The sequence below is a fragment of the Pongo pygmaeus genome, chromosome 2, assembly GCF_028885625.2.
Source record: "Pongo pygmaeus isolate AG05252 chromosome 2, NHGRI_mPonPyg2-v2.0_pri, whole genome shotgun sequence".
NCBI lineage: Eukaryota > Metazoa > Chordata > Mammalia > Primates > Hominidae > Pongo > Pongo pygmaeus.
The window spans coordinates 131,001,492-131,073,580 of NC_085930.1; positions in this window are offsets into that span (position 1 = coordinate 131,001,492).

The window sequence follows — 72,089 nt, forward strand, 5'->3', positions numbered from 1 at the left end:
CGTCATGGGAGAGGCTGGAGGATCGTAGGAGAGAGTGATGTGGAGGCTTGGACTAGGGTGGTGGTGGTGAAGGTGGAAAGTAGCACACACATTCAGGATATATTTAAAGATTAAGTCAGGAAAAAGAAGAATCAAGGATAACTTCTAGTTTTGTTTTTGTTTTTGTTTTTGTTTTTGTTTTTGTTTTTGCACAACCAGAAGAAAGCTGAGGTCATTTACAAACATGGGGAACTCCAAGGGAGAAGCAGATTTTTCAGTGGAAAAATCAAGCATCATTCAATATTTGAGATACTTATTTGACATCCAAGTAGAGCTTTAGATAGGAGACCCATATTTCACGGGAGAGGACATAGATGCAGATTTGGGAATTACCGACATAGAGATGGTTTAAAAAGTCATGGTGCTGGGCTAAGTGACTAGAGAAGTGGGTCCAGGGCAACCTCTTGTTTTCTATGGCCAGGTAGCCTTTTTTGATTCTCCACTTTCCTTCCCTTGCCCTGTTGTTACATTAGGACTCATAGCTAAAGAGGGCATTAACTTGCACAGAGGGCAAATTCTGGGTGGTCCAGATGTCACCTATTTTCCTAAAACAATCTCTTCATTTCCTAAAAGAATTTCCATTATGCTTTGGATATATAAAAAATATTTATTGAGATATTCAATTAGTTAATCACTTTCTAGGTGAACACAACAGAATTTTTCACAGTAGAATTATCTTTCACAACAGAATAATAAAAAGGAAATTTATCCTTTCATCAAGAATTATGGTTAGTGCTCAGTTATCAATATTGACCTCACTGTAGAACTACATTTAATTGTCTGCGTACATATTTACCTTTGATTTGCATATGCCACTTCAAGGGATCCCAGCAGCAATGCTATATATGCCAATTTAAGACAAATTCGAGCCATAAAATCTAACCTGCTGTTACAATTTTCGTATTTATGATTTAGGCTCCATTTCACATGTTTTATGTCTAGTTTTATAGCAACACACTCATCACCAGCACCTCTGGGCAGAAGTACAAAGCACCACTTACAAAAACAACAGATTGGCAAAAATCAGGCTCCACAGCTAACCCCTGTCACCCTTTCTCAGGCAAAAGCTTGAGTCAATAAATGAATCTTCTTCTGTGAGCCCTAAAGGCCTACATGCTTGGACTCTTAATGAACCAAGTCAAAAGGGAAATAAATGTTTGATTCAGGGACCCTGTAAGCCTGAACTTCTTTGTGTTCAAAGTTAGGATCCCTTAGAAACTTGTCCAATCTTAATCAATGTAAGTTGTATAAAAGGGAAATAAGACTTAACTTGCTATATAGTAGTAATAAAAATAATACTAAATATAAGAATAACAGAGAATAAAATAGCACTTATCATATATCAATGCTGTTCTATTCTGAACACTTTACATATATTAATTCATTTAATCCCCGTGATATTACTATGAAGTAGGTTATCTTATTATCCCCACTTAATAGATGATGAAACTGAAGCACAGAGAAGTTCAGTGACTTGCAAGATCCTACAAGTTAGTTGTTGCAGGTTGGGTGCTCTGAGAAGTGGACTCTGGTTTGAGATTTGCATGTGGGAAGTATATGAGGGAGTGTTTCTAGGGTCAACACCTTGGGGGAAGAACAGGAAACAGGAATGGGCAGAGGGAGAAGTTGGGATGTGATGCAGTCTCAACAAAGGCTTCTGGCAGCTCCATGGAGAGTTCTGGGATAGGGATGGCCCTGCATTGTTGTTTTAGAATTGGGACACGAAGAATATAAAATGTTATGGAAGTTATCCCTGAAGAGTCAGGCAGTTCTCTTCAGTAGAGGACAGTTCCTGGAGGGGGCTGACAGCTGACAGCAGTCTGCTGGCAACACTCCCAACAGCTGGGAGAATCAATCTTTTTTAGTTCTGAAGGGGGATCTTTGGTGGCATGCCACAGAGTCTACTGAGTAAGTGGAGCTGGGATTCAAAGCTAGGATGTCTGGCTTCAGAGGAGTCGAAAGAAGATCTGAACAGCAAAGTGTTGGGAAGACAGGGATGCAGCTGGGCTTCAGACAGCTGGAACTAGGGACTTGCTGCTAGGTCCCTACCTCTGTGTCTCACTCCATACAGATTCATCTCTCATAGTGGGAAACATGAAATATCAGAACAACCGAAGACTCTTCTCAAGCTTTATATCATCTCAAGCCCAAGGGTCCTGGAGAAGAAATCCATTAGCTCAGCTTGCCAAGGCAGCTACTCCTGGGGCCAGTTGTTGAGGTCACTTTGTATTAAGATTGCAGCTCTGGATTTGATTATGCTGATGGTGGAGAGAGGCAGTTCCTAAGAGGGGGGTGCTGAGTAGTATGCTTAGAAAGTGCTAGAAGTCTTATATACATATGAAATAAACTATCCTACATCTGACCAGTTTGATATAATCAGGATAAACATGATTAAGCATTGATCCCTAAGTTTAGCACCAGCTGAATTCCAGCCATCCCACCTTCTCCATTTCTGTGTGATTTTTGACATCATCTTTGTGGATACTTGTGTATTTGGGAGATATCCCTGATGTGTTTCAAACTGAAGTCTTTTAGGTCCCATTTAGTGTTTTGGTTTTCTTGGCTGCTGAGGTAACTTATCCCAGTGAAATCTGAGCATGTATCTCACTGATGCTTTTAAGTATTTTGAAAACATTTTCTATTTCCCACTCTCTTCTGCTTCTTGTCCCATAAACTCTGTGCCAGGGGCTAAGGCAGGGCTGATGGAAAAGGCTGACCTTTAACATAAACTAGAGAGTTAATTGTCTTGAGCTGCTTTTATAGTTTTTAGTTTGTTTATGTTTTATTTTCATTTCTAGTTCAGCTCCCTGCCCAATGACAGAGTGCATTTCAGCCTTTCTTATGGCGTCCCCACCCATCCACCCTTCTGACCAGCCTCCCTCACAGTAAGGCATAGCTTTTCTGCAGACATCTGAGTAACAATTTGGCTCATCAGAAAGCTTTCCCTTTCACTGTTTAGTGTTATCTTGATTTTTACAATAAAAGAAACAGAGTTTTAAAAGAAGAATGCAGATTACCCCTATCAAGGAACTAGTAAGCCATAGAGCAAGGATTTAATCCTAAATATGTGTGAGTCCAAAGACTTACTTTTTACTATAAAAGTAAAATATTCTCAAAATTTTTGAAAAATACTTAAAAGGTTTCTCAACATCTACATTCTTTAAATATCTGCACACTTAAACAAGATTGAGAAAATCACCTATTTGTTCTGTCAACGGAAACAAAGATAGCTACCATTTTGATTTATCTTTTCTGTCTCTGTGCCTGGCATGGATTTTCATTTGTTTCATGGAGTTACATCCTGTTGTTTCCCGTTTTTCCAGGTGAAGGAGGAATTAGGTGAGAATTGTTATCCTGCACAGAGCTGTCTGGACAGACTGGCATCTTGATGCTTTGTGGAACCCCTGAAAGTCTTCTCATGTCCAAATTTGAATTCTAGAATTCTTGTGAGGGTTTTCTTAAGACAACTGCAGAAACCTGACATCCTGGAAGACATTCTCTAGGAGTTTATAGCAAATGTGTATCTCAGAGATTCTTAAAGGTTTTGTGCATCTGAATTACCTGTCAGGCTTTAAAAACATACAGGCTCCAGTATCACCTAGAACCCACTGAATCAGACACCCCAGGGATCATACCAGGTCATCCATATTTTATAAAACTCTCTTGGTGGCTCAGAAAAGTATCTGTTGCCCTTTAGAATTATTAGTATATTTTAACAAGTTTCTTCACACAAGGGTTACTTGGCAAGCCATTGGCAATTTGAGGTTGGCTAATTGTGGCTGTAGGGCTGCCATTGGCAAGGCATGGGTGAGAAGTTTTCACTGATGCAGATACTGCTTCTCTCATCATCTTGCTGTTTCCTGATCTCTGTGAAGCTTTCATATTTTAAAAAGACTTCAGATGTTTCCTCCGATAAAAAGTCCCCTTCTGTGGAAGGAACTGTTCTGTAGAACTTAGACATCGAGAGAAATATCAAAAGACAAACTGTAAGTAGCTGCTGTATTTTGAGAAACCAGCAATTATTTTTCTGGTCTCTCATAATGTATACAAGCATCAACAGCTTGATCCTGGTGATATGGCAGAATTGATAGCAAGAAAAGGTAGCAAAAGAACATATACGAGGTTATAGTACATAACTGAACTTCAGGTCGTGTCTCTGCATTTACTCTTAAAATATGTTTTTAATCTTCTTAAGAGAACCTGATGCATAAAAAAACTGCATTTGAAAACCACCGAGGCAGACATTTGTGCCTTCCGAGGTGTAGGAGGAGTCAGACATTGCAGAACGTTGCCACACATGTTTGAGTTTGGGCTGAATTACAGAACACTGGGAAGACATTGAAGGGATTTAAGTAATGAAATGACAGGAAAGATTACTTTGGCTACTCTGAAGAAAGTATGTTGGGGAAATAACTGAGTTGAAGGAGGAGGAAAGCTAGGAGATAATGCAGTGGCTTGGGCTGGGATAGAGGCAGTAGAGATGGCAACAAATGGACAGATTAGAGAAATGCTTTGTAAATAAGATCTCCAAGGCTTATGATTTATTGGTTGTTGGGACTGAAGAAGAGAGTTTAGGATGACGTGTGGGTTTGTGGATTGGATAGCTAAAATGTCATTCTCTAGTTTTGGAAACCCAGTAGAAGGAACAGATTTGAGATGGGAGAAGATGACCATACAGTTTGGGACAAATTGAGTTTGAGAAATCTGTGGGCTATGCAGGTGGAGAATGCAAGTAGGCAGTGGATACATGGTCTGACACACTGCAGAGAGGTCTAGGGTAAAGACAGAGATTTAGGAACTATCAGTCTGGGCAAGAGTGGATTTTTGCCTGATGGAGATTATGCAGAAGGAGAAGAGAAAAGGGTCTATGACAGAGACCTAACAATTAACATTTAAGTGAAGGCAGAAGAGAGCTTTCTAGGGCAATGTCATCAGAAATATTCAGAAAATCAAGGAACTGTTTCGTTGAGTGAAGAGAACAGAAATTTTAAGACTGAGAGCATAGGTAATAGTGTCATTTGGGGAAAAGTTTCTGTTCCTGGGGGATGGAGTCAGGGAGGCAGAACTCAGACTGTGTTGTGGGTTGAGGAGTGATTGAGAAGAAGAGGAGGAGGAGGAAGAGGAGGGATTGGAGGAGGAGAAGGAGGAGAAAGTGGAGGAGGAGGAGGAGGAGGAGGAAGGTAATAAAAGGAGACTTGGATGAGCCTCTTTGGATCTGTTTATCTTTTTTTTTTTTTTTTTTTTTTTTGAGACAGAGTTTCGCTCCTGTTGCCCAGGCTGGAGTACAGTGGTGTGATCTCAGCTCACTGCAACCTCTGCCTCCCAGGTTCAAGTGATTCTCCTGCCTCAGCCTCCCAAGTAGGTGGGATTACAGGCAACCACCACCATGCCCAGATAATTTTTTGTATTTGGTAGAGACGGGGTGAAAAGTGTGGAAGAAATGATTTTCTCAGCTTTCTAATAACTCTAACACTCTGTGATTTGATGTTTTGAAGTCACATACTTTCAGGTATAAAATTACAAGCCTCTTTCAGGCTGGTATGCATATTTAATAGAAGATAAATTTTGTTTTCCCAATCCAAGATTCATAATCTTATGTAAATTGGATATTGTGAATTTTTGCGGTAAGGCTAAAGGTTTGGTGATTGACGTACTGAATTTTCCATGTTGTTTCCCTGCACGCATCATATTAAACTTCAGTGTAATTCTCTTATATGACTTCCATGAAATCACAAATTTTCATGAGTGGAAAAATCACGTCAGATATGCCTTGAGTCTTCTTTGACTTTCCTGGATGTGAACCTGGACTGGAGCTATAAAATCATTTGCGAGCACAGCCCTAGTAGGAACCTATGGTTTGGAGCATTAAGCCATTCGAGTTAACGTCTTAGAAGTGTTTTTTCAAGCTTTCAGTCTGTGGTTGCTTAACTAGTGAGCTCAATGCTTTCCCCAAATGACATTTTTCCTCCTAACTTTAAATTATTAATTACTTTTTCTTCTTTCAGGTCTTCAGAAATTATCTCACTTAAAAAGGTATTTTGGTAGTATCCCATTTTATCTCTGTGCTTTTTTGTTTGTTAAACCCAAAGTAGAATACATATGAGAATGGAATGGACATCTCAAGGCCTTTCTGTGTGGTCTATGCCCTCTGGTTTCCTAGTTAATCTGAGAACTGATTGGTATAAATTTGGGATGCATGGGCAGTGATTTTGGGGGAAGAATTAAATGTTAAAGTGTTATTCTCTTTGTGACTGGCCTTGTCCAGTGAGAGTGGAGAGAGCCAGCGTGTACATATGAGGGATTTCCTGGTGATAGAATAAATCTTAATTAAATAGTTAGTAGAATATTATACAGATTGTTGGGTTATAAGACTTAGCCATTGACCTCCAGCAATTATCTTAATTGAAGAAATGTCTAAAGCTTGTTAATATTAAACTCTGATATGCCCACCTTCACAAAACTCCAATAGCTTTCAACATTCTTTCCCTGGAAAGATCTAAGAACAGAGAAATAAAGGATGAGTTCTGTGATCGCCATTTAAAACAAGAGGCTCCCTGAGGTCCTTTATTAATTGAAAGGAAGGAGCAAGGAGTCAATTGGCTGGTGAACCTACATGGTATTTAACCCAGCTCTTCGAATATAGGGCTGACTGCATCAGACACAGGCTTCATTCTGGGAATTTCCATTCATTAGGAGCTGCTACAATGTTTTAATAAAACTGGGCATTTGATCTATCAGATAGAACTATTTTCTCTTTCTACATCTGCAAAAGCAGGGTTGAACACAAGTGGGAAAATGTCAAGCTCACTACATCTACCTGGGAAGACAACTTTCCAGTTTGGGAGACCTTCAATTTGGGCCCATTAGGAATCACAAAATGGGCCAATGGGACAGTGGATTCAGGGATTGGGTATGCATATCAAACTGAATTATAAATTGAATTTGTTGAAATCTGGAAGCAGTTTCTGAATTATGACTTTCCTGGAAAAAGAAATCTGGAATTTATGCTGATTTGTGCTCCCCAAAATGTGTGATAAGCATTTACCTAGAGTTTTACATTATGTAAACTGTTTATCTAAAGGCAACTTCTGTGAGAAAAAAATTTGGGGGACACCTTAGGCCCACCTTGGAGTCATCTAGATCTGAGTTATATTCAGCTCTTCAGGCCAGGTTGGTGTGGGGACTCATCAGCATGATGCAGAGACATATATGGTGGTGAGGGGCTATACCAAGAGGGTGAAGAATGGGTAATAGAGTCATTTGGGGAAAAGAGTTTCTGTATGTTGATTTACGTCAGCTCCGGTCCCTCTCACTTCAGTGGTGGCGTCAAAAACATTGTCTTTGAAGCAATGTGTTTTTGTGATTTCTAATAAACACTTCAGTTTTTAAAGGTCACTGTAACTATCTAATTACTCTGGGAGCCACAGCCACTCAACTTTTACTAATAAGCAATGGTTTGTATGGGATTAGGATGAGGCCAGAGGTGTAGTTTAAGACTGAGAAAAGAACCATAAAGTTTAGGGCGAGATAGATTGGTATGGGTGGGGAGGGTTGGTACAGGAGCTGGAATGAAGTCACCGAGAATTAAAATAAGGGCATTGAAATAGGAAATGCAGCCTTTTTTTTTCTTATGATTTTCTGTGGTGCTGACCTTGACAAATTTATCCAAAGGGTAAAACACAGACTGTCCTAAGAGGGTGATTTAAAGACTCTGCCAGGTAAGAAGTTTGCTAAGTGGGGTTGCCAGTGTGAAGGCTGCTTTCTGTTGTTTGCGCCGAATTAGTAAATCACTTCACGGCTTTGTGAAAATCTGGTTAAGCAGATTTAGTGAATTCAAGTGGAGAAAAAGTGTTTTATTTTGTCCTGGAGGGGAAATTAGGTTCCCTCTGCCTGACCATACCATGCGCTTGCCATTAGTTACTCCGGTAAACATTCTGTGGCTGTGGCCAGGAAGAAACATACATTATAAACTAGTAAAGCTTTAAAAAATGGTATAGCCCATTGATAGTGTATCCATAATAGCAAAGAACAGAACCCATGCATATCATTGCTAAAGATAAAAAATTCCTATTTAATATATCAGTGGCTATTTAATGAAGAATAAACTGTAAATAATGCCAACGAGGATTCCTTGAAAAATCAATTTTGAGGTTAATTGAGCAAAACTGAACCTCCAACTAGAAAGTTTTGTAGTGCTTTACAAGTGTGGCCATGTGGAGGAGCTGTTGAAGACTGGTTCACCTTCCATAAGCAAGTTCCTAGAGATAATTGCACTTGGTCTTGAAACTGACTGCAGATTTAAGTCAGTCACGGCTAAAGCTAACTGACATTATACATAAAAGACAGTGTAGAGCATTTTAGCTACAAAAAGATACTACAACTCATTTGTAAGATTCTAAACCATTACTTAATATTATTTTTTGAGGTCTACCTATTCTAGGCAGATATTTATGATCTATTTTACTCCTAATTTCAGGAGTTTCTTTTTTTCTTCCTTCCCTGACTCACTTCCTTATCTTTTTCTTTTTTTTTATTATTTATATATCTTAGTCCTGTGCTGGGAATTTAGTGTAAATAAATATTTAAGGTTAAGAATCTAATCTAAATACAAGAGACGAGTTATTTGTAAAAGGTCAACATTATTAGCAGAACAAAATGAAGTTTATATTTAGTTGCAGGCCAAAAAATTGGAGGGTAATAGACAGGCATTTGTTTGAGTAGACAGTTTTTTTTAACCTAGAATAAATGGTGAATTTAAAAATAAAATGCAATTTGTTTTATAAATCTATATACATGTTTACTTGCAGATTTTCTATAGTGGAAAAGAGAAACATCTTTGGCATCAGCCAGATCTGGGCTTAGATCCTGGCTCTGCTGCTTACTAGCTGTGTGACCTTGGTTTAAATTAATTAACCTGCTTGAGTGTCCAATTCCCGTCTCCCAACACTGCTTACCCCATATGTGGTTGTGGCGATTAAGTGAGCTATCATATACAAGAAACTTTGAGCATACTAATGATGTATATAAGGAACTTCATGGGTATTTGAGATAAAAATGAGATTTCTTCTTCTTAAACTTATTCTAGGCAGATGGCATCTCATAAAGAAGCATTATGGAAATTTAGGCTTGAAATGAATTTTGGGAGGCAGCATAATGCTGAGGTTAAGAGCAGTAGCTTTGGAGCAAGACCAACCTAGGCTTGAATCCCAGCTTTGTCATTTGCTAGCAGTGTGTCGTTGTGTATCTAACACTCTCCCTGAACCTCAGTCGTGACACCTGGAATTGGGGCTTCAGTGCTGCTTTTGCTGGAGAGTGGTGTATGTGAGGGGAGGTGGGGAGTGTGAGTCTCAAGCTGCTTCCAATCTGTCCCACCTTGTTTGTTTTGGTTGTGCTGAGCAAACTCTCAGCGCATCAATGGACATTGTTGTCACTGGATGATCAACAAGGGACCTGCTAGCCACCGCAGATGGAAAGCGCACACTGAGCTGTTCTTGGCACAAACAACTCTCAGGGCGCACTTCCACGGCAGTGCACTGCTAAGTTAGGCTAGGCTCCCTGTGCTTCATCAGTGCTAAAAAAGGAAGTGTCTATATAGGCAGAGGCTGGCACTCTTTTAAAGAAGATTCTCGTCCTCTTTCCATGACCCCACCTGGCCTCATGACTCTCCTCCATAATAGTTGCACCTCCATGTCTCTTCCCTCTTGGTAGATGACTTGGGCAACCCTTGTCTACTTAAATCTATATCTTTTTCTCTTATTTCAATCACTTGTTCAGGGCATAAACTCCAGGCTTTGCTTACTCAAGTATTAACACTGGATTCTCAAACTGTTCTTTTCTCAGGAAGGCGGCTTTATAAAAATAAAATGCTTTGGTCTTCAGACTGCTATTTTTGCTATGGTTTTTTTTTTTTTTTTTTTTTTGAAAAATTTCTTTTTTTTTTTCTTTTATTATTATTATTATTATTATACTTTAGGTTTTATGGTACATGTGCGCAATGTGCTATGGTTTTAAAAATTGATTTAGCAACTAGAGACAAAAGCACTATTGGTTTCTTTTTGCACTCCTGTTGAGCAATCCTAATTCTCTGAAGGAAAAGTGAGGCCTCTGAGGGCAATGAGAGATGGGATAGAAGATAATAGGGGCAATAAGGAAACCTTCACATTTTATTTTGCTATATCTATTTTAATTTAGAATGCACTTTACTTTGATGTGGTTAGTTTAGCAGAGAATCCTAAGTATAATCTCGACTTAGGTTTTGTGCTTCAAGAGTACTTGAATAGGAACTACTGATTCCTAACTTTCTATCTGCCTTGTGAAGACAGGCATGTTTTATTATCTTGATCTAGTCCAGTTATTTTATTATCTGTTGTTGCAACCAAGGAATGAATGAAGTTGTTATAGAATTAAGATAAGCACTTTTCTGGGACAACATTATTGCAAAAAATCATGCTTTAAGGGTCAGGTTACCACTTGGCATTGCCTTGCCTCTAACATTCTCAGTCCATTAGCAAAATTTCTGGGGAAGAACAATGATCAGATAGCAAATATAAAACGTGTTCATGCTGTGCCTTCTACAGCGATTAGTACTATATGGTATAGTGGAGTCTTTCAGTGAAATGAGATATTCTAAATGAATTAAAATGAAACATACTATGGTCTAGTCCAGGGGTTGGTGAACTGTGGCCCGTGGGCCATATTTGGCCCATGGCGTGAGCTTTTAAGCCCAAGAGCAAAGAATTTTGTCTTTTTAGAAAACATTTTTAAAAGGTTGTGAACAAAGCAAAACAAAACAAAGGAGAATGTGACAGAGACCTCATGGCCTGCAAAGCCTAAAATATCTAGTAACTTGTCTTTCACTGGAAAAGTTTACTGAACCATGGTATAGAAAAAAATAAAACAAAGCAAGAAAACCTAGCATCCTACCTATTTTTATAAATGAGCTGTTTAAACAATGACACATATTTCTGGCCACGAATCAAGTGACTAACACTGTTTTCTCATGTACAAATTGAAGATGATAATAACAATGAAATGATATGCATTACGGTGTTTGTTGCACAGTAGATACTGAATAGAAAAACCCTCTTTATTTTATTTTCAACTTTGTATCTCTGAGATTTTGCAGAGTGCCTGGCCCCTTGTAATTTTAAAGAAAAAATTGTAAAATGATTTTCCTGGGATGTAAACAGAAAAATATTATCAGTAAGAAAGGAAGTCTTAATTTACAACCATTATGTCAAAAAGCCTTGAAATATGAAAGCTTTTAACTATTTTCATTAACAACCAGTGGGAGGATGGGCTTGTGTTTGGCACTTAGACTTCAAATGGCTTCCTTTCAGAGTAGAGGAAAAACGATCTATAGCTCAGCAGGCCTGTGGCTGTTCTTTAATGGAATGGACCTCTTAGGGATGTATTAGGGAGCAATACCTTTATTCACTTACTTTAAAAATTTTAAATTTATATTAAATTTATATTAAACTTTATGTATGGAAAATTTTGAACATATATACAAGTAGAGAGAATAGTGTAATGAACCTAGCTTAAACACTTATCAACAGACACCCAGTCTTGTTTCATCTATATCCCCTCCCATTCCTCATGATCTCATCATATAGGTTTTTTTTTTTTTTTTTTTTTTTTGAGACAGACTCTCTCTGTTGCCCAGGCTGGAGTGCAGTGGTGCAATCTGGGCTCACTGCAGCCTCCGCCTCCTGGGTTCAAGTTATTCTCTTGCCTCAGCCTCCAAAGTAGCTGGGAATACAGATGCCCACCATCACGACAGGCTATTTTTTTGTATTTTTAGTAGAGATGGGGTTTCACCATGTTGGCCAGGCTAGTCTTGAACTCCTGACCTCAGGTGATCTGCCCACCTCGGCCTCCCAAAGTGCTGGGATTACAGGTGTGAGCCACCACACCTGGCCAATAGAGATTATTTTGAAGCAAATTCCAGAGAATATATTACTTTATCTGTGTTTTTTCCAGCATGTATGGCTAAATATTTCAGTGTGTATTTTCAAAGACCTCTTCAAAAACACAGTCATAATACTATTAGCATGCTGAAGAAATTGACAAGTCCTTAATATCAACAAATGTTGAGTGAATTCAAATTTCTTTTTTTTTTCGGTTAAAACCAGGATCTAAATATGATCTACACAAAGCTTCTAGTTGGCATGTATTTAATTTTTTTAAATCTAAGTTTATCTTTATTTTAGTTTTATCCCTTGAAATTTATGTACTGCTGAATTCAATTTGTTAATATTTTGGTGAGACACAGTTGTGTCTATGCTCATGAGGAATATCGGTCTGCAGTTTTCTTTTTTGATAATATTTTTGACTGGTATTTATAGGGTAATAAACTCATAAACTGAGTTGGCAAGTGTTTTCCCTCATTCATTTTTCCGGAAGGGTTTGTGTAGAATTAATAACATTTGTTCCTTACATGTTTGGTCGGATTCTTAGTGAAATCACCTGGGCTTGGTGTGTTTGTTGCAAGGTTCTAAACTACAAATTCAATTTTTCAATATATATTGGATTATTCATGTTATCTTTCATTTTTAGTAAGCTTTCATAGCTGGTTTCTTTCAAGGAATTTGTCTATGCTATGTAAGTCATCAAGTTTATTGGCATAAAATATTCCCTTATTATCTTTTTAATGCCTCTGGGATCTATAATGATGTCTTCTCTTTTTATTCCCAGTTTCAATAATAAGTGTCATCTCTTTATTCTTTGTCAGTCTTGCTTTGGTTTATCAGTTTTATTAGTCTTTTCAAAAGATGAGCTTTTAGAACTAAATAATTATATTTATTATTTTTCTGTTTTGAATTTTATCGATTTATGCTAATTATTTTTCTTTCTTCTGCTTGGTTTGGGTTCAATTTTCTTTTCTTTTTCTAGTAAGGTAAAAATTCATATAATTGATTTGAGATTGTTTTTCTTTTCTAATATAAACATTCAATGCCACAATTTACCATGAAGCATTGTTTTAGCTGTGATATAATTTGGCTGTGTCCCCACCCAAATCTTCTCTTGAATTGTAGTTCCCATAATTCTCACGTTGTGGGTGGGACCCGGTGGGAGATAATTGAATCATGAGAGCGGTTTCCTCCACACTGCTCTTGTGGTAGTGAATAAGTCTCACGAGATCTGATGGTTTTATAAGGGGAAACCCCTTTTGCTTGCTTCTGATTCTCTCTTGTCTGCTGCCATGTAAGATATGCCTTTCAGGTTCTGCCATGATTATGAGGCCTCCCCAGCCATGTGGAACTATGAGTCCATTAAACCTCTTTTTCTTTATGAATTACCCAGTCTCAGGTATGTTTTTATCAGCAGCATGAGAACCAGCTAATACAAGCTGCATCCCACGAATTTTCATATGTAGTTATCATTTTCATTCAAGTCCAGATATGTTTCCATTCTCTTGTGACTTCCTGTCTCATCCATGGGTTATTTAGAAGTGTGTTGTTCAATTTCCAAATACTTGAGGATGTCCTGGTATTTTTGTTATTGATTTCTATGTAAATTTCTTATCAGAAAATATACTTTGCATGATTTCAATTTTTTTTAAGTTTTAATATTTATTTTATGGCCTAGAACGCAGTCTCTCTTGGTAAATGTTCCATGTGCACTTGGAAAACAACACGTATTCTGCTTTTGTTGGTTGAAGTGTTCCAAAAATGTTAATCAGGTCAAGTTGTTTAATGATGTTGGTAATGTCTTCTATATCCATACTGATTTTCTTTATACTATTAATTACTGAAAGACGTATGTATTAATTAGTTCATTCTCACACTACTATAAAGAGCTGCACGAGACTGGGTAATTTATAAAGGAAAAAGGTGTAATTGACTCACAGTTCCACAGGCTTAACAGGAGGGATGACTAGGAACCCTCAAGAAACTTACAATCATGGCAGAAGGCGAAAAGGAAGCAAGCACGTCTTACATGAGAGCAGGCAAGAAGGAGCAAGTAAAGTGGGAAGAGCCCCTTATAAAACCGTCATATCTTCTGAGAACTCACTCACTATCATGAGAACAGCATGGGGGAAACTGCCCCCATGATCCAATCACTTCCTGCCAGGTGCCTTCCTCAACACCTGGGGATTACAATTCGAGATGAGATTTAGGTGGGGACAGAGAGCCAATCCATATTAAGGGGTGTTAAATATTTTATTATAATTGTGGCTTTGTCAATTTCTCCTTTTAGTTCTATTAGTTGTTGCTTCACTTTCTGAAGTTTTATTTTTAGACATATATGTATTTAAGATTGTTATGTCTTCCTGGTGAATTCTATCTGTCACTGATAACATTTCTTGCTCTGACATGTACTTTGTCTGATATTAATGTAGCCATTCTAATTTTCTGATTAGTATTTGCATGGCATATAATTTTTCATCATTTTGCCTTTAACTGATTATCAGTAGGCTTCTTTTAGACAGCTTATAGTTGGATCTTGCCCTTGTATCCAATCTGAAAATCTTTGTCTTTATTTGAAGTATTTAGACTATTACATGTTATGTAATAATTGACATGGTTGAGTTTAAATCTACTGCTTCTCAGTTGTGTTGATTTAGTCCATCTACCTTTCCCTACTTTTTTGGCCTGCTTTTGGGTTAATTTAATTTTCTTTTAGGATTCTATGGGTTAATTAATTATTCCTGCTTTTCTAATCTTTTTAGTGATTTGAACAATATTATCCCACTTCATGTGTAGTTTAAGAACCTTACAAAAGTATATTTTCCATCTCTTCCTCACATCCTTTGTGCTACTTTGTTACTTATTTAAAGAAACTGGATCATTTGTCCTGAAAAAACTCCTGTAGAGTTTTCCACAATCTGGATTTTCTTATTGCATGCCTATGACGATGTTTAACATTTATCTTGTCTTCTGTATTTTTTATTAATAATAGGACTGGAGACTTGGTCAGATTCAGCTATAATTTTTATGACAGATACTTATATCAGGAGGCTTGTAAAGTCCAACTATTCCATTTTATTATGTTAACAGCCAGTAATTATTATTGCCTGTCCATTATTTCATTAAGGGTATTAAAATGGTGAAGTTCTAATTCTATCATTTTTCCCATTTATTAGCCAGAATATTTCTATAAAGACACACTTTCCCTCATTTATTTGATTACTCTGAAGGGCAGTTTATACAGAAAAGCAACTTGAATGTTTGATTCTTTTCCTTTATTTACTAGTTTTCAACATGAGGTTTTTTCTTAGCTTTCTCCAAAGGTGAGCAATAGGTTTTTATTTTTTTGTATCTATGAATTCAGAGATTTGTAAGCATCTTTGATATTTGATCCATTTTTCTATGTATGCTCAAATTGTTTCAGCTGACTTCAAAATTTTTCTGATGTAAACCCAGTGATTTTAAAGATTTCTCACTTTATAAACTCTGACTTCATGTTATACATCATGTCACAGATTTGAAATCAGACATTTCTCCAAGAAACCTTGGTTGCTTTTGGTGACTATGGAACTTAGAGAAACAAGCTGGTTGCCAGGAGTTTGAAGTAGAGTACAAAAATAATCATTGCCAATATGATTATTAAAAACAGTGATATTAGCTGTGGATTTTTCATAGATGTCCTTTATTAGATTGGGGACATTCTCTTCCATCTCTAGTTTCTTGACTGTTTTTGTCATGCAGTGGTGTTAGATTTTTGTCAAACACTTTCCCTTCATCTATTGAGATCATCATATATTTTTTACCCTTTATTCTATTAACATTGTGCATCACTTTGATTAATTTTTGCTTGTTAAACTGACCTTGCACTCCAGGGATAAATCCTACTTGGTCATGGTATATAGTCTTTTCTATATGTTGCTGGATTCAGTTTGCTAGTATTTTGTTGAACTTTCTGTATTTATGTTCATAAGAGATATTATTCTATTATTTTCCTTTTTGGTAATGTCTTTGTCTGTACTTGGTATTGGAGTAATTCTGGCTTCATAGAATGAGCTGAACTGTATTCCCTCTTATTCTGTATTTTGGAAGAGTTTGTGAATGATTGGAGTTAATTCTTCTTCAAATGTTCGATAGAATTTAGTGGTGAACCATCTGGGCCTGGACTTTTCTCTGTGGGAAATGTTTTGATTACTAAGTCAATTTCTTTATGTGTTATAGGTCTATCTATATATTTTGTATTTTCTTGAGTCAAGAAAATACAAATAGTAGTTTGTGTCTTCTAGGAGAGCGTCCAATTCAACTAAATTATCTAATTTGTTGGCACACAGTTGTTCATAGTATTCTTTTATAACCCTTTGATTTGTGCATTATACATAGTGACACCCTGTATTAACTTCTGATTTTGGTATTTTGAATATTCTCTTTTTTATTTTGGCTAGTCTAGCTAAAAGTTTGCCAATTTTGTTTATCTTATCAAGGTTTCAATATTGGTTTTGTTATTTTTTTCTGTTGTCTTTTTTTTCTTCATTTCATTTATTTCTGCCCTAATCCTTATTATTTCCTTTTCTTTCTTTATTTTGGATTTAGTTTGCTTCTATTTTTTCAGTTTCTTAAGGTAGAAGGTTAGGTTATTGCTTTGAGGTCTCTTCTTTTAAACATAGGCATTTACAGCTATACATTTTGCTCTGAGCAGTGCATTAGCTGCATCCTGTAAGTTTTGGTATGTTGTATTTTAGTTTTCACTAATCTAAAATTATTTTCTGATTTTCCTTTTATTTATTCTATTATTTCTAATTTTAATTTTATTTGAACCATAGTTTATTTAGGAGTGCATTGTTTAATTGACACATATTTATGTGTTTCTTGAGTTTATTTCTGTTACTCATTTCTACATTCATTGTATTTTGGTCAGAGAACTTTGTGTATTAGTCTGCCAGGGCTGCCATAACAAAACACCATAGACTTGGTAGCTTAACCAGCAGAAGTTTATTTTCCTGCAGTTCTGGAGGTCTGAGTTCAAGGTGTTGGCAGGCTTGGATTCTTCTGAGGCTTCTCTCCTTGGCCGTGTTCTCCTTGTGTCTCTCCGTATGTGTCTGTGTCATACATAATTTCTTCTTCTCATATGGACATAAGTCATACTGGATTACGGCCCACCCTGGTGAACTCCTTTGAATGTAATTACCTCTTTCAAGACCCTGTGTCCAAATACAGTCTCATTCTGAGATACTAGGGATTGGGACTTCAACATATGAATCTAAGAGGGGACATAAACATCCAGTCAAAACAAGCGTGTACATGCATTTTATTTCTACCTTTTTCTGAGATAAAATAGCATACTGTACATATTTTTTCCATCTTTGTTTTTAAATTTAACAATATATCTTGTTAATCACTCTAAAATACTACTTAGAAGCATTCTTCATTCATTCTTATAGCTGGAGTCATCCTTTGAAATCTGAGTGACAATTATTATGCTATCAACAAATCCACTGCTTATTATTACTGGATCATTTGTGATGTTCACAAAATAATTGTGTCTTTTGGCTGTGTTAGGATGTTTCCTCAGAAGCAGATCCTGATAGGGAGATTAGATTCATGTATAAGTGATTCATTAATGACATGTTCTCCAAAGAAATCACTAATGATATTGGGGAAGCCGGGCAGGGAAGGGGAGAAGGCCAAGCTAGAGTGTGCAGTCTCACGTAATGTCCCAGTGAGGATAGCTTCAGCATGATCCCACAGCAGGGTTCTTGAGAACATGTCTCCAAATGGCCCCACTTGGGACAAGGCAGCTGGGCTTGCATAGTCATTGGTAAGTTTCTCCTCCCTTGGTCTCCCAAGGGACATATAAATTCCCAGGCATCTGAAGCCCTAGACTGTGGCCCCAGCAGGTACCAGTAGCATAACAGCAGTGTCTGGAAAACTGCTACAGGTAGCAAATGCATACACAAAAGGGAATGAGGCTTAAGGTTGGAGGTGCTGCATAAAGAGACAATAATAAGATATGTAATTGGGGATGGTATCTGAGTTACCTGGAAGGAGCACTGATATTGTCCATTACAGTGGCAAAATTAAGACCATAGGTCATGTTAATTAGCCTGTGTGACTTACTGAACAATAAATTTGTCCCCCACTTTATATGTTAGAACAACTGATTTAAATACAAATGGTGGTCCATGAGGCTGTGAGATAAAAATCTAGGAAATAGAAAATCACAAACACCCAGAAAAAGAAGCGTTTTCTGTTCAACAAACCCATTTATTAGCCTTTCCCCAAATATGTGATTAGCACACTAAAAGACATTAAAATTAAGACTTAGAAGAAAATCTGAAATCTAAATTTACTAGAATGAGAGGAAAAAGTTTTCAATTTCCATCTTGCCTCTCATTTTGTTTTTAATATGACCGGAATCGAATAGATGATTGGTGAGGGCTTGGAAAATTAGACTGGATTCTCCAATGACTGAACTTAACGCTGTGGCTGGACTTCGATAAAGAAAAGCAGGGCTCATTAGAGGACAGCATGGATTTCCAGGTCTAAAATAATACCATCTGAAAGTGAACAGAAATAATAAATATCTATCTCAACTTTCTTTGCATGAAGAAGGGAGTCAGTGGACTAGTTCTTTAGGAAATTCTACTGGAGATGTACTCCACGAAGATTGTTTTCCATTCTACAGTGCCATCAACTGAATTATTAGAAAATAGCTGAATTAGAAAGAGAACACATAAAAACTCAGACAGAGAAGGTTTATAACCAGAAGATTCTTTAATACTTTAATGACGTATTTGAGCCAAAGCGGATACAACTGGATACTGGAAATTGTGCTTATGCTTGTTTTCCTTAAGGAATTTGTTTAATGAAATATTGAGTAAAATCTTATTAAGATTAAGGAGGGCATGGGAATGGCTTCATCTGGCATACTCAGAGGAGAGATTATATTGTTGCTTTGATTGACTTCAGGAAGAGCCAAGAAATCTCCATCTTAGGTTTGCTTAGGAAGGGAATGATTATGGAAGATTGATGGCCTTTTTCTGAGACTGAATAAAAAAGCTAATTGGGAGGGAATGAAGACCCATGACAGGCATCAGAATTAGTTAAGCAATCAGTATTATAGATGCATTACAAGAGAAACTCTGAGAGTTCTATTCTGTCTTCTCTACTTAGTCAACTGTTTATTCATTCAATTCTTTTAAAGCATCTTCTGTGGAATAGGGAGATAATGATAAGTTAGACAGTCTAGTTACCCACTAGACCCACTAGACAATTCCTGTCCTTATTTATGAAGAATTCAGTTTGAAGAACTTTAGTTATTTGATTTTACTACCTTCAATTGCTCTCAGAAGGTATTTGTATATATGTTATGCAGTGTTTGCTTTCAAAATTTATTTTTCCGTCCATCAATTCTACAAATATATATCAAATACAGGCCATACGTTTGTATGCCGTAGTTATAAGATAGAAATTACAACTTTTTTCACGGAGCTCCTAGCCTAGAAGGGTCTGTAGAGAGAAGGTCTATGGGGTCTATAGGGAGATATAGGTCTATATCAAGCAATTATGATCCTGCGATATAAGTGCCATGAGAGGAAACTCAGAGTCCCGGGGTGTGAGTATATAGGAAATGCCCCTCTTAGAATTGGATGGGAGAAGGAGTCAGGCTATTTCTCTGACAGCAGATGACTTCTAAGCTGAAAATGCAGGATTGTGCTTTTATATATAGATGCAAGATAAATGATCGATCATTACCTCTTGCCTTAGATAAAACTACCCCCTTATATTAAGTCGGAGGGCAACATTTTATATTGTCCTTTCACTTCTATGTTAGTCCCTAATTGTATGCACGAGAGCCTAGAAGTTATTCGGGGTAAGCAGCTTGTACTGATGCAAGAATAAAGAACTATGCTCCTATGCACTCTCTTTCTCTTCTCCTGACCCCAAAAATCAGCTCATTTAATGATGTAGTTTTATCTTCACCAAATAGATTATAGGCCATTCTTCCTTATTGGGTATGAGAGTGATAAAAATATCTGACATTACAGAGAGAACCGAAATATTACTTTTTGTTTCCACTTCTCTCCTTACTGAAATCTTAGACCAGGCTTTCCGTAAAATATTTCCATAAAAATTTCCATAGGATGTCTGCTTGACAGTTCTTTTAGTCTACTTGTCTGTGATACCTCCTATAAACCTCATCGTGGGTGCTCATAAATGTGTAAAAACTTCTGTGTTCAGATCTGCTAAAACGCACTGATGTATTCTTGTTTATGTGAACAAATGGTCCCAGTTGAGGTCACCATTTATTCAGGCCCAGTTAAAGCCTTTGGAAGCAGGCATACCTTAACACAAGATACCAAGACGGCTTTGGTTTGAGGGAAACAGAAAAACAAGCATAAACAAACTATTGGGAAAGTCACAACCATGCAAAATTTTACATTTACAAAAATCAATCCATGTGGCCTGTGGTGTCAAGTGGTCATTCAAAAGTGGTTTATTAATCAGCTGTTCTCTGAACTGGCAGGCCTTCTGGCAAATGGGCAACTTCCAGTTGTAATGTACTTTTTGGTTTGTTTTATTTACTGCTGTGTTCCAATGCTTGGAACAGTAGCTGCTATAGGAGAGTCTCAGTAAATATTGGCTGTATGTGAATAAAAGTTCTATAGCTTTGCAAAGAAATTGGTTCTATATTGTTAGATGTTTCTAGTTTGTTTTGCCTGTAATAATTTATTTATACATTGTACAGATGAATTTATAATGTCTGTCTCCTTGAAATCCCCCTGAGGGTAAATGCTAAGTCTTTTAATATTTAATAACTCACCACAGTGTTTGGCCTAAAGTATACCAGAATGGGAAAACATATCAAAGGCATGTCTTATTGATGGTGAATGGCAACAAATTGCATTTTTTGTATTATGACACAATTCTCATACATGCTAACTTCTAATCCTTGCAACTACTCTTGACAAAGGCAGAGTGAGTGGTGGTGTTTCTAATGTGAGAAAACTGAGGTAGTACAGAGCAAATTGGCTTGCCACAGGTCTTATGGCCTGCAGGTGGAAGAAGTAGGAGAAGGACACAGATCTTGTGGCTCCTTCTCTAGTTCTTGTTCTCAAAGAACTAGAATCTCTTACCTCAAAGGCAGCCTTTAACCAAGGATGGATGGGTGGGGTGTGAAAATACTTCAGTCTCCTTACTCTCTGTTGGAGCACCTCTGAAGTATGATCCACATGATCTCTGAATGTCCCTGTGGGGTTGACTCCAAGTTACCCTCTGTGGAGCTTTGCTTGATATTGTGCCCTTTACTACCTTCTCTTTCCCCTGGCACCTCCCATGCCCTTCCCCAAACTATCCCAACTTCATCCAATTTAGATAGTAGCTCTGGTATTTTTTAGTATCTTTATTATATTCTATATTGTTTTATATCTGAAATGTTTATCCAGGTTAATAAAGCACTTAATTTATGTGTTTTGTAGGAGCAGTGTTGAAGGAAGTTGCTTCCACAGATTTAGATACCTCCTTTCACGTGTCATGTTAAATTTCAGTGACCCAAGCTCTAATTTTGGTTGGAGAAGTCATTATGTAACCTTGGATACTTGCCTTTTTAGGCCTTCACTGTCTGAATGGTAGACTCTCTGAACTCTGGTGTAATTGTAATTCTATCACGCCATCACTCTATTTTCCTGCTGTTTATATCTCTTTCCTAGTGACTAAGTTCCAAAATTCATTTGTGTTTCAGTGTTCAATGGAAATATTGAATGGGATCCATGTTTTTTTTAAACCCATGAAGGAATGGACAAATATGATAAGGTAAAATGAGCAGGAGGAAACAGGATCAGATTCCAAGATACATAACTGAGACACTGAAGAAGTTGGAGAGGCTTTTGCATGAGTAGAAACAAAACAATTATTATTTTGACTTACAGGATTTCCACTGTAATGAGTGTTAACTATCATTATTACTAAAGCAATTGTCATTAACTTAGGTACAACGTTCTCTCTATATCTCCATCCTCCTCTGCACTACCAAGGTGTCAAGCCCATCATGTAATAAAACAACAACACATTAAAGATTTTACTCAAATAATTTGTGGTGAATTAGATCATTGTTCAGCAAATATTCACTCTCTTCTTTCCAACTCCATGAGAGATGGATATATTTCCTTGCCTCTTGACTTTGTACATGGACATGTGATTTGCTTGGGTTAACGAAATATTAGCAAATGTGATGTAAGCAGAGGCTGATGCAGTTGGGTTATGCATCAAGGGTTAACCCTTGAGCTTCTGCCATCACGAATGAGAACAAGTCCTGAAGAGCCCACTAGTCTCAGAAGATTGAGAGTGACATAGATCAGACCTGAATGAAGCCTGCACCCTGGAGGCTTCCCAAGCCCAGGAAAATCCAGCTGAGATCAGCAGAGTGTTTCCAGTTATGTGAGAAGAAGGCTTTGAGGGCATATATAATTAAAACATCCTTTTCAAAGTCTCTGTGGATTATAAGAATAAAATTCACCATGGGAGGAGTTAGCTGTGATACATTTTATGAATGGAATTTGTTGTACTCTCTGGGCAGTTTTATGAGCAAAACTGGCATTCAGAGTGTCACCTTGGACCTTTTATTTTAAAAAGAAAAGGAGATAACTGTCAGAGCACATAACATTGGCCTTTAATCTAGCAACTTGGAGATTTCATGCATTGCACATGGTTCTGAATATTCCACAGTAGAGTACAAGTGTTAGAAAAACATCTCATGAGTGGTGGAGCAGGGGAAGTTCTGAATTGTGGAAAATATTTTTTCTCACACAAAAATGAAATTAGAAAGTCATAGTTGGGGATAATCTGTGTAGACACAGACAGGGTAGGAACAGAATAGTAGTACGGACTTTGTCTTTTGCTGTGCTGGTCAAATTCACCTTTATTAGGATTGTATTTGGACACGTGAGAAGCCAATGGCTTAGTTCTTTCCTAGTAACTGTACAGGTTATTTGTAGTTATAGGAAATGATATTGGCTTTGTATCCAATAGGACATGTGTCCAGTGTCCTTCCAGGCTTAAAGGGGAGCTGAAGGTACTTTTGATATATAAATGCCTTTGCCCACTTCTATATTGGTAAAAAAAAAATGGATCCTGATCAGTAATTTTTTTTCGGAGCTTTGAACCATCCATTATGATTCAAGAAGAGATTTTCTCATCGATTATGTATGCAGTAATTACCTATACACCAAATTTCATGTGCCAAGCAAAGGGGATGAAATCACAAGAAACAGTTCTTATTCAGTATCTGATGGTCTAAATGGAGATTCAAACTAGAAGACTATCAGAGGACCATGAGATAAGTTGTATGATAAGGGTCTTCACTATACACTGTACAAGCTGGCCTTCAAGGTAGTTAGGGAAAGCTTCCCAAAGAAAGCAGTTTCTGCAGATGAATGAGCATGAGTTATATCTGGTGGAGGAGGTGTTCTTATCTGGGGAGAGCTTTTGGGCAGAAAGACCTACAAAAGGCCTTGGGGTGATAGCATGAGGTCCAAGAGTCATGGCCAGTTGGCACTAGACACATCAGCTGAGTGGGTTTCTCTAAGCTGGGGCCATGACAAAAGCACTGAAACACAGTGGGAAAGTCTTCTTTCATACGTATAAAACTGCATTATTAGCTTCCCTGGAATGTTATGATCAGCTCTGGTCAATTTAAGGTAAAAGATTAGAAAGACAAGATACTACTAGCCCAGTTTTGAAGAGAGGTGGCACCTGAGACACTCAAATTGATGCATTAATGGATCACTTTTGTATGAGTGAAGACTAAAACAATTAGGATTTTCAGTTGGGAAAAATGAAAGCTGAGACAACATACGTGATTAAAATTAATCAAATAAAAAAGGATGAAATCAGAAGTCCTGTGGGTTTTGGATAAACCTCTCAGTCACCATGTGACAAGTTCTTAGTTCTACATCTGTTCAAAGAAGGGATCAGAGTAGGAACCATCAGTGGAAGTGCTCAGCCTTGGTGCTTGCATGACCAACAGCCAGCATCTCTATTGAAGGGCTGCCCTCAGGCTTCCAGAATCTGTTTTACCTCAATGCATGGAGAGTCAGAAGTACCTGGGAACTTAGTCATCTCTTACCTCAAAGGCAGCCTTTAACCAAGGATGGATGGGTGGGGTGTGAAAATACTTCAGTTTCCTTACTCTCTGTTGGAGCACCGCTGAAGTATGACCCACATGATCTCTGAATGTCCCTGTGGGGTTGACTCCAAGTTACCCTCTGTGGAGCTTTGCTTGATATTGTGCCCTTTACCACCTTCCCTTTCCCCTGGCACCTCCCATGCCCTTCCCCAAACTACCCCAACTTCATCCAATTTAGATAGTAGCTCTGGTATTTTTTAGTATCTTTATTACATTGCTTATTTACATATAATAAGTACATGTTTGTGGCAGACTAGAAAAAATATGTATTTTACATCTAATATTGTTTAGAACCATTGAGTATTATAAACAAACGTACTCACTAATGAGTTCATTAAGTGTTCAATAATTCAGTAATTGGTGTTTTAAATGTTTGCATTCTGTGGAAATCTTTGGTGGACTGTTTATAGGTGTTCAAGGGTTTTAGTGATATTTGGGGCAGTATGTCAGGGATTTTGGATGGGTTGGGAATACATTCTTTTCCTATTTAAAATAATGAAATAGAGTCTTTCACTATCTGAAACTTGACTGAGAGTCCAATATAGTTTTAGAAATGGATTAGATGTTGCAAAAATATCCCTGGGTTGCAATGGGCCTGAACTAATTAATCCATGGTAATCTAAAATTCTGTTCTGACATTAGTAGCTACCATATAAAACCATATGATTAAGCATTTCTAGTTTTCTTTTTTTGAAACAGACTCAATCACTAAACAACATATTTGGTTGCAGGAAGAATATGGGATGTAAATCCTTGAAGTGATATGGAGATTATGGATGTTGAAAATGGTTTATCCTCCCCATGAAGCTCCCTTCAAGGTTAGGGCAGTGAGGGTAATTGATACAAACAAAGAAATATAACAAGCCAGAGTGATCCCACAGGGAAATTTCTCACCAGTCCTCTCAAATTCCACTTTAGTCAGAACTGGGTTATCATCCCCTCATGCCCACATCTTAACACAGAGTATTTGCTGCCTGGAGAGCTTATGAGCATCTGGTGCCCTTGGGCCAAGTTGATCCCCAGTTGTACATGGGGGATGATAGGAGAGAAGTGTCCATGCTGAAGGCCAGGCTGGCCTTGGAAGACCCTCCATACCTCTTTTAGGTCCTCTGCAACAGAAGCTCCCCTTCTTCTTCCCACTTCAAGGATGTCCTGTTGATACGGTTTGGTTCTGTGTCCCCACCCAAAACTCATCTTTAATTGTGATCCTCATGTATTGAGGAAGGGACTTGGTGGGAGGTGATTGGATCATGGGGATGGACTTCCCCCTTGCTGTTCTCATGATAGTGAGTGAGTTCTCATGAGATCTGAGGGTTTTAAAGTGTGGCACTTCCCTGCTTGTTCTCTCTCCCTCCTGCTGGCTTGTGAAGAAGGTGCTTGCTTCTCCTTCACCTTCTGCCATGATTGTAAGTTTCCTGAAGCCTCTCTAGCCATGTGGAGCTGTGAGTCAATTAAACCTCCTTTCTTTATAAGTCACCCAGTCTCAGATAGTTCCTTATAGCAGTGTGAAAATGGACTTATACACCTGTACTGCTCATACTCTTGTCCTCATCTTGCTCCTTTTCTCCAGCCTAGCCTTTCATCTCACTGGAGGGAAAAGCTGGTCCTAAAGCCAAGCCTTCGTTTTGCTCTTAGATGGGTCATTTCTTTTGAATTTTTGTTTCAGGCTCTTTGTGTGCTCAGGGAGAGAATATGGGCCTAGGGCACTTCTTTTCAATGCTGGTTGCACATTAGAATCAGCTAAGCATTTTTTGACATCTGTATTCCATCAGTAGGCCAATTAAACCAGAAGATCAGTGTGTGGGACCCAGAAATGAGTACTATTTAGAAGCAACTTTCCAGATGTTACTGCTGTGCTGCCAAGGTTGGAAATCATTGCCCTAGAGAGAGGAGTCGGGGGATGAAGGGAAAGAACATCGAGATTAACACTCAGAGACCTGGCCTTGTTATTAGAAATTATAATTGTGAATAGAAATTATTCTATTACTGGCTTTGTGAGAAATATACAAGGTTCAGACAAGAGTTGCTACTATGAGGATTGTTAGGATCAGATTTTAAACAGAATCTGAAATATCTTTACCTTGAGGCTTAGGTTTTGATTAGGGACAATTCTAAGATATTAATTCCATTAAAGTCAGAATTAATGAGCATGCAACATTTCCAGATGTGACTCTTATATTAGAGATACTTGGGACATAAGGGTCTGATTATTTTCCAGGGATCTTGATCTTCTTACTTATTGGCTAGAACCTCCATGCAAAAGCTTGGAAGAATTTCTCCCTTTGGTAGTTGGGTACTTGTTGGACACTTGGAAGCTTTGACATTTCAGTATTCTCTCTCCACCTCCCACAATAGTCAATAAACAGTTGCTGAAAAGCAAGAGCACAGAGTTCTGTAGCACCCTGTAGTGTGCATCATCCACCAAGGTATTACCAGTGTCTGCAGGCCTAACTCAGTCTGGATTAACTGTCCTTCCCAAGGGAGGCACTGTTTCAGCCCAGTGAGTTGACTCCAACTTTTCTCCATCTTTTAGCCCTTCCTTTGATCCTGACGCCTGCCAGTGGCTTGCTTTAGGATCTGTTGATATCTTGGTATACCCTAGTATTTGTAGATTCATTTTTTGTCCTATAACTGTCCTGCAGAGCTTAGAAATTCATGTTGATTTGGTGTATCAGCAAAGTTTTCAAAATAAAGGATTATTTTTCTTGATGTACTTCTACTTGATTGCAGTCCAGGATCTTTAGGCCAGATTCAGAGTGCCGAGCCCCAAGAGAGTTACTTGCAAGTTATTCATTAACTCATTAATTCATTAATTCATTCAAACAGCTAGTCAATTGTCAAATGCTTATTTAACAATTATATTGTGTTTTGTGCTGGGGACAGGCTCTGCCCTCAATGAACTCGTAGACTCAAGTAAGGTAATTAACTTATCCCAGACCATGTATACTTTCAATTTTCCTACTATTGTTTTGATTTTTTTCCCCAGGAGAGTTCTTATTGTGGAATTAATTGTAAGATACCCCAATTTTTTCTTGATGTTGGAATTTTAAGCATTTGCCTAATGAAATAGAATGTTTGGTGGACCTTAGTGCTTTTGTGCTTCCAGAATTTATAACCCAGAGACGGATGGCTTTGTCATTGTATTTAGGTTTAAGGTACTAACGGAAGGCATCACCTGGGAGCATCTCATATTTATTTATATTGCATGTCAACGCTCTGGCTTAGGGATAGACAATTTCCTTAAATGGATTTAAAAAAAAAAAAGCAGCAGGCTGGGTGCAGTGACTCATGCCTATAATCCCAGCACTTTGGGAGGCTGAGGCAGGTGGATCATCTGAGGTCAAGAGTTCAAGACCAGCCTGGCCAACATGGTGAAACCCTGTCTTTACAAAAATACAAAAATCAGCTGGTTATGATGGCAGGTGCCTGTCATCCCAGCTACTCGGGTGGCTGAGGCAGGAGAATCTCTTGAGCCTGGGAGATGGAGGCTGTAGTTAGCCGAGATCTCACACTACTGCACTCCAGCCTGGGCGACAGAGTGACTCCATCTCAAAAAAAAAAAAAAAAAAAAGCAGCAGGCGAATGAAAGCATGTATTGCCCAGCATTCATTTTCTCAGTTTAGGTTTCTATATATTTATTTGTACTAATCTTCTTTTGTTTTAAGCTATTTATTAAGATGAGAACTTAAAAAAATTAACAGTTTATCTAGAATAAAAATTTAAATTGCAGAGTAGAAGTGTCCATTTTCTCATTGTCTCCACAGTTAGTATAAGTCTCTTCTTTGATGGTTTAAAGGAAAATCATTGCTGGGTAAAAATATAACCATAGATGCATAAAGCATGTGTGTTAGGTGTACTTTTTGGAAAATAGAAAACTTTGTAGGTTACAAAGGGACCATGAAAAAGATCAAGTGACCCAGGACTTGAGAAGTGTACCAACGTGTCCCTTTTATTGGGCTCTAGGGCCAGAGCCAGAGCATATCCTTATCGGGAGTCAGAGGTCCCCATTGCAAGTCTGGGTTAAGTTTCAGCAAGAAACAAGGATGTAAGGGAGGCTGGCCATAGTCTGGAAGAGGAGGAAGGGGAAATGTCTTGTCTTTTTCTCTTTTTTAAACAAGGATGAGAATCAGTTGGCTAATTCTGAGGTTCTGAAAGGCTTTGATGGAAGGGAATGGTCTGCCTTGGGTCTGGTGAGACAGATATGGAGTAGGGCAGGAAGCTAGTTTGCAGAACTTAGGTGGGGTCTGGGCCTGTCAAACAGAAGAGGCAACACTGAGAGGCAACACTGAGGTGTCAACAAGACATGATACGGTGCTAGTCCACCTGTGTTAACATGGCTTAGTTATTTGTTCCAGGAGACCTTTGTCTAGGAAAGATAAGATGTTGCACCAGTAAATAACCTGTTTGCTTCAGAAAATTCCTGATCAATTTATCAGAACCAGCTGTGTGGTTATGAGGGCAAACAGCTCACTTATCAAACAACAATTTAGTTGTCAAGATTTGCTTCCAGACTCTCACCTCTGTATCCACCAGTCCTAAACTATTAGGTCACAGACTTTGCCCAATCCCAGTTTCACACCTTGAGGGACAGGTCTTAAACCACTTTAGACCAGACTCCAATCCCTGTAAATACTCTACTTCTGTTAAGATGATGTTCTCCCTTACTGTAGTGAGCTAGAATAAACTTAGCTTTGTTTTATTAATGAACTGTCTCTTGACATTTTGGGGAGTTCAGCAGAGGCCTTTGCCTATGCTTGTTGTGGAGCAGGACGGGAAAACCAGGGTGTCCTGAGATAAGGCTGGAGGGCTGGTCTTAGCAGCAGTAGGTGGCAGAGGACAGCCATGTTGTGTGGATTGCTGATATACAGCAGGTCATTGGCAGCAGAGGCTGAATGACAAAGACAGTAGAAGAGGGGAGAACTAGGATGGAGGATTTGTTTCTGAACGCACAGGTGGCTGGTTGTGTCCTGGGACAGTCTCAGAAACAGCTGAAGATCATTTGGGGAAGATGGTGTGAGTGGTAGCCAGCTTCTAGCAATCAGGAAAGAACTTTGGTATAATAGTTTGACTATACAAAAGAAAATGTGACCTCATTTTGTAGTCATAGAGGAACATATTGGTTATATAAAATCGTTGGGTTATGATTGGAGCATTTTCTTTCCTATATAAATTGTGGCTTACATTTCTTTCCTTTAATGGATTCTGTATATATATTTTAGAAATGCAAAATGAAATCCTTTCAGCATGGGGTCATTCAGACAGCACTAGAAATCAACGTACACATACAATGTTTGAGAAAAAGAAGATCTGTAAATTACATGAAGGCATTTTTATTTGCTTAGTAGAAAATTAAACCCAATATGCACAAAATGACTGTACCCTGCTTGCAATAAGCAGATTTTTTAAACACAGAAGCAGTAATAGGCAATATGGCAATAAAAGTCCGAAAGTATCTCTTTCTGCATACTTATCAGTAAGTATTAAAAACCAGAATCCAAACAAAACTTGAAACATTCACAGTAAAACTGTGTTTTAAATCAAGCGAATCACAATTTTTACATCAGCATTTAAGATGATTGGATCATTTGCTGCCAAACTCCATGCCCTGTTGTCTTTGAAGGTTGAAGCTCAAATTCACAGAAGCCTAGAAATTTAGTTGAAAGCTTCAAGTCACTTTATTTCCAAGGCATGACCTTTTATGATTGATCTTGGACATAGATTGGATAAAGGACAAATTTTTATGATTTGGTAACAAGTGTTTAATTCAAGATGATAGATGGTTTTCTTATTGCTGTTTGCTCTCTGGGTTAGTTTTGGGCTTTAGCAAGTTGCTAGATAAATAAATCAAATGCTCTGGGTTTCCAATCATTTTTCGTAATAAATGGGTTAGGCACAAACCACATCAAAGGTAAGATGACTTATCTCACATCAGGACTCTATAAATTATTAAGTATATTCTCTTCCCAACAGGTACAGTCTCCTGTTCATATTTAGCCCTCCTGAATGTCTTCCCCTGCACCCAAACCCCCACCCCGCAGCAACCAGGCCTCTGTTTTCTAGCACAATCTCTTTTTTGTTTTGTACTAAACAACAACAACCTGCAAGCTTTATTATTTTTCTTCCCACCGACTCTTTTTGATTAATCTTGTTTCTTTCACTACACTGTATTTTAAAAAAACAATCTGGCTAGAGGAAGAAAAGAGAAATATACTTGAAGACTTCTTTCTGATCTGTGTCTTTCATCTGGACAGTTTTAAAGTAGGCTGTAAAACTTCTCAGCAGGCCTGGTAGGGGAAACACTTCTGCTTGGTTTTCCCTTCTCAGCTGTGGCAACCTTTCTGTTGTTTTTCTTCTTGACGATACTCGTGCATTTTATTCTTGGCCATAGAAGACTTTGGTTTAATTAAAATTCATTTTGTTTCCAAATCCTATCCAAGGGCTCTTCTTGGAATCCTAGGAGATGAGGATATCTGGGGACAAGGAGTTCGCCAGTGAAACTTAGTGAGGGTTTTGCTGTCTTCTTAATCAGCATCCCCATGGCCATCACATGTCATAGGACACTATATTTTGGTGGCATGTACACATGATCCTGCCATGGGTATTGCTTTTGAGGAATAGTTAGGATAGAAGGTGTTCATTTTGGAATAAAAACAGAAAAAAATACTCTTGAGGCACAATGAAGGGTGGTTCTGGCAGAAGATGGGATGCTCTTACTGAGTATCAGAAAAACCAAAGAAAATGAATGTGAGGACTTGTTGAACTAGAAGGGGAGCGAGCTGCACACTGAGCAAGTGGGCCTCACAAGATGGATTGAAATCTGTGGGATAGTAAGCTTGTGGGCTGAGGTTTATGAAATAGGTTCTGTTCAGCATCACATCCTCCAAAAAGCAAAACATGAGACAAGAACTAGTGGAGGTTGTTAATTTTGGGAAGTGACCCTAGGGAATTGGAGCATGGGGCTTAGAAAAGTGAAACAGAAGGAAGTAGAGCCATACTAAGGGCATGTGATTAAACTGGTTACTGCTGGGGGCAATCCGAATTCAACTGTATTATGACGTTGTAGGAATCTGATAGAATGTGTCTCGTGATTGCTCACTGAGAAGTGGAAGACAGACTCATTTGCCCACCTGCCTACCCAAAGCCTGGTCTGCACTGGCTAATGGTTTTCCCAGGCCAGGTTTTCTCAAAATGTGGTCTTAGACCAGCAGCATGGGAATCACCTGGGAACCTTTTCAAAATGCAGATTCTTGGGTGTCAACCCAGGCATGTAAATCAAAGCCCTAAGGCGGGGGTGGGGGCAGCACTCTGCTTTCACCTCCGGGTGACTCTGCTGCACCTCTTCGATCTCCACCTTTAATGTCCATCCGATCATCTGCAGAGCTTGTGAAGCCACAGATTGCTGATCCTGCCTTGGAGTTTCTGATTCAGTAGGGCTGACCTAGGGCTGGAGATGTGCATTTCTCGCAAGTTCTAAAGTGATGCTGAGGCTGTTAGTTCAGGGGTCACACTTTAAGAACCACTTCCTTATGAAAGTTAACTCCTGTGTTTTCAAGTTTCTTTTGGCAGCCTCTGGCAAGCATCTCTCATAGCAAAGCCCTGCCAGAAGGAGTGTTGTAGAAGATTCCTTGCCCACAGTTGGTTGCTGCAGAAATGACCTCAGAAGAAAAGGTGGGACATGAAAATATGAGTCAGGGCAAAAAAGATGTCTGGCTTTTTTTTTTAAATTAAAAATAATTTGTGGTATGTTGTATTAGGGAGGAAAATGGCATTTGTCCTAGTTATCTATAGATCCTGGGGAAATTTGCAGGAGTAACTTGTGTTTTAAACAAGATACTGCTTGCTTCTTGGCATGTTTGATTGTGTTCCAAACGGTCTTTCTGGTGCTGTGTGAAGATTTGTGCATCACCTCTGTAGCTAGAGTAAGTGCTTGTATAACTTGTTATATGATGGCAGGGGCTACCATAATATTCATTAGGTCACTCCCCATTCCTGGCTAATACTATGGATTCTGAGAAGGTCCCTAAGGTGAATTAGTCCAGAGCAATATTACACGCCCTGGTGCAGTTGACCTCTAACTTAAATTAATGGTCTTAAAGTTCTGAGAGCTAGTTCTAGTACCCCTTCTACCTGCTGCAAGTGGCTTCCCAACTTTATTGTGCAAAATACTTCATCTGGAATACTTGTCAAAGAAGCAAATTTTCAATATGCCCCCTTCCCTGCAATTTTCACTTAGTAGGTTTGTGTTGGTATCCAGAAATCTACATTTTTGAACAAGGTTCCTAGGAAATGTTGGTTCAGGTACTCTAAGAATCACCTTTTGAGAAACACTATCTTAGAGCGCCTGGCATTTCAATTTAGACTGAGTTTGGGGTATAACATTATACTTTCTGGTGTTTATATCAGAATCTGGAAGAAACCTTGATTTTTTTTCTTTCCTTTTTTTTCATAAAATAATTCAGAAAACCAAAACAAAAATGAACTTTTTGTCATTAATATATTTATAAGCCAATAAGAAAAAGATTAACACTTCCTTAGAAAAATGGACAAAGGATATGAGCAAGTAATTTATATAAGCAAAGTAATTCATAGAAAGGTAAATTTAGAGCCAATAAAATATGAAATTTGTTTAACTTCTCTAGAAATAAAGAATAAAATAGCATTGAAATATTGAAATGCCTTTTTTTTTTTTTTTGAGATGAAGTCTTACTCTGTTGCCCAGGCTGGAGTGCAGTGGCACAATCTTGGCTCACTGCAACCTCTGCCTCCTGGGTACAAGCGATTTCCAGCCAATTTTTGTATTTTTAGTAGAGATGGGGTTTCACCATGTTGGCCAGGCTGGCCTCGAACTCCTGACCTCAAGTGATCCGCCCGCCTCAGCCTCCCAAAGTGTGTGAGCCGCTGCGCTTGGCCATGGAATGCCATTTTTAATCTTTCAAGTTTACAAAGGTAAATATTTGACTACCTTCTTAGTGCAAGGGAGTAGGAAAAAGGAATTCTATGAGTGTGAATTAGTGCAACCTTTCTTGAGAGCAATTCAGCACTGTATATCAGAAACTATTAAAATGTACACCCCATTCAACTAAGAAATTCTGCTTATAGGAGTGTCATAAGGAAAACATCAGAAATTCGTAAACAGATTTATTTGCGTAAACAAGATTGCAGTGTTATGCATAATAGTGAAAAACTGAAAATACTCTAAAGGTCCAAAATCAAGAGGAGCTGGTTAATTGAATAATGGGATATTCATATATAGTTTAGGAAATGTTTATGATCTATTATTAAAAAAAGCAGGTTACAATATACTTGTGAAGTATTTTATATATATATATATATGTATTTTTTTTTTTTTTTTGAGACGGAGTTTTGCTCTTGTTGCCCAGGCTGGAGTGCAATGGCACGATCTCGGCTCAACACAACCTCCGCCTCCCAGGTTCAAGCAATTCTCCTGCCTCAACCTCCCGAGTAGCTGGGATTACAGTCATGTGCCACCATGTCCGGCTGATTTTGTATTTTTAGTAGAGACAAGTTTTCTCCATGTTGGTCAGGCTGGTCTTGAATTGCTGACCTCAGGTGATCCGCCCGCCTCAGCCTCCAAAAGTGCTGGGATTACAGGCGTGAGCTACTGTGCCCAGCCGAAGTATTATCTTAATTATGAAAATATCCCAGATTATGATAGTGTGTGTCTCTGGGTAGAGAGGATTATGGGTGATTTAAATTTCCTTCATTGAGCCTTTTTTTTTTCTTTTGTTTTTTTTTTTTAAGACAGAGTCTCCCTCTGTCACCTAGGCTGGAGTGCAGTGGCACGATCTCGGCTCACTGCAAGCTCTGCCTCCCAGGTTCACGCCATTCTCCTGCCTCAGCCTCCTGAGTAGCTGGGACTACAGGTGCCTGCCACCACACCCGGCCAAGTTTTTTGTGTTTTTAGTAGAGACGGGGTTTCACCGTGTTAGCCAGGGTGGTCTCGATCTCCTGACCTCATGATCCGCCCGCCTTGGCCTCCCAAAGTGCTGGGATTACAGGCGTGAGCTACCGCACCCAGCCCTTCATTGAGCTTTTATGTCTATTTTATTTTTCCAAAGTCTCTTTCTAATAACTAAAGGTGAATGTAAAGTGGAAAAGTGATGCTTTTTCAGTCACACACTGTTTTCAGTAACTTTTTTCTATCCAAATTGCTTTTTTTTTTTCGTCTGTAAGTGTTCTTTTTTGGTGACCTCAACCAGTTTCAGCCTTAGATACCATCTCTACAGAGGTCACTCCTCAAATCACATCTGCAGTACAGACCCCTCCTCTGATCTCTAGACCCGTACATCTGACTAATTGGCTTGATTTTCTACTCAAACAATTAATAAAAGCCTCACAACTAACATGTTCCTACCTGAGTTGGAACTTCCTCCTTCCCTAGACCTCCTCATGTCAGTAGATGGCATACACCTTCTTCCAGCTGCTCAGCCTACAATTTTAGAGGGCCTATGAGTCCTTTATTCATTTTACCTACCACGTTGGTTCTGCCAGCAAGTTATATTGCCTTCAGCTTTAAAATATATCTAGAATTTCACCATTTTCACCAAATGCACTGTTATCACCCTGGAGTCAAGCGCTGTCTTCCCCTGGCTGGGTCACTTCCCTAGCCTCCTTATTGGTCTCCCTGCTGCTTCCTTTGCCCCTCACGACTCTGCTTTCAGCACAGCCACCAACAGATCCTGTTCAAACATAAGACATATCTCTGCTGGAATCTGTGCCTAATTTTAGCTGGGGTAAAAGCCAAGGTCCTTATGATGGCTTGAAAGGCCTGACATGAAATGGCTACTGCCCCTCACCCCAGTTGACCTCACTCTGTATTGCTCTCTCCCTGGTTTACCCTGACCGGGTCACGCTGGCCTCTTTCCTGGTTCTTGACCAGCCAGGCATATTGCTCCTCAGGGCCTTTGCACTGTTCCCCCTGCCTTCAAAGTGTTTGCTGCAGGTCCCTGGCCAGCCAGCCTCCCCTGGACTTAACAGGTCCTCTCCTGCTGTTCCCCTCACATGTTTTACCTTTCTCAAGCACTTATTTATATTTTAGTTATTTTCTTCTATCTCCTCTCCCTTACTCCTGGATGCAAATTCCATGAGAACATGGATTTTTTATCTGTTTTATTTTCTCTTATATCCCCAGGGCCTGCAAGAGTGTCTGGGTAATTTCTTTTTCTTATCTGACACCCAGGTAATAATAATAATAATAATAATAATAATAATAATAATAACAATTTTAAAAAACCCTAAAAACTCCAAATTCCTCCCTCCCTGCCAAAAAATCACACCTTCTTTTTGGACAAAAATATTATTTGTGTTACAAAATATATTAGTTTTTATTATTAAAACACATCATACTCACAAGTGACATACTATATATTTATCACATGTAGCTTGTGAAATTTTCCATGGGGTGGTGTGGTTGCTGACATACATCTATCCAAAGCAGAGAAGCAACAGCTCATTCATTTTGCTTTTCACTAAGAGTATACTCAAAAGTGAGGAGTCATGATTTGATTCCTTTGACCTTTAGGTTTTAACAAGGGGTATCAGGGATTATTGTGGTGGAAAAGTTAATGTTTAGAAAAATAAAATCTTATTGATTCAAAACAGGAAAAACATCAGTTATTAACTAGATTTGGAAGTATCTCTTAATATGTTTTTGGGAATTCAAATTTCAGGGTTATTTAGGACACGGATTCTGAAATGGTTTATCTGCAAAGCAGGCTGGCCTCTGCATTTCTTGCTTCACTATGGAAACTTCTCTTTCATATCGTAAGGAAAAGATGTGTGCACTTTGATCTTCCTTTCCACGGTTGTTCATCCAGGGCTCCTTGAAGTGAGCATCCATGCCTGCAGATCTGTGATACCTGACCCAAAGGCCAGCGGGGCTGAATATGTGACTGACAGATTGGAGCACAAAATACAGCTATTGTCACACAGTGTTTCATCAGTGGGGACAAGTTTGGACATTCTCTTTTGTATTTGTTTCCCTTGGTTTAGTTTTTGTCTCATGTGAAAACATGAAGCAGTTTAAGTATTTTTAGTTCTCAATCTGAAAAACACTGATTGCTCCATTCACTAAATGGGTGTGATGGTTAATTTTAAGTGTTAATTGTTAATATTGTTAATATTTGGTCAAACATTATTCTGGGTGTGTCTGTGAGGGTGTTTTGGGATGAGATTGCCATTTAAATCAGTAGACTGAATAAAGGAGATTGCCCTTCCATATTTGGGTAGGTCTCATCCAATCAGTTGAATGCCCAAGTAGAACAAAAAGGCTGACCATTCCTCAAGTAAGGGAGAATTCTTCCTGCCTGGTGGCCTTTGAACTGAAACATCCCCTTTTTTTACCTGCTGACCTCAGACTCCATCTGAAACGTAAGTTCTTATTGGGTCTTGAGTCTGCCACCTTCTGACTGGAACTACACCACTGGTTCTTCTGGGCCTGCAGCTTGCCAGCTCACCCCATGGATCTTGGCACTTGTCAGACTCCATAATTACATAAGCCAATTTCTTAAAATAAACCTGTTTTTAATATATACATCCTATTGGCTCTGTTTCTCTGGTGAACCCTGATACAAAGGGCAATCAGAATTTCCAGTATGCTTTAGGGTAGAAGTAAAGTATTTCCTCTTGGGTAAAGTATCTCCTCTTGGGTAAAGTATCAGTGATGATGGTAACACTTGGCCCACAGACCCTTCTCCTTGGCTATTTCAGCAGACACTGTCTGTGCCTCACCTATACCTCCTTGGTACCACCAGGAGGCTTTCTCTCGCTGTAGGAGTGTTTTTGGCCTACGTAGGCAGGCTAGATAGAGTGCCAGAGTATTAACACGCTCAGGTGTAGCCTTCAACCTGCAGCAAATAGGAGCCTATTGGTAAATACCCTGGTTCCCCGCAGGTGGAACAACCCCGAGGCATGTTCTCTACTGTTTCCCAGAGATTCCCAGTGAGACTGAGCCCTACTCTCCTAAAGTTGTAACTTGCTCATCAAAATTTGGTGAATTTCTTTTTTTTTCCTTTTCTCATCTTGCTTCCTGGCTTTCCTTCTGGTTCTTCTTGGGGTAGCCATTGAAAGAACTATTTGCATTCAAATTCTTGCCTCAGGCCTGTTTGCTTCTGAGGGAACCCAACTTAAGGTGGGCATCTCAGCTTTAAAAGCAGATGACAGAGATCTTTAAGAATAGTTACAAACCACAGGACCGCATCCACCCTTAATTAATTAAATAGCAACAAATCTTCACGAAATGTCTACCAGATGCCTCAATTAGAAAGTTAATAATACATGATTTTTAAATAAGTCGATTATTTGATTTTGTCACAAAGCAAAAAGCCTCAGGTGGAGGTTACAAAATAATTTTGTTTCATATGCATCTTTATTTCCTGTCTTTACTAAATAAGGACTCGTGACTAATGCAGGTATTTCATCATGGGAAATGACTCTACCTGCAACTTCATCCAGGATCCATTAGGTTCAAAGTGTTTAAAGGTAAAGTGTTTTGAAAAAACCACAAAGGTGTGTAAGTAATGGACTGGTTCCAGTTTAATGGCTATAAAACCTTGTTTGTGAATTAAACATCAGATTCCTTTTAATTAAGGAAATTGCTTTTTGAACTTCTGCTTCCTCTCTTATAAATTTGAAATGAAAAAGCAAGTTATAACCACATATTTTAGTGTGTTTGTTAATTATGTGTTATTTGCAAGTCATTTTAGGATACAAATGACTTTGTTTTTGTTCAAAAGAGGCTTTAAATAGGCATAATAATGACAATAGTAATGATAGTACTTAAAATTTATTGAGGATTTATTCTGTGCCAGGCACTGGGTCAGCTGTCTTATGTATATTATTATTAAACCTTATAACAGTTTGCAAGAACAATTTTCTTTTTAAAATCTCTACTTTACTGATGATGAAATGAAAAAAACAGAGACACTATGTGATTTTTCTACTCACACAGCCAGTTTCAGAATAGGAATTAGAACTGAGGTCATTCCGCTTTCAAAGCTTGTTTATTTCATAACAGAGTGAAGAAAAAGTTTGGTTTTAAACTTCCAGGTCCCTATAAGGTTCCTGTGTTTCCACTAGTATCAGCACTATCCTTCTATACATAAATTTATTTATTTATTTATTTATTTATTTATTGAGATGGCGTCTTGCTCTGTTGTCAGGCTAGAGTGCAGTGGCGCAATCTTGGCTCACCGCAACCTCTGCCTCTGGAGTTCAAGCGATTCTCCTGCCTCAGTTTCCTGAGTAGCTGGGACTATAGGTGTGTGCCACCATGCCTAGCTGATTTTTTGTATTTTCAGTAGAGACAGGTTTTCACCATGTTGGCCAGGGTGGTCTCAATTTCCTGACCTTGTGATCTGCCTGCCTGGGCCTCCCAAAGTGCTGGGATTACAGACATGAACCACTGCACTCAGCCAGAAATAAATTTATTTTAAAATTTGTATTATGCCGTTGATATTTTTCACATACCATCCCATAAAGAATTACTGTTATTGTGATTCCTTACAACTCCTGATTGTTCCTTATAGTCTGTTCTCTCTGGAGCATAAAAATCACCATGCTAATTGACTTGTGGTGAAGTTTAATTGACAAATAGGTGACTTTTAAAAATTGTTCTGGGCCATTTGCCAGGTGCACATAAGCCTGTGATAGTGCCTCAGTGACTTGATAGTGAGTTATGCTTTCTGCAGGGAGCTCTTTATTTACTATTGTAAAGAGATGCTCTTAAACAATTTTGTCTTGTCAATTCTGTTTTCAGAATTTTCTCATGGTTTGTTCCTCATTGTCTTTTGAAGAAAATCTAAACCCATTAATAGGGTGTTCAGAGACTGATAACCTCACCAAAAACCAGTTTCCTTTTCTTCCTAGACACACAGCTGGATACATTTCCCTGCCTTCTTTAAAATTTGCAGTGACCATGTGACTGAGTTCCAGCCAATGGAAGAAAAGCAGAAGTGATGTGTGTCCTTTTGGAGTGAGGCTTTTAAGAAGGGACTAAGGCCCCTTCACACTATTTTTCTTTTTGTCTGCCAGATATGGAAGACAATGAGGCCTTAAGGTAGGAGTTGCCAAGCTTTATCTGAAAAGAGCCAGATGGTAAATATTTGCAGTGAATATTGCAGAGTTGTCTCTGTCAATATAACTCTTTTTAAATTTTATTCATTTTTTTTACAACCTTTAAAAAAATAAAAGTCATTCTTAGCTCACTGAGGTACAAAATCAGGCCATACTTATTTGCTCACCCCTGCCCTTAAGGATGTGGAACCACGAGAGGAAGGCACTCAGGTCCTTGAATCACCATGTGGAGGAGAGGCACCCGCCAAACTTAGGAAATTTTGCTGGAGACAGTTACATGAATAAAAAACAAATAGTTATTTTGTTTGAGTCATTATGCACATTGGGACTTGTAATCACACCTTATTCTACCATGACTAAGCTTTTTAGGATTAGGTTTAAGGCTATACTTCCACACTAATTTCCCCACTTTTTCTTTTAATGCTTCCTACATATTGGTCAAACTGGAATAGTGTCTATTTCTTCAGCAATACTCCAACTTCTCATTTTCATGAATGTATTTATGTGATTTCCTTCTGGGCATAAAGTTACTTTAGCCTATTTCTGTTCTTTGAAATCCTTCTCTTTGAGGACCTATAACCAATTTTACCTTCTTAAAAGGACTTCCATGATATTTTCCCCTTGACCTGGCAGAAATATTTATTTCTTTTTTTGGGTTTCATATTTCCTTTTAACTGACGTAAATTATATTAGGATTTTCTGCCAAATTTTAGAGTTATTTGTGTGCATGCCTTTGTCTTGCCTACCACTGTGTCAGCTTTGAGGGGTCATCTTGGATAACACATCACAAAATCTGGCGCTTACATATGCATCTCATATAGGAGATAGAAAGCCTAATCCAGTCCCAAGGCAAAAACTGTGTACAGTCAAAATACTCTTAATAATCCCTTAACTAGGCAACAAAGTACATGGCTGAGTTTAGGGGGCCATGTGCATGAAAAATAATTTTATTTAAAAGACCAGATAATACTCAGGGCAAAAAGATATTAAAATATTGAGGAAAATGAGGCCAGTTGCTCCCTCTGTGGCACATATGCTCAGAGTGGAATGGCTGGTAGGGTAGTTGGCAGTCTTTGAAAAGGAATTTTTTTTCCTTGCTGAACATATACGTTTGAATTTACCAAATTTAGATACACACAGTGGCATGCCTTCCATAAATTTGTGAGTTAATTGAATGGCTTAACCATATATTTTCTTCTTATAGTAAGCATTTTGGGAAGATCTCATTTCTTTTGCCAACTTCACTTAAGGAGGAAAAAAGAGGCTGCTTGGTTTGACCTTGAACTCCTAAGTGATAGCAATGTGCTACCAGGAAACTCCTGGATGACCTTCAAGGGAGAACTTCTCCTGGGCTCTTTGCTGATATCTGCCAGGGAAAACACTGATAAACAGAAAAGGAAAGAAAAACCTAAGTTCAAGCCAAATGTTTCTGTGCTCCTCTTAAGATACAATGGAGATAACATTGAAATACAAAATGCTGTCTATGTGCTTCTTTTGAAAAGAGCCTTCCTTTTAAGGTCAGTTAATACTGTTCATGCAGATTTCCATAGCAGTTGTGCAAGATGCTGTGAGAGCTGAAAGGGAGCTACCTTGGGGATCAGCAGTTTTGAGCCCCTCATTTTATTTTTTTGATGTGCAAGTTGTAGATGGGAAAGTTTGAACTTCACTAAATTGATGAGATCATTAGGCAGGGAGGCTGGCATATAGGAAGAGCTGAGGATACCTAAGAGCTGGCTTCTGGCCCTCAGGCCATGCTTTTCAAACTAGGTGCAATTATTTTCCTATTTTTAAGTTCTTAATTCCTAGGAGCTATACTGTTCAATAGAACTTTCTGAGATGGTGAAAATGTTCTATGTATGTGTTGTTCATTCTGATAGCCAATAATCACAAGAGCTATGGAGCATTTGAAATGTGGCTTGTGCAAATGGAGATGTCCATTGGATTTTGAGGACTTAATATAAAAAATGTAAGATATCTCCTTAACAATTATTTTTGTATGATTATATGTTGAAATAATGTTTTGGCTATGTTGGATTATATATAGCATATTAAGATTTCTTCTTGTTTTGATGTGGCCTCTAGGAAACTTAAAATAGCTCATGTGAGTTATATCTCTATTGGACAGCACTGCTAGAGACAATGTTGCCATTGATTGTAATAGAGTGAAATATTTTTACTTTTCCTTCTCTTCTAAATTCCTCAGAACCTAATGTCAACAGTGGAACAATCCAGAATACTTTTGAATCTCAAAATAAATAATAAGTCTTTGGGAAATGTGGGCTTATATTTGTCCTCACTTAAGGTATATTGACATGTGTGGTACTACATCTTTGTCCTTTAGTATCCAGTCATGACTGAGCTCCAAAGAGGTTAAATAATGTTCACAGAGCCATTCAACATGATTTGTTCACACCTGAGCTTATGTGTTTTCTTAATTTTTACCATGTATCTTTGTTACTGCTTCTGAGATATGCATGTGTTACTTCTCCAGCTGACATTTGTACTTGCATTTAATTTAGGAAATATTAATAGAACAATTTTTTGTCTTTAACTTGCATTAAAGTACATATTTTATTATGTTAGGAAACCACTTAGATGTGTTGACAGATGTGGTGAGTACAAACATCGAAATATTGCTCTTCTGTGATACAAGTATTTCTTAGATATGGATTCTTTGAGGCTATTGATTTTCTGGATTCTTAAAAATCTCAGGTATTTAGCCCAGGACATTTGCCTTTTGAAGTGAAAAAAATAAACTAATAAAATTCACAAAAAGAAGTTACTGTAAATGTATAGGTTTTAAGAAGTGGAAACAGATAAAGTTTAGGATAATCTGAGTTTAACAAGAGATCTAATGAAAGATATTTTGGATCAAGTTACCCTGAAAATTTTCTTCATTTCCCACATCCCATTGAGGGTTGGATGGAAAGTCATTCTAATGAACAAGGAACAGAGTGCATCTCCTGTTTTCTCTTCAGTTTTCTCCAAGATATTTAGGTAGATTATAATTTTTTGTTTGTTTTTTGAAGAATCTCTTTCCTGCCAACCTACTGAGCAGAAGCAGTCTCCCAGGATCACAAGAGATTGTCCGAATGTTGCACAGAAAAATCCAAATTCTTGGATCATTTTGTGGATATAGAAAGTTCCAGGAAGAGCCTAATTGGCTGTTTTACTCATTATTCCTGGAGAGGAATAGCAGAACTAAGGCTGCCTTGAGAGCTGGTTGTGTGTAGATAGTGAGTTGAGAGAGCTTATGATACTAGTAGTTGATATTTGTAAGTCATCTTTTTTTTATTATTATTATACTTTAAGTTCTAGGGTACGTATGCACAATGTGCAGGTTTGTTACATATGTATACATGTGCCATGTTGGTGTGCTGCACCCATTAACTCGTCATTTACATTAGGTATATCTCCTAATGCTATCCCTCCTGTCTCCTCCCACCCCACGAAAGGCCCTGGTGTGTAATGTTCTCCTTCCTGTGTCCAGGTATTCTCATTGTTCAATTCCTACCTATGAGTGAGAACATACGGTGTTTGGTTTTTTGTCCTTGCGATAGTTTGCTCAAAATGATGGTTTCCAGCTTCATCCATGTCCCTACAAAGGAAATGAACTCATCTTTTTTATGGCTGCATAGTATTCCATGGTGTATATGTGCCATATTTTCTTAATCCATTCTATCACTGATGGACATTTGGGTTGAATCCCTGAATAGACCAATAACAGGCTCTGAAATTGAGGCAATAATTAATAGCCTACCAACCAAAAAAAGTCCAGGACCAGACAGATTCACATCTGAATTCTACCAGAGGTACAAGGAGGAGTTAGTACCATTCCTTATGAAACTATTCCAATGAATAGAAAAAGAGGGAATCCTCCATAACTCATTTTATGTGGCCAGCATCATCCTGATACCAAAGCCTGTCAGAGACACAACAAGAAAATAGAATTTTAGACCAATATCCCTGATGAACATCGATGCAAAAATCCTCAATAAAATACTGGCAAACTGAATCCAGCAGCACATCAAAAAGCTTATCCACCAAGATCAAGTGGGCTTCATCCCTGGAATGCAAGGCTGGTTCAACATACGCAAATCAATAAATGTAATCCAGCATATAAACAGAACCAAAGACAAAAACCACATGATTATCTCAATAGATGCAGAAAAGGCCTTCGATAAAATTCAACAGTCTTCGTGCTAAAAACTCTCAATAAATTAGATATTGATGGGACAAATCTCAAAATGATAAGAGCTATTTATGACAAACCCACAGCGAACATCATACTGAATGGGCAAAAACTGGAAGCATTTCCTTTGAAAACTGGCACAAGACAGGGATGCCCTCTCTCACCACTCCTATTCAACATAGCGTTGGAAGTTCTGGCCAGGGCAATCAGGGAGGAGAAAGAAATAAAGGGTACTCAGTTAGGAAAAGAGGAAGTCAAATTGTCCCTGTTTGCAGATGACATGATTGTATATTTAGAAAACGCCATCATCTCAGCCCAAAATCTCCTTAAGCTGATAAGCAACTTCAGCAAAGTCTCAGGATACAAAATCAATGTGCAAAAATCACAAGCATTCTTATACACCAATAACAGACAAACAGAGAGCCAACTCATGAGTGAACTCCCATTCACAATTGCTTCAAAGAGAATAAAATACCTAGGAATCCACCTTACAAGGGATGTGAAGGACCTCTTCAAGGAGAACTACAAACCACTGCTCAACAGAGTAAAAGAGGACAAAAACAAATGGAAGAACATTCCATGCTCATGGATAGGAAGAATCAATATTGTGAAAATGGCCATACTGCCCAAGGTAATTTATAGATTCAATGCCATCCCCATCAAGCTACCAATGACTTTCTTCACAGAATTGGAAACAACTACTTTAAAGTACATATGGAACCAAAAAAGAGCCTGCATTGCCAAGACAATCCTAAGCCAAAAGAACAAAGCTGAAGGCATCATGCTACCCAACTTCAAACTGTACTACAAGGCTACAGTAACCAAAACAGCATGATACTTGTACCAAAACAGAGATATAGACCAATGGAACAGAACAGAGCCCTCAGAAATAATACCACACATCTACAACTATCTGATCTTTGACAAACCTGACAAAAACAAGCAATGGGGAAAGGATTCCCTATTTAATAAATGGTGCTGGAAAAACTGGCTAGCTATTTGTAGAAAGCCGAAACTGGATCCCTTCCTTACACCTTATACAAAACTTAATTCAAGAGGGATTAAAGACTTAAATGTTAGACCTAAAACCATAAAAACCCTAGAAGAAAACCTAGGCAATACCATTCAGGACATAGGCATGGGCAAGGACTTCACGTCTAAAACACCAAAAGCAATGGCAACAAAAGCCAAAATTGACAAATGGGATCTAATTAAACTAAAGAGCTTCTGCACAGCAAAACAAACTACCATCAGAGTGAACGGACAACCTACAGAATGTAAGGCATCTTACTTAAACCTTTCATGACATTTTTTTCTTTTCACAATTAGCAAAAGATGGTGGAGTTATTAGTACTGGGCTAGAGGAAAGTAAATTCATATGATGTCATAAAATTAGGGTCTGACATGTAGTAAACAGTAGTAGATGCTAGTTTTAGTCTTCTCTTCTCTCCCCACTTGTTGGGGATAGGCAGTGTTTAGTCCGTTTGTTGTGACACAAAATCTGTGTCTCATCTTTCACCCCAGAATGTGGTTCTTAATATTTTAAAGCTATTTTTGCCTTTACATGCTGCAATGCTCTTGCAAGCTTCAAGAGTCCCTGTTCGGGAAATGAAAGTGTAGCTTAGCACTGGTAAGTTATAATGAAACAAGGGTAGTCTTAAATAGCAAAATGTCTATATTTTCTTGCTAGAAAAGTATACCTATTTAGGATTACTCTGACCTATGAATGTAGTATAATTATACAAGATCAAGAGATTCTTTTGGCCATAGCCTCTTCAGAGTGGTATACTGGATGGTCCCACTAATGGAGTGATATGGTTTGGCTATGTGTCCCCATCCAAATCTCATCTTGAATTGTACTCCCATAGTTCCCATGTGTTGTGGGAGGGACGCAGTGGGAGATAATTGAATCATGGGGACGTTTTCTCCCATACTGTTCTTGTGGAAGTGAATAAGTCTTAGGAGATGTGATGGTTTGATAAGGGGAAACCCATTTCACTTCCCTCTCATTCTCTATCTTGCCTGCTGCCATCTATGTAAGATGTGCCTTTTGCCTTCCACCATGATTGTGAGGCCTCCTCAGCCATGTGGAACCATAAGTCCAATTAAATCTCTTTCTTTTGTGAATTGCCCAGTCTTGGGTATGTCTTTATTAGCAGTGTGAAAAGGAACTAATACAGTAAATAGGTACCAGTAGAGTGGGGTGCTGCTGAAAAGATACCCAAAAATGTGGAAGTGACTTTGGAACTGGGTAACAGGCAGAGGTTGGAACAGTTTGAAGGGTTCAGAAGAAGATAAAAAAATGTGGACAAGTTTGGAACCTCCAAGAGATTTGTTGAATGGTGTATTAGGGTTCTCTATAAGTAATGGAATAGATATTTATATATATAAAGGGGAGTTTATTAAGTTTTAACTCACAGGATCACAAGGTCCCACAACAGTCTATCTGCGGGCTGAGGAGCAAGAAGAATCAGTCCAAGTTCCAAAACTGAAGAACTTGGAGTCCGATGTTCGAGGGCAGAAAGCATCCAGGATGGGAGAAAGACGTAGGCTGGGAGGCTAAGCCAGTCTGTCTTTTCACATTTTTCGACTACTTATATTCTAGCCACACTGGCAGCTGATTAGATTGTGCTCACCCAGATTAAAGGTAGGTCTGCCTTTCCCAGCCCCACTGACTCAAATATTAATCTCCTTTAGCAACACCCTCACAACACACCCAGAATCAATACTTTGTATCCTTTAATCCAACTAAGTTGACACTCAGTATTAACCATCACAAATGGCTTTGACAAAAAGCCTGATAGCGATATGGAAAATAACGTCCAGGCTGAGGTGGTCTCAGATGAAGATGAGGAACTTGTTGGGAACCGGAGCGTAGGTGTTTTAGCAAACAGACAGGTGGCATTTTTGCCCTGCCATAGTGATTTTTGGAAGTTTGAATTTGAGAGAGATGATTTAGGGTATCTAGTGGAAGAAATTTCTAAGCAGCAAAGCATCCAAGAAGTGACTTGGGTGCTATTAAAGTCATTCAGTTTTATAAGGGAAGCAGAGCATAAAAGTTTGAAAAATCTGCAGCCTGACAATGTGATAGAAAAAGGAAAACCCATTTTCTGAGGAGAAATTCAAGCTGGCTGCAAAAATTTGCATAAGTAAGGAGGAGTCAAATGTTAATCCCCAAAACAATGGGGTAAAATATCTCCAGGCCACGTCAGAGGTCTTCACAGTAGCCCCTCCTCTCACAGGCCTGGAGGCCTAAGAGAAAATAGTTTCATGGGCTGAGCCCAGGGTCCCTGTGCTGTGTGCAGTCTAGGAATTTGGTACCCTGCATCCCAGCCACTCCAGCCATGACTAAAAGGGGCCGAGGTATAGCTTGGGGTGTTGCTTCAGAGGGTGGAAGCCTCAAGCCTTGGCAGCTTCCACATGGTACTGAGCTTGTGGGTGCACAGAAGTCAAGAATTGAGGTTTGCAAACCTCTATCTAGAATTTAGAAGATGTATGGAAACACCTGGATGCTGAGGCAAAAGTTTGCTGCAGGGCTGGGGCCCTCATGGAGAATCTCTGCTAGGGCAGTGCAGAAAGGAAATGAGGGGTGGGAACCCCACACAGAGTCCCTGCTGGGGTACTGCCTAGTGGAGCTGTGAGAAGAGGACTACTGTCCTCCAGACCCCAGAATGGTAGATCCACTGACAGCTTGTACTGTGCACCTGGAAAAGCCACAGACACTCAACACCAGCCCATGAAAACAGCCACGAGGGGGGCTATACCCTGCAAAGCCACAGGGGCGGAGCTGCCCACAACCATGGAAACCCACCTCTTGCATCAGTGTGACCTGGATGTGAGACATGGAGTCAAAGGAGATCATTTTGGATCTTTAAGATTTGACTGCCCTGCTGGATTTAGAACTTGCATGGGGCTGGTAGCCCCTTTGTTTTGGCCAATTTCTCCCATATGGAATGGGTGCATTTATATTTACCCAATGCCTGTACTCCCTCTGTATCTAGGAAGTAACTAACTCGCTTTTGATTTTACAGGCTCATAGGTGGAACGGACTTATGTTGTCTCAGATGAGACTTTAAACTGTGGACTTTTGAGTCAATGCTGAAATGAGTTAAGACTTTGGGGGACCGTTGGGAAGGCATGATTGGTTTTGAAATGTGAGAACATGAGATTTGGCAGGGACCAGGGGTGGAACTGTACCGTTTGGCTCTGTGTCCCCACCTAAATCTTGTCTTGAATTGTACTCCCATAAGTCCTACATGTTGTGGGAGGGATGCAGTGGAAGATAATTTAATCATGGGGCGTTTTCTCCCATACTGTTTTCATGGTAGTGAATGAGTCTTATGAGATCTGATGGTTTGGTAAGGGGAAATCTGTTTGGCTTGCCTCTCATTCTCTCACTTGCCCGCTGCAATGTAAGACGTGCCTTTTGTCTCCCGCTTCTGAAATGGGTTTAGATGAAGTCTAAGAAGGCACACATGTACATACCCCTCTTGTGATTCAGACAAACTATGGGCATTTCATAAAATCGTGACAGGTGCCATTAAAAATAGAAAGTGCTCTTACTGCACTTATAGACATTAGAGCAATGCCTTTCCTTTCTACTTTGTTTGAATTGCACAATACATTATTTTTTGATTACTTATAGAATTTTTGTTGCTAAAAGAACTAAATGCTCTTAAAATTTTAGGGACATATCTAAACTTTTTCCCATTAAGAAAATAGGTGTAGGAGAGGGCTTATTTTTTCCTCAGGGTTGCTTCCTTTTGATGTGAAATCTTCAGTGTTGGTCATCTTTGATCCTGTCCCCTTAATGTTGAGCTGGTCATGGAGTTTCTGAACTTTTCCTTGGGCTAATGTGAGTGTCATTCAATCATGACTGTGTGATATGCACATTTCATCAAGAGGAACAGGCCACTGGCTAACTAGGTGTCCCTTTCTACCTGCTGTGAAATCCAGAAGTGTTCTGTCTCCCCAATTTGGCGAAGGGGAGATAAATGAAGGCTAAATATTGCTTGCTTACACGCAGGTTTACTCTGAAGTACTTTTTCATGAAATGGCTGTGTTTCCACAACTGTATATCACAGTGGAGCAGCTTCATATTTTAAATCTGTTTTAAGTATTTTCAGTTTTCTTCTGTTTCTCAATCAAGAATGATTATTTGTCAAGTACAAGAGTGAAACTGCCCAGGTCCCGAATCATTTTAGAAAGAACAACAGGAAATCATATTTCTCAAGTGCTGGACATGCAGAGAAAGGCAACTTTACCTGGGAGAAGAGAGTGGGAGAAAAGCAAATGGAATATCTACTTGGAGGAAAAAAAGAAAACTACTCTGTAACTAAGGAACTCTCCAAATTAAGCTACAGCTTCAAGCAAGATGAAACAAAACAAAGAGTTGTACTGTGGCTCTTTCACCATTTGGTTCAGAAATGTCCAAATATTTTCTTTTTTAAAAATTATTTATTTTTTACATGATTGTGTTGAAATAATCTACATTTAATTATAGAGTTTTGTTACTGCAAAGTGGATTTGGAGGTATTTTTTGTCTGGAATGGTTAAAAAATTGTTGAGGCTAAGAAGCATGCCTTAGTAAGTAGATAACATTTAAACATTTAGAAACTGTACTCCCATTTTTTTCCACTGGTAAGTCAATGCTGTGATATCTTAGATTTAGTTGAAGGAGGAATACAGTATGAAAGCCTAACAGAATTTCCTTGACTTTGAAAGTCCGCTTTCTAAGGTGAAAATGAAATCCGCTGGGACTTGGTTTGCTCGCCAAGTCAGCTAGTATAAAGCAGTTGGTGACTACACATCTTAGATTGATAATGCACTTAGAGAGATCAATAAACCTGACTGACAAATACAACTCTTTCCCACCCTGTGCCTCCCTTGGCCAAATAAATAAGTAAAATAAAAATTGGTCTTTTGACAACCTAGATACAAACAATTCTTTAAGTTGTTTTATTAATTTATTTTAAAAGGTAGGATGCTGACATAAGGTGACAGTATAATTCTCCTCTAGGATTTTTTTCATATTTGTAAGAAATGTATGAGACTTTCCTTTGAGGATGTTAGTACAATATTTAATAATGAGATGGAGCATGCATATTTTCTCTTTCACTATTTTTCTCCTTCTGAAAATTTGGAGACCTTTTTTTTTCTTCTCAAAATAAGGCTCTTTCCTTACCCACTGTAGTCTTGCTGATTCCATTTGATGGTCAGAATAGTGATAATCATTATATAAAATAGTAGCAGCTAAGTTTTGTTAAGTGCTTACTATGGGCCAACCCTGTGCTAAATGATTTACATAGATTATCTCTTTAAACCAGATGGTAATTCTACTAGATAGGTACTGTCATTATCCACATAGTACAGTGGAGGAATCCCATCTAGGTTCACATAAGTTAAATAAGGTGACCAATATTGTACAGGACAAATTGGACTCAAATTGGACTCGAATCCATGCAGGTAGACTCTAGAGGCAGTGATTTTACCTACTGCAGTATCCCAGAGCTTTGAATTAGTGCAGTAGATAATTGTAATGGCTTTTGCTCCATTGCATTTGAGCACAATAACCAGGATGAGGCTGAGTGGGCTTTTGCCAGCTCTAGGACCAGCATTAATGAGCGGATAATGGTGACTGGTAATGAGTACAAAGCCGGGCTTAGCAATGCTGGCTTCTGCTTACTTTGCAATTACAGTGCTTGTTTGAAAATTACAGGCGAAAGTGCTTGGAAGTAACTGCTCTCTGATGCAGGCAATATTCCCCTCTCATCTTGTTTACAGCATTAATTAGCTTAGGAGGCCCTTTGTGGCTATAGAACAGGGGATAAAATTTAGCCCAATCTCATCCCCCAGTGAGTCAGTTAAATCTCAATTATAACACTGCCTGACTTTTAAGAGTATTTGAGGTAAAATTTTGAAGAGAAAATCCCTGTGGCTATTCAGAGGCACATAGTAATTTTCTATTTGTGTTCTGTTTTCATCACCATCATCATCATCATCACCCCATCATAATCATCATCATCTTTATCATCACCATCATTATGTCTACATAATGTTCTATGAGAAAGTTGACTTCATAAGTGCAACAGAGGCATAATGCATGACACATAGTAGCTATTCAATAAATACTTATTGAATAAATGTGGAGTAAATGAAGGAGGTTGTTGAGCACCTCTTGTGTGATAAGCAGTGTGCTAAGTGCTATGCATTGAAGATGACATTTAATCATTATCATCATCCTGTGAGTAGGTCCTGTTGTTATTCCCATTTTACAAATGAGGAAACTGAGGTACAGAGAAATTAAGCAACTCACTCAAGTTGACTCAGCGAGTGGGAGAATTCGCACTTACTCTCAGTCCCGTTTGAATCTAGAGCCCATGATGCTGTTCTATCCAGTATTCTCACTACACCAATCATTTTTCCTTCTCTTATAATTCTTCTAGAAATGGAAGATTTTAGTTGACTTGGTATCACGAGGAAAAGTGGGAGCGCAGCAGTACTAGTACTAGAGTTGGATGAAATCACTGCTACCTCTGTGTTTTAAAAGCCTTCAAAATTTCTACTCAGAGAGTGATCTGCCTTGATAAATACTTGGTTATAACTTAAAGTCTTCCTCTTGGGCATAATTCCAACGCTGTTTCTTAGAAATTTTCCTGCTAATGGAAATCAGCAATGGTGAACTCTTCTGAGAAGATTTCTACATACAGAACATCTTCGGAATAGGAAGTCTCTGAGATATAGACTGTAAACTATGTCTCCTAAGTAATGTAGATTAGAAACGCTGCCATAATGCTTGAGGACACTATAAAAAAATCCCACTGCAATCCTTTCAGGTAGGCTCTTCATTATAGAATGTTCACATGCATCTGTATTTAATCTTCACCTTTAAACTCTCTGGGCTCACGTATCTCTAAGATCTGATTCTGGAAGAGCAGCCAAGCTGCTTTCTCTTACCTAATTGAAAAGAATTTGTAGGTAATAAGAAAGTGATTTTATTCAATTATCATGGTTGCTAATCCAGTTAGCTATGTAACTGTCACTTCCTGAGCACACTGCTACAATTTATATCCTTTGCATTTAGGTTTTACAGGCACGTTCTTAGTTACCTAAACTTTTTATGGTGTAGAAATTGTACAAAGTCTCTGAAGTTGTAAGACGAACTGAAAGCATATGGTTTGAGCATCACATATTTTCCTGAGGTGCGTGCACAAGCTCTCTCTTCCGGTGTGTTTATTTCCTGGATTCCCACACATATATAATTCTAAGGGCAGAAATTTTCTGTCTTATTTAAAGTATATTTCTTTAGATTAACAGAAAAAGAAAATGCTCTATTGTGAAGGAAAGAAAATGACATCCTAAATTTGAGGTAGGAGACTGTGGTTATCTTCAATCAACGGTACATAAAGGAAGAACAAAATGTTTTCCTTTGATCTTCAGTTGTAGTTAATATTTCCAGTAGAAAATGTCTAATATTTAATCATCCATCTGGAATCTCATAGCTGACTCTGAATTTTGTAATTTTCCAGATGCTATGTCTCATTGATAGTGTCACTTTCCTTCACCAAAATAGTGGAAATTATAAATAAATATTTTTTGCGGTTAAGTTGTGGTTGAATATCTATCTCCCAACCTTTGCTAGATTTGGGAGTTCCAGGTGGAAGAGCTCCTCTGTTGCTCACCACTGTGCTCCCAAGTGGCCTTGGGTCTGGCACTTAGTAGATGCCTGAGGTTGGATTCCCTAAAAGCAGAGCCTGAAGTGTGGATTACTGTGCACATGAGTTTTGAGTGCTCCCTGGAGTGAAGGAAGGAGTGAAACAAGGCCTCCGCTCAAGATGACCTTCAGCCTGATGCCATGGTGAGCTCATTACACCACAGTTTCATCTTAAGGTAAGAGAGATACTCTTCTGTATCCTCATATTTTCCTTTGGTCTTGGGCTTCCCTTATTCCATCAGGAAAGAGATTCGCATGGCCTTGATGGCAAGGCAGCACCTCTTTTGCTGAAGGCAATTCTTTAATTGCCTTTGACAGTGGCTCTGGGGACAAAAGTACAACTCTGCTAGACATCGCTGCTTCATCTTTCTACTTTACTACTGGCTACCTGCTGGTTGTTCATGACTTCTGTGGCTATGTTTTTATGTAGATGCTTCTTTGCTTCTGTTCTTATTTATTCTACACTACTGACCAACTTACCTCCTCTTAACTGCACTGCGTCTCCTTAATTTGCGACTTTTGCTTTATTGCTTCTTGCTACTGCCTTTGTAATTTTCCTAGCAACACATATTTCATTTCTTCAAGAGAGATAAAGACTATTTGGATTGACCAGTTACCACCCAAGGGAGTGGTCACTGTTCATTCATTTCATTCATTTACTCATTCACCAATTTAACATAGGCTTATTGTGTCCCTACAGTGAATCAGGCACCATGCTAAGTGCTAGGACTACACTGGTAAACAAAACCACATGTGCTCCTTGCCTTTATAGACTGTAGAGTTTAGGGGGCAGGATTCTAATGCCTGGACCTATACCTTGAAGATGGCTGTGGGCCTGGCTCACAAATTTCAACATCTCAGGCCCCAGCAAATGGCTTGCATGGTCTTTCTAGAATGCTCTGTTCTGAGATATTCTGTCTTGATTTTGATATTTGCCTCATCCTTGTCCCCTTCCCTCTGGTATGTGTGATTCCAAGCATCTTGCTCACTTCCGCCATATCCTCATTTCACAAAGGGTAGATGCCGTGGGTCTGCAACTGCTTCACTTTTGATGCAGAGGTTATGTCACAAAATCCGGTAAATCTCTTTGAAGAGTTGAAAACAAGACTATCAATAACTATTGTAAACACACTTTTTGTCACTACAGGGATATAACTAGTTTGTGTAGTTCAGGGGCTCAGTAATAGAGTTTTTCATATATCATAGAGTTGAAATCAACAAGGACTTACTATTAAAAGATCATTATATACTGAGTGTGAAGTATGAATTATGTTAGTAATTGATTCTAGAACAGTTGCGTGGTTGTTTATATGTGTGTTTTTTTAAATAGTGGGGGATGCCTCTCTATTGATGTAACCTTTGGCCATCTTATCACCAGCACAAATACACACACACACACACACACACACACACACAAAGACACACACACACAGAAGGAGAGAGAAAGAGAGGGGAATCAACTCTCACATCTAGAGATTGACTTTTCAGCCCAGTAAATGGATAGCTTGGTTCTCCGATACCTTATACTAAATATCTTCAGTTATTTGGGCTTTAAGCTGTATGTCTTTCCACTTTCTTCTCTGGATACTAACATTCCATATCTTTCTCTGTGATCCTTTTGATAGGGTGGTGGTAGTGCATGGAAGAATATATTCCAAATTTTTAATTAGACAAATATTAGTATTCCAAATTTTTAATTAGAGAAATATTAGCATTCTCATTAGTATGAGAGGGCATTACATCACACACTTAAGGAGATTCTTCATTAATAGTGTGTTGCTCTGCAACCATCTGATCTTCGACAAACCTGACAAAAACAAGCAATAGGGAAGGGATTCCCTATTTAATAAATGGTGCTGGGAAAACTGGCTAGGCATATGCAGAAAATTGAAACTGGACCCCTTTCTTATGCCTTATACAAAAATTAACTCAAGATGAATTCAATACTGAAATGTAAAACTCAAAACTATAAAAACCCTGGAAAAAAAATCTAGGTGATACCATTCAGGACATAGACATGGGCAAAGATTTCATGACAAAAATGCCAAAAGCAATTGCAACAAAAACAAAAATTGACAAATGAGATGTAATTAAACTAAAGAGCCTCTGCACAGCAAAAGAAACTATCATCAGAATGAAAAGACAACCTACAGAATAGGAGAAAATTTTTGCAATCTATCCATTTGACAAAGGTTTAATATCCAGGGTCCACAGGAACTTAAACAAATGTACGAGAAAAAAACAACCCCATTAAAAAGTGGGCAAAGGACATGAACAGACTCTTCTCAAACTGCATGCTCATGCAGTTTCTCAAAAGAAGATATTTATGTGGTCAACAAACATAAAAATGCTCAACATCACTAATCATTAGAGAAATGCAAATCAGAACAACAACGAGATATCTCTTGCCAGTCAGAATGGCAATGATTAAATCATGAAACAACAGATGCTGGCGAGGTTGCAGAGAAAAAGGAACACTTTTACCCTGTTAATGGGTGTGTAAATTAGTTCAACCATTGTGGAAGACAGTATGGCAATTCCTTAAAGATCTAGAAGCAGAAATACCATTTGACCCATCAGTCCCATTATGGGGTATATATCCAAAGGAATATAAATCATTCTATTATAAAGATACATGCACACATATGTTCATTGCAGCACTATTCACAATAGTAAAGACATGGAATCAACCCAAATGCTCATCAATGATAGACTGGATAAAGAAAATGTGCTACATGCACATGATGGAATACTATGCAGCCATAAAAAGGAGCAATTTTGACATGGATGGAGCTGGAAGCTGTTATCCTCAGCAAAGTAATGCAGGAGCAGAAAACCAAACACTGCATATTCTCACATAAGTTGGAACTAATGCCAATAATGGCATTATTTTGTATAAAATGTAGGAAACTATTTTTATTTGTGTCTTTTGGAGTTTCAGGCAGTCTTCAATTTAGGCTTTAATACTACTAACTTACTGTCATATTTCACAGTGAATTGTAAAAGCTGGAAAATTTGATTTAGATTGTCCATATGAGGTCCAAATGACTACATGGTTATAGAATAACATTTAATAACTCTGTATAAAACTCACTGTCACTTTATTAGTTTTTGTGTAATGAAAACAGAAAAGACTGGAACCTCATCCTGATGATGCTACAAAAGAGATATTCAATCTTAGACAATTATTTTGGTTTTTTTAAGCCTCAGTTTCCCATACGTGAATGTGTTTGTATAGAGCAGTGGTTTTCAAACTCTATTAAGGATAACAATCATTTAGGGAGGTTGTTAGCTTGCAGTTTCTGGGGAGTCTTATCTACCATGTTTGATTACATACCTTCCTACTAGCATCTGTGCCCATATAGGTTGTCCCCTCTCTTGAGAGTAAGAATAAATGGCTAGGCCAGAACCATTCCTCCGCTTCTCTACTATATTCATATATTTTATTCCCTATTTCCTATTGAAGGGAAGGAATCCAGAAATTATCCCTTAACTCTCATATATCATCATATTTTCCCTTCTAACAGACTCATACACACAGCACACAGATATGGTTTAATTTTATCTTAAAACTGACCCTCTAGATTTCACTTCTCCCTCTACTTACCAAACCATTTCTTTCCTTTCTTTTACTACAGGACACATTAGTCCCAGATATTTCACCTTAAGTCATTTTCATTCTGTCTTCTACCATGAGGAGAATTATATTAGGAGTAATCCCATGTTTTTCAGTCCAATAATGGTGAGAATAGTTAACATTTACTGAGCACTTATTCTAGTCCAGATGTTTTCCAAGTGCTCTACCTCTGTCAATTCCTTCAATGTTCACAGCACTCCTAGGAAGTTGGTCATTTCCTTTGGCCTTTGACTCTTTAAGTCCTCAGGTTAACAGTTTACTCTTCAAGACCAACTTTAAAATCATTTTGTCAAGTTTCAAAATAAAGTCCCATTGGAGTTTAGATTGAGATTGTGTTAAACTGATAAATTTACTTTGGGGACAATGGCATCTCATGATACGATATGTTCCACCACTCAAGAACATCTATCAACCTGTATCTTCTCCCTCTCTTTTTCTTAAAAAAATAGGCTGTATTTTTTGGGTCAGTTTTAGGGTCATAGCAAATTGAGCTGAAGGTTTAGAGAGTTCTCATATACCTGTATCAATTGCTGGATCATATGATACAAATACGTTCAGTTTTGGAAGAAGCTGCCAAACTGTCTTTCAAACTGTCTGCACTCTTTTGCATTCCCACCAGCAATAGACAAGAGTTCCTGTTGCTCCACATCCTTGTCAGCATTTAGCGTTGTTAGAGTTTTGAATTTTGACTGTTCTAAGAGGCCTGTAGTGGTGTATCATCATTGTTTTAATTTGAAATTTCTTATTGGTATATAATGTTAAACATTTTAAAATATCATTATTAACATTCTCTTTTTAAACTTACTTTAAATATGGTTATATAGTTCTCTCCATGTGGGTTCTGCACATTTCATTGTAGATTTGGTGGCTGATTTTTTTTTCCAAAGAAAATTGCAATATATTCACCATACCTTGCAACTCTTGCCTTGCCTCCATCAAGAGGTAAGTTCAAATTCTCCTCTCCTTCAATCTGGGTGGGTTTGCAACTCACTCGCAACCAAAAGAAAGCAATGGAAGTGATTCTTCATGACTTCAGAGGCTAGGCTTTGTGTGACATAAAATACTTTCCCTTTCCATTCAAGGCTAGGCCATGAGGCAGATTTCACTTTTGTAAAGATGGAAGGCTCTCTCTTAAGGCCTTCAGTTGCCATGTAAGAAGCCTGATTGCAAATTTCCTTGAGGCTGCCATTTTCTGAGGAAGCCCTGCTGCTCCAGTGCTCTGCTGCTTCAATTTTAGCCACTATCTGACCTCAACTTCAAGGGAAGCCCTAAGCCAAAATCTTTGAGCTGAGGCCTTTCTGAGTGCCTGGCCCTAAGACATTATGAGAGACAACCAAATGATCATTGTTTTTGTAAACCACTAAATCTGGGGGTGATTTACTACACAACAATAGATAACTTGAGCAAATTTATTCCTAAATTTTTAATCTTTTCTATTGCTATTGTAATAATTTTTAAAAAATTGTCTCTGTAATCATTTTCAACTTTTGTGACTTTGTATGCAACTTGCACATTTGTATATCATATAGTGTAATGCTACCTCTAAACTGATTTTCATTTGCCAAATTTAAGTTTTCATCTCTCAGCTAATGAACACACAACTTAGGCTATTTTAAATTCTAACCTGCCTCCTTAACAGCTGGTAGTTGAATTTTGCAGTCTGGATATTTTTGGGTCTATGTTTGTGGAAATACTTGACTACATGTTGCAGTTTTTCTTATCAATTTTAAAAAGTGACTGGGAAAAGTGGAAAATGAAAATGCTGATACTAGTGATAAAAAGCACAGGTCTTCTAAAATTAGTTACAATTGAGGCAAAAATGAAAGTATTCAGACTTGCCAAAAAGCTCAAACCAGCCTCAACTGAGTATTCATTGTACATATGCAATTGTATTTAATTGTGATGGAAATGAACAAAAAGGGACATATATTAAACGTTGGAAAGATAGCACTAAATAATATATCTAAACAGTGAGTTGTAAATGGGGATTCTATAATTATCTTATGACTTTGGACTTAGTAAAGCTATTATTCTCTTCAGCTCTATTACTAGGTTAAGTTTCAGTGAAGATATTACCAAGTAAATATGCTTCTAAATTCCTTTGGAGAGAAGACACTTATCTAAGATAATGATACAATAATGAGAAAAAGCAATGTGTAAAAAGGACTGATAGGTTGGGTGTGGTGGCTCACGCCTGTAATCCCAGCACTTTGGGAGGCCAAGGAGGGCGGATCATGAGGTCAGGAGTTTGAGACCAGCCTGACCAATATGGTGAAACCCCATCTCTACTAAAAATACAAAATACAAAAATTAGCCAGGTGTGGTGGCACAGGCCTGTAATCCCAGCTATTCAGGAGGCTGAGGCAGGAGAACTGCTTGAACCCAGGAGGTGGAGGTTGCAGTGAGCCAAGATTGTGCCACTGCACTCCAGCCTAGGTGACAGAGTGAGACTCCATCTCAAAAAAAAAAAATAAAAGGACTGATAAATTTTGACCATGAGGTATCATACAGGTACCATGACTTCTCTTTTAATTCCTGCTATGATAGAAGGAATTTAGGAGCCAGAGGAAAAGAACATGTTAGCTTTTAGGAGTTAGTGTGAAAATACACTTAAGTGCTTCATTTTATTAGCCTTACTTCCTATCTCATTTACTAAAGAAATACCTTTATTTAATATGTTCATAAAACTTGTTATGTTATATTCTATATTCTGTCTTGTCTTTATTGTGTATATTCATTGTTCGGCTTTGGTAGTGTCTTTCAGAAACATATTATGCATAAAAGTTGTGGAGATATCTGTGAAGGGAAGGTATTGATTTTGCATATTAATTTGGTAAACAATTTCCATTAAGACACACCTTACTATTTAATGATTTTTCAATAGATTACTTTGGGGTTTCCAGATAGACTGTCATATCATCTGTAAATAATTACAATTTTATTTCTTCCATTTCAATATTTATATTCTTATTTTCAATTACTTATTTAACTGTGTTGGCTAATACTTATAAAATAATGTTCACTGCCAGTGATGATAATAAGCATACTTCTTTTGCCCCTGATTTCAATTTTAGTTTTTCACATTACTTCTTAATTTGAAAGTTATATTTTATAAAACCTTATTAAGGAAGTGACCTTGTATTAAAAAATTGAGGAAATTCAGAAATGAAAGCTGAGTTTCAAAGTAAAATGATTGGAGATACATGTTTTACTAATTATTTCTTTGTTTCAGGTTTTCATGCTTGACATTTAGAAATCCTTAGATGTGTAACAAAGATTAGGTAGCTGTTCCCACTTCATTTGACTGGTGAAGGCTTCTGGGTAGGATCACACTGCGCTAGAAGGCCACCAGCAGTTATCCATACTTAGAATGGCTGTAGAGATAAAGAAAGAAGTATTCAGGGAGGTCAGAATAGAAAAGGAAGGTGAGTTGCTGTTTGTCCTTTCATTTTAGCCAGTGCCAAAGAGTTGATTGATAATTTAGACCCATGCCTATCCTGAAATAGACAAATTATGAATTCTTTTAAAATATCTCTGAAAATTTGTTAGAAGCGATTACTGTTACACACTTTGATAAAAAGCAATAAATGAAATTATGCTACTCATTTTCTATTTCTCTCTCTCTCTCTCTTTTTTTTTTTTTTTTTTGTGAGATGGAGTCTCCCTGTGTTGCCAGGCTGAAGTGCAGTGGCATGATCTTGGCTCACTGCAACCTCCGACTCCCTGGTTCTCCTGCCTCAGCCTCCCAAGTAGCTGGGATTACAGGCAAGCACCACCATGCCCAGCTAATTTTTGTATTCTTAGTAGAGACGAGGTTTCACCATGTTGGCCAGGATGATCTTGATCTCCTGACCCCATGATCTGCCTGCCTTGGCCTCCCAAAGTGCTGGGATTACAGGTGTGAGCCACCACGCCCGGCCTCTTATTTTCTCTTTAAGATGTGTCTGGGCCAGGTGTGGTGGCTCATGCCTGTAATCCCAGCACTTTGGGAAGCTGAGGCATGCATGAGGTCAGGAGTTTCAGACCAGCCTGGGCAACATGGTGAGACCCCATCTCTACTACAAATACAAAAATTAGCCTGGCATGGTGGCACATGCCTGTAATCCCAGCTACTCGGATGGCTGAGGCATAAGAATTGTTTCAGCCCAGGAGGTAGAGGCTGCAGTGAGCCAAGATCGTGTCACTGAACTCTAGCCTGGGTGACAGAGTGAGACTCTGTCTCATAAAAAAAAAGAAAAAAAGACATGTCTGTGGAGGCACAGTCCTAATGGCTGGGAAACAAGAGTAAATATGATCGGGATAGGACTGTTAGAGTAGGTAGCTAGGAAGACATGGGTAGGGCAGGAGAGTGCCCCCCAACCAAGAAATGTCAGGCAACCATCAAGTGATGATCAGGAAGTTGTTCAACTACCTCTCTGAAATAATAATTGATCACAACTGATGCCAGGGAAAGGCAGTCTCCCAATGAATAGAAAACACTGGAAGCTGGTGATCCCTAGCTTCCTGATAAGATCTCAGGAATTGGGCTAGTGGGCTCAAGAATGCACACTGAGAGGCAAAATGGTGGAGTTTAACTGGTATATGGCCTTCCTCTAGGAACACTAGACTGATAAGGAGAAAATGCCTCAAATTATTATGTGAACAACTTCAGTAAACACACTGTACAACTTCAGTAAACACACTTGGGCCCTTCTCAAGTGCTGGCAGGCCATGAAGCATGTGGACAGTCTGCCTCAAGGGAAGAATCAGTAGTGAAGAGACGCAAAACCCCAGAAGCATACCAATGTATAAAACCCCAAGTCAAAGATCAAACAGTGCACTTGAATCTCGCAAATCACCTGGTTGACCCTCTTTCAAGCGTACTTTACTTCCTTTTGTTCCTGCTCTAAAGCTTTTTAATAAACTTTCACCCCTGCTCTAAAACTTGCCTTGGTTTCTCAGTCTGCCTTATGCCCCTCAGATGAATTTTTTCCTCTGAGGAAGCCAGAATTGATTTGCTGCTGAGCCTTGTGGATTCGCAGCTGCTGAAAGGACAGTTTATCTAAGCTCTTGGTAATGATGTGGTAGGAGGTCTGAGATCCAAAGATTCTGTAATATTGAACTATGTACGTGACATAAACTTTCAGTAATAATTTAGCATCTTTTGATTATGAGGTTAAAATTGTACAGAGACTAATAAAGAAGCATTATTGAATAGACTAAATGTTTAACAACATAAATTCCAGGGAGGATATGTTTTTCCTGGAACTGCTTCTAATGAGGATATGTTTGAAAATCATAAGGATAAGTATGCAAATAGATGTGTTTGCATTGTCAAGTATGCATAATGCTAATACCAGGGTGTTATCTTTATCTGTAAAATTAATTGTTTGCAAATACTAAGCCTATTAACTAAGGCTTATTTACCTCAAATAATAGTAATTTAAAAAATGATGCAAGATTGGCAAACAAATGAAATATATAAAGGGCTATTTCTTCCTTGAATGAAAATGAGTGGCTTTATCAGATGGAAAGTTAAACATTTTTTTAAGAAAATAATTTTATATATTTTTGAAAGCAAATTTTTACAAGCAAAACAGATATTAGAATGAAGGTCTTGGCAACTGATTTAAAAACTAAAGGAAGGAAGCAATAGAAAGGTCTTCCCATGAAAACTAGTTTTAAAATATAATTTTACATAGGTTTTTTTAAATTTTGAAAGTTGTGGAGAGTGAAATGTATAATATAACAACATGAAGCAAAAGTCAATAATTGACTTTGAAATACACTAGTTTCTCTAAAAAAAAACCCAGGAGATTCCAGTCAACCTGAGTCAGCAGTAAGGAAGTCGCCTCTGTTTTAATCCTAAAGGAAGTAATGTTGAAATGACTGATCTGTTTTTTTTCTCTGTTTCTGCTTTCTTCAGCTCTTTTCTTCCTGTACAGCCAATCTCCTCTGCTCAGCTCAATGGAATACTCATTCTGTTTTACAGAATGAGGTGTTGCTCCCTTCTAGAATCACAAATAAAATCCAACTAGATCTTTAAGCTAAATTTGTTGTAATTTTGTCATTTGACATACGTATAACAAATGAAAAAGCATGGTACTTGTCAACGGACTTGGATTTAAGTTCTGAATCTGCCACTAATAAGCTTTCTGACTGTGGGAAGTTTAATTCACCTGTTTCACCATAAAGCGAAGATCACATTAGTAGTACTTACCTTATCAGAGTTTATATAATTTATGGAAAGTGCTTAGCAGAGTGCACAGTACATAACAGAGTTTTTATTAAAATACAGTGATGCCTACAGCAATGAATGAAAGCCATGCCCTACTTTAAGTGAGGGTCTTGAGGAACTTACAGTTCTCTGAAGGAGGTGAGGCAGATACAGAAGCTATCACCGAACCTATTCACTATCCCTGTGCAGTAAAGGCAAACACCAACACGAAGGTATGCAGTAAGAGAAAGAAAAGTATTTATTGCAGGGTGCCAAGCAAGGAGAGCAGGCAGCTAATGCTGAAGACCTGAACACCATGATAAGCTCACAAGCAAGGGTTTTTAAAGGGAAGGGTGAGGAGATTGCTAAAGTGAGTTAAGGGCTGGGGAATTTCTGGGACTTCCTTATCCAGTTTTTGGTTCTAGTCTGTTGAGGTCTACATGAAAGTAGTCAGTGTTTTGCATCTGGTGGGGGTCCTTGTTTTTCTGATAAATAACTCAAAGACATATGTCAAGTTACTATCTTTAGTTTCTATAGAAAACAATATCTTGTGGCTCTTATGTTAGTTGAGTCACTATTGTTTAAACTATTGTTATCTTCTTGTTTAGCAGGTTGTTTATTTACTTCTTTAATTACTGGTTGCGGGGCTAGCTAGGTACCTAGAATTTCCTTTGAAAGGACTAATTTTTTTTCCCTTATTTCCATGCGGTGGTGAGAGGAGGGAAGGGAGGAACCCAGTAGGCTCCAAAACCGGGTCCCTGTTCCATCTCAAAACAACTATAACTTTTTTCTAATATTTAGTAGATTTCAGTGACGTTCACAAGTATCGAGCCTCCAAGACTTTGGTCTCTGTGTGCCAATAATTTGTACAAGTGGAAAAGGCTAGGTGTACTTTCATGATACTAAATATTTACAATGATTTGTATGACAAAATCTTTGACTATGTCCATTGGTACATTGAAAATACTGAGGTCTGGAAGGGAGTACTTCCAAATCTTACTTGCATAAAATGATACTCTGTACGAATGCACATATGCGTGTTACATTCAACAATGAGTGTGGGGGCTTAGTGAAAGGTGAAATTAAAAAGGAAAGAAAAGTGGGAGACAGTGTAGGGTGGTGGAGAAAAATCACTGAGCCCGAAGCCTGAAGACCATGGATAAGCCAAGGAAATTTACTGCTATCTTTTCTTTAGTGTCTGTGTTCTGAGTTCTAGACAACTGACTTATAAATATAGTTAGAAGACAAAACTTATTTGCATATTGGAGAAGGTTGGTACTAGAATTATGATAGATTTTTAGGAGTAACCCAACTACTCCAGAAAAATTTCAGGTTTCTGACTAGAATTTTAGAAGTGCTGCCAGTGCTTTTCCATTTTCGAGGAGAATAAAAAGAAGGAAGAACACAGCGTCTATAGTCACAAAGAAAGCTCTTCTGAGTAAACTGCCTATTAAGATAATTTTAGCTCACAAAGGCGTATAAAACAGATCACAGGCCCAGCATTTCCTCACCAAAAAAAAAAACAAACATTTTCCACAATTCCTCTTTAGCAATCAGACTTGTTCTTTGGTGCTTTCTGAAATATGAACAAATATTGCTGTACTCCAGCCATGCTAAATTTATTGTAGTTTCTCAACGATGCCATGCTGTTTCTGATTTCCCTGCCCTACTACATGAATTCTCTCTGCCTAGAGAACACTTTCCTATTATATTCACTCCTGCAATTTGTCCGTTGTCCTTTGCTCAGTCTTCAAGGTGCACTTTAAAGATTATCTCCCCTAATTCTCAGAAGCGACTTGGGAAGCCAACACATATTTTGTTTCGATTCATCTTTGTATCCAATATTTACTGAGTGCTTCCTGTATATAAGGCCCTATACTAGGAATTGTAGAGGAATAATAAAATTACAAAGCAAAAACCTTCACCTGCTGCCTTTTTTTTGCTTCAGGTATAAAATGGACTATAACACGAGAACAAATAACTACGACATTGTGCTACAATCTACAGTAGGACGACAGATAACAGTCCAGAAGACAGATAACAGTGAGAAAGAAAAAGAAAGATTAAAAAACACTCAAAAATCATAGCCCTTCTTTTTCAGATATGTCTTCCTCCTTTCTTCTAGGTTACCAGAGTATTTGAGCACATTAGTATGATTTTTTAAAGAACATGAACAATAACTTCCATTTATTTAGTACCTCTATATATAAGATGATTTACATGTATTATCTTTTAAAATCATCATAAAAAACTCATTGAGGTAAGTACCTCCCTATTATTCCCTCATATTACAGAATGAGGAAACTGAGATTTAGTTAAGTAACACCAAATATTACGTGGTAAGTACATGTTAGAGCCAGAATTTGAACCCAAGTCTGTCTACCATCAAAACCCACATGATTTTCCTATTACAGGAAGTTGACCTTTATGAGCAGAGTATATTGCAGCTTTCCTTAAAGACATTATTATTATTATTATTATATTATACTTTAAGTTCTGGGGTATGCGTGCAGAACGTGCAGGTTTGTTACATAAGTATACATGTGCCATGGTGGTTTGTTGCACAAATACATTAGGTATTTCTCCTAATGCTATCCTTCCCCTAGCCCCCAACCCCCTGACAGGTCCTAGTATGTGATGTTTCCCTCCCTGTGTCCGTGTGTACTCATGGTTCAACTCCCACTTATGAGTGAGGACATGCAGTGTTTGGTTTTCTGTTCCTGTGCTAGTTTGCTGAGAATGATGGTTTCCAGCTGCAACTATGTCTCTGCTAAGGACATGAACTCATCCTTTTTTATGGCTGCGTAGTATTCCATGGTATACATATGCCACATTTTCTTTATCCAGTCTATCATTGATGGGTATTTGTGTTGGTTTGAAGTCTTTGCTATTGTGAACAGTGCTGCAGTAAACATATGTGTGCATGTGTCTTTACAGTAGAATGATTTATAATCCTTTGGGTATATACCCAGTAATGGGATTGCTGGGTCAAATGGTATTTCTGGTTCTAGATCCTTGAGTAATCACCACACTGTTTTCCACAATGGTTGAACTAATTTACACTCCCACCAACAGTGTAACAGCTTTCCTATTTCTCCACATCCTCTCCAGCATCTGTTGTTTCCTGACTTTGTAATGGTTGCCATTCTAACTGGTGTGAGATGGTATCTCATTGTGGTTTTGTTTTTCACTTCTCTAAAGACCAGTGATGATGAGCTTTTTTTCATATATTTGTTGGGTGCATAAATGTCTTCTTTTGAGAAGTGTCTGTTCATATCCTTGTCCCACTTTTTGATGGGGTTGTTTTTTTTCTTATAAATTTGTTTGAATTCTTTGTAGATTCTGGATATCAGCCCTTTGTCAGATCGATAGATTGCAAAAATTTTCTCCCATTCTGTAGGCTGCCTGTTCATGCTGATGATAGTTTCTTTTGCTGTGAAGGAGCTCTTTAGTTTAATTAGATCCCATTTGTCTATTTTGGCTTTTGTTGCCATTGCTTTGGTCTTTTAGCCATGAAGTGTTTGCGCATGCCTATGTCCTAAATGGAATTGCCTAGGTTTTCTTCTAGGGTTTTTATGGTTTTAGGTTTTTCGTTTAAGTCTTTAATCCATCTTGAGTTAATTTTTGCATAAGGTGTAACGAAGGCGTCCAGTTTTAGTTTTCTGCACATGGCTAGCCAGTTTTCCCATCACCATTTATTAAATAGGGAATCTTTTCCCCATTGCTTGTTTTCATCATGTTTGTCAAAGATCAGATGGCTGTACATGTGTGGTGTTATTTCTGAGGCACCTGTTCTGTTCCATTGATCTATATATCTGTTTGGTACCAGTACCATGCTGTTTTGATTTTGTTCTTAGGATTGTCTTGGCTATGTGGGCTCTTTTTTGGTTCCATATGAAATTTGAAGTAGTTTTTTCTAATTCTGTGAAGAAAGTCATTGGTAGGTTGATGGGGATAGCATTGAATCTATAAATTACTTTGGGCAGTATGGCCATTTTCACAATATTGATTCTTCCTATCCATGATAATGGAATATTTTTCCATTTCTCTATGTCCTCTCTTATTTCCTTGAGCAGTGGTTTGTAGTTCTCCTTGAAGAGGTCCTTCACATCCCTGGTGAGTGGTATACCTATGTATTTAATTCTCTTTGTAGCAATTGTGAATGGGAGTTCACTCATGATTTGGCTCTCTGTTTGTCTGTTATTGGTGTATAAGAATGCTTGTGACTTTTGCATATTGATTTTGTATCCTGAGACTTTGCTGAAGTTGCTTATCAGCTTAAGGAGATTTTGGGCTGAGATGATGGGGTTTTCTAAATAATCGTGTCATCTGGTAACAAAGACAATTTGACTTCCTCTCTTCCTATTTGAATACCCTTTATTTCTTTCTCTTGCCTGATTGCCCTGGCCAGAACTTCCAATACTATGTTGAGTAGGAGTGGTGAGAGAGGGCATCCTTGTCTTGCGCCAGTTTTCAAAGGGAATGCTTACAGTTTTTGCCCATTGGCTGTGGGTTTGTCATAAATAGCTCTTATTATTTTGAGATATGTTCCATCAATGCCTAGCTTATTGGGAGTTTTTAGGATGAAGGGCTGTTAAAATTTGTCAAAGGACCTTTCTGCATCTATTGAGATAATCATGAGTTTTTGCCATTGGTTCTGTTCATGTGATTGATTATGTTTATTGAACCAGCCTTGCATCCCAGGGATGAAACCAACTTGATCGTTGTGGATAAGCTTTTTGATGTGCTGCTGAATTCGGTTCACCAGTATTTTATTGAGGATTTTTGCATCAATATTCATCAGGGGCATTAGCCTGAAATTTTCTTTTTTCGTTGTGTCTCTGCCAGGTTTTGGTATCAGGATGATGCTGACCTCATAAAATGAGTTAGGGACGATTCCCTCTTTTTCTATTGTTTGGAACAATTTCAGAAGGAATGGTCCCAGCTCCTCTTTGTACCTCTGGTAGAATTCGGCTGTGAATCCATCTAGTCCTGGACATTTTTTGGTTGGTAGACTATTAATTACTGCCTCAATTTCAGAACTTGTTATTGGTCTAATCAGGGATTTGAGTTCTTCCTGGTTTAGACTTGGTAGGGTGTATGTGTCCAGGATTTTATCAATTTCTTCTAGATTTTCTAGTTTATTTGCATACAGATGTTTATGGTATTCCCTGATGGTAGTTTGTATTTATTTCCGTGGGAGCAGTGGTGATATCCCCTTTATCATTTTTCATTGTGTCTATTTGATTCTTCTCTCTTTTCTTCTTTATTGGTCTGGCTAGTGGTCTATGTATTTTGTTGATCTTTTCAAAAAACCAGCTCCTGGATTCATTGATTTTTTTGAAGGGTTTTTTCATATCTCCATCTCCTTGAGTTCTCCTCTGATCTCAGTTATTTCTTGTCTTCTGCTAGCTTTTGAATTTGTTTGCTCTTGCTTCTCTAGTTCTTTTAATTGTGATGTTAGGGTGTCAACTTTAGATCTTTCTTGCTTTCTCTTGTGAGCATTAGTGCTATAAATTTCCCTCTAAACACTGATTCAGCTGTGTTCCAGAGATTCTGATATGTTGTGTCTTTGTTCTCATTGGTTTTAAAGAACATCTTTATTTCTGCCTTCATTTTGTTATTTACCCAGTAGTCATTCAGCAACAGGTTGTTCAGCTTCCATGTAGTTGTGAGGTTTTGAGTAAGTTTCTAAATCCTGAGTTCTAATTTGATTGCACTGTGGTCTGAGAGACTGTTATGACTTTTGTTCTTTTGCATTTGCTGAGGAGTGTTTTACTTCCAATTCTGTGGCCAACTTTAGAATAAGTGTGATGTGGTGCTGAGAAGAATGTATATTCTGTTGATTTGGGGTGGAGAGTTCTGCAGATGTCTATTAGATCCGCTTGGTCCAAAGCTGAGTTGAAGTCCTCAATATCCTTGTTAATTTTCTGTCTCATTGATGTGTCTAATATTGACAGTGGGGTGTTAAAGTCTCCCACTATTATTGTGTGGAAGTCTAAGTCTCTCTTTGTAGGTCTCTGAGAGCTTGAGTTATGAATCTGGGTGCTCTTGTATTGGGTGCATTTATATTTAGGATAGTTAGCTCTTCTTGTTGCATTGATCCTTTTACCATTATGTAATGGCTTTCTTTGTCTCTTTTGATCTTTGTTGGTTTAAAGTCTGTTTTATCAGATGCTAGGATTGCAACCCCTGATTTTTTTTTTTTTTTTGCTTTCCATTTGCTTTGTATATATTCCTCCATCCCTTTATTTTTAGCCTATGTGTGTCTTTGCATGTGAGATGGGTCTCCTGAATATAGCACAATGATGGGTCTTGACTTTTTATCCAATTTGCTAGTCTGTGTCTTTTAATTGGTCCATTTATCCTGTTTGCATTTAAGGTTAATATTGTTATGGGTGAATTTGATCCTGTCATTATGATGCTAACTGGTTATTTTGCCCATTAGTTGATGCAGTTTCTTCATAGTGTCGATGGTCTTTACAATTTGGTGTGTTTTTGCAGTGGCTGGTATTGGATGTTCCTTTCCATGTTATAGTGCTTCCTTCAGGAGCTCTTGTAAGGCAGGCCTGATGATGAGAAAATCTCTCAGTATTTGCTTTTATGTAAAGGATTTTATTTTTCCTTCACTTATGAAGCTTAGTTTGGCTGGATATGAAATTCTGGATTTGAAGTTCTTTTCTTTAAGAATGTTGACTATTGGCCCCCACTCTCTTCTGGCTTGTAGGGTTTCTGCAGAGAGATCTGCTGTTAGTCTGATAGGCTTCCCTCTGTGGGTAACCCGACCTTTTTCTCTGGCTGTGCTTAACATTTTTTCCTTCATTTCAACCTTGGTGAATCTAATGATTATGTGTCTTGGGGTTGCTCTTCTGAAGGAGTATCTCTGTGGTGTTCTCTGTATTTCCTGAATTTGAATGTTGGCCTGTCTTGCTAGATTGGGGAAGTTCTCCTAGATAATATCCTGAAGAGTGTTTTCCAACTTGCTTCCATTCTCCCTGTCACTTTCAGGTACACCAATCAAAATTAGCTTTGGTCTTTTCACATAGTCCCATATTTCTTGGAGGCTTTGTTCATTCCTTTTCATTCTTTTTTCTGTAATTTTGTCTCCATGCTTTATTTCATTAAGTTGATCTTCAATCTCTGATATCCTTTCTTCCCTTGATCGATTCACCTGTTGATACTTGTGTATGCTTCACGAAGTTCTCGTGCTGTGTTTTCAGCTCTATCAGGTCATTTATATTGTTCTCTAAACTGGTTATTCTAGCTAGCAATTACTCTAACCTTTTGTCAAGGTTCTTAGCTTCCTTGCATTGGGTTAGAACATGCTTTGTTAGCTTGGAGGAGTTTGTTATTACCCACCTTCTGAAGCCGACTTCTCTCAATTCATCAAACCCATTCTCCATCCAGTTTTGTTCCCTTGCTAGTAAGGAGGTGTGATCCTTCGGAGGAGATGACGCATTCTGGTTTTGGGAATTTTCAGCCTTTTTGTGCTGGTTTCTCCCTATCTTCGTGGATTTATCTACCTTTGTTCTTTGATGTTGGTGACCTTCAAATGGGGTTTCTGAGTGGATGTCCTTTTTGTTGATGTTGATGCTATTCCTTTATGTTTGTTATTTTTCCTTCTAACAGTCAGGCCCTTCTGCTGCAAGTTTGCAGGAGTTTGCTGGAGTTTGCTGTGGAGGCCCACTCTAGACTCTGTTTGCCTGGGTATCACCAGCGAAGGCTGTAGAACAGCAAAGATTGCTGCCTGTTCCTTCCTCTGGAAGCTTCGTCCCAGAGGGTCACATTATTTTGTGATGGAATATGAAATATTTCTTTGCTTGAAATATGGAGCAAACAAATTGACTAAGTCTAGTTCGATGAGTTTCATTTTCCTAATAGTCAGGCACATTTTCTAATTATGCATTGTATTTGCCAGATTTTAAGACTAGACAGGATTTCACACAAATGGCAAGGCTGTACTTTATTACAAGCTCAAGTTCTGGGGTATATCTTTATGTAGTTTGCTGAAACCAAGTGGCATGCTTAAATAATTTTATTCCCCCTGATTCTTTTATAAGTAAAGGTTTCTAATACAATGTGTCTGCTTAAATTAAGATGTTGGCACTAGAATAAATTCCATTGAGACAGTATTCCTTTAAGCAAATATCTATAGGGTATTGCCAGCACAAAAATCCATTTTACTGTATTTTCTAAACCTTAAAAGACATCCTTTTGATTATAAGCATTATTTGAATCAGAAAGCTGATTTGAGATGGTCATATCTTTCCATTAGGGAAATGATCATTTTTCTTATTCAGCTTCAAGGAAAAAAAAATCAATCAGGGAATATATTGGAAAATTCTGCTTAAATGTTTTCAAGAGCCGGGGGTTGGAGAGACTTTAAATATCATTCTCATGATAATTAGAATACAGGGTTCCCTGAATTTTTTAATAGGAATGTAATCTTAGTATTTCTTTCTTTTTTTTTCCTTTTTTTTTTTAGGTTTGAGATGTTATAATAAATGGGAGTGCATTGTCAATTTTGAATGACAGTGGGTATAATTGGCCCATATTTCCTAATCTTTTATTATGACTACCACTGCCCATTTTTCCATAGCTGTGACCCTGGGTTTTGCTGTTAACCTAGGAGAAGGCAGAGCTATTTGACCCAAAGTATCTCTGCATGTTTTCTTAGCATGTGGCAAGCAATGTGCTCTGGGCCAAAGCAATTTCCTATCTCTACCTGACTGACACATTTAATGAAACCCCAGAACTGCCACCAATTTCCATTCTACTCTGTCCTCACATTACTCTGTGGGACAGATGGAGTCTTTTTCTGATGCTGTTTAATCCAGGCGCCATTACTAAACTCAGCACTACATTGCATATATTGAATATCCTAACCTGTTAGATTTTTACAAACCACTTCAGGGAACTGGATATTGTTCACTTTCTCAGTTATTTCTTGGCCCACTGGGTTATATGACTAATCCCAAATAAAGGTGTTCCCAGAGCCTAACAGTGCTGTTCTAACCCAATTAGTCAGGAAAACAAAACAATAGTAGCAAAGAAGAAAAAAAAAAATGTGCGATTGAGCTCTCATGTATGTTTCCTTCATTTATTTATTTAGCTGATTTTTATTGACAGTGTGATGTGTTTCAGGAACTGTTTTAGGTACTCAGGATACATCCATGATAGAAATTCCTTCCTCATGAGCTTCCATTCTAATAGAGGGTCGGGGTGGGGGTGATTTGAGAGCAAACAAATCATAAGTGACATAATTTACAAAATAGAGGAATGAAGATAAGAAAGAGAGTGTTAGGGAAGTTGCAATGAAAAACGTTTATGTTTCTTAAGGATGACATCTCACTATGTTGCCCCGGTTGGACTTAGAGTCCTGGGCTCAAGCAGTCCTCCCACCTCAGCCTCCCAAGTAGCTGGGAACAAGTGCATACAATTGTGCCTGGCTAAAGTTGTAATTGTAAACAGATGGTAAGTGTAGGTTTCACCAGGAAGGTAAGGACTGAGCAGCGATTCCAAGTAGATGGAGAAGGATGCCACGTGAACATTTGAGGCAAGAGCAGCAGGTAAAGCCAGCTCCCAGCCACTGAATCAGGAGCATGCCTTGCATGTTTGAAGAACAGGATGCAGATGAGGGTGGTAGTAGCAAGGTGAGCAAAGGAGGACAAGTAGGAGGTGATTGACAAGAGATACAGAAAATAAGAGCAAGTGGGGCCCTGTCATCATGGTCAGGGCTGCATTCGGCCTTTATCCTAAGTGAAATAGGATTCACTGCAGGGTTCTGGCAGAAGAGCAACGAGATCTGGTGCACATTTTAAAATAAATGGTCTTGTTACTGATTGAAACAGTGACTTGAAACAGGAACACTATTTGCCAGCTATTGTGGTAATCCAGGTGAGAGATGATGGAAGGTCTCAGGAGGTGGCTGCCCATGGAAGTGGTTGGATTCTGGGTTCATTTTGGGAGTAGAGAAAGCAGGAATTACTGACAGGTTAAATGGGAATTGTGAGAGAACAATTAGAGAATGACTTAACCTTTTTGAGTTTTAGTAGTAGTAACATCCTTCTTTATTTCACAATGTTATTGTGACAAATAAGTATACATATATAACTTTTGGGAAAATCAA